Raw genomic sequence first — 68,007 nt, 5'->3', positions numbered from 1 at the left:
TAATTAGTTAATTAGTTAAATAACTAAACGAGGCATTGATTAGCCAACATGGCATGCTAGTGGGTGACTTCAGCAAAAACATGGATACATTTTCATGGTTACTGCAAATACTGGGGTGATTTCAGGAGAGCTTTGGAAATAGCCGCCGTGTCATTTCAGTAAAAAAATTAAAAAGAGTCTGCTTGCTTGTCATCGCTGTCCGTCTACCACCTGATCAACATCCCTGTTAAATACAAGCACATGAAACATTGTTACTGTGGGCCAGCCAATCATCCCCCCCATCAACATGGCATGCAGGATATGGACAGGGCAAGTGGAGAAAGCGGAATGGGAAGGACACGTCTAGGAGCCGACACGCCACAGCCTGTCTGTGTGCCGCGTGGGCGTGTCCCTCCCGCATACCTGGGAGAGCCTGGTTCCCACAGGAAGCGGCCTGTGTCACCGCCACGCCTAGGGAGCAGAAACACGAGATGGGGTCTGGGAGCCATCAGCCGAACGACACCCGTTTTAATTTCCGACGATTGCTTTCACAATGGAAAACAGGAAATTGAGTTTCCAGGCGCTATGCACAGACTAAGAGGACTGACAATTTGGGCCAGCATTTAACCTTAGGAAGGCAATCGTCTTGTTTAGAATATATACTCTGCGTTGACTTTGATGGGCATCTTCCTATTGATCTGGCCCAACACAAGCCCTGTTTTGATGATCCTCTTATGTATCCTTTTCTGTCATATCGAGACTAGGCCATTCATACTCAGCTTGAAAGTACATTTCATGTATTTGTCCAACAGCAACAACAGGGACCCCCCTTCCAGTGACCCTGACATACAACACAGACCAGCATCATGGGAATGTGCACAATTTATCTCCCGCAAGATTCAAAGCTTCCTCTGTAAAGGACAACTGTCTAACTGCTTTCTGCAGACCCACTGCGTTTGTGGGTGTCTTGGGAATGTTCACTGGCACGAGTTATTGTGGGAGATGAGTGACTAATGACCTTTTTACCCCCTAGAATGTTCCTCACTGTCGCTCCAGAGCCCACAGCTGCCCTGGCTAACCTTGGGCTTGGAAAGTGTTCAGCCTCTTGTCGTCAGTCTGCTGTCAATAGCTCAGCCGCTGCCGTGGAGGAACGCGGAATAGGAATCGCACTGCGGCTCCTGAAGGGTATGCTCAAGGTTATATCCTGAATCCAGATGGAACTAATTATTCTGCTGTATTAAATGGTAGTGCATAGTGAAAGTCATTCTTTATAACAAAGAACCACTGTTATTTGCGGATGGTAATGAAAGACTTGCTGTTATCACCTTGATAGATGATGTATCATTCAGCCGTGTCCTTCATTTTTGTCCCTTACAGACATGATTTCATGTTTCAGAAGCCGTTTCCTCCATTATTGAATGACAGCTAATTTGATCACAGACAGAACTTGATCTTTTACAAGTCAGACATAAATGTTTCGGTAATTATATAAAAATGTCCCTTGTAATAATGCAAATACCTAGATAAGACTGAACAAACTATCAGCTTGCTGTTTCATAGGATTGACAGTATAATGCATAAAAATGTAAGGTATTTCTTTCAAGGTTTAGTAGGGGATGCTGGTAGTGATGTGACTGTGAAAGGACACCGTGGTGGAGTTTTAATAGGGAATTTAAATTTCTGACCTTTGTGAGGCAGCACATTTTACCGTTCTTAAAGACTGAGGCTGAGGGTGTGACGTGTCTACAGGAAGGATCCTAATCTCTGATACTTCAGGAATGATGTTCTACTGCAGTAATGGAAAAGGGTCTGAAACAATCAGCTTTAGACTTTATAAAACCACTACAGCAATAGAGTAGCTTTGTCATGGTACAGAGGCTTATCATGTGAGATATACCATCCATCCATTTTCCAGACTGCTTATCCTACTGGGTCGTGGGGGGTCCAGAGCCTATCCTGGAAGCAATGGGCATGAGGCAGGGAACAACCCAGGATAGGGGGGCAGCATATCGCAGGGCACACTCACACACCATTCACTCGCACATGCACACCTATGGGCCAACTCCAATTAGCCTCAGCATGTTTTTGGACTGTGGGGGGAAATCGGAAAACCCCATGACGATGGGGAGAACATGTAAAGTCCGCACACATGTGACCTAGACGGAGACTCGAACCCGGGTGTTAGAGGTGTGAGGCAACAGTGCTAACCACTGCACCACCATGCTGCCCCCGTGAGATATACTGTAATTCAGAAATGACACTCAATAACGTTCAAATAACAGTGTTAATTGTAGAGGAATGGTTGATGATGTTAAGGAACAATGTAGAACGACGGCAGTGACCAAACGGTCTTGCACTCTGCAGTGTGTGGGCTGACTAATCAGTCTCTCAGGGACTTGGTCTGACTCAGCTGAAAGTTAAACTTTAATTTCCCCTTTTGGGAAGTTCATTGAGAACCGGCTCGAACTGGTCCCCAGGGGCAGTCATTTCTCAAAGGCTACTTTTCCTTTCTTCTCAGTGTCAGCTCCTCATTCTTGCCCTCGCTATGGTCACAACTTCAAACAGAATGCTCACAGAAAGTCTTGGGACACTTGCATAATTCAATAAAAATGTTGTAGATTTATTGGTTTCGTAACAAAAGTCAGTTGACGAGCAATATTAATATTTTGCGATTAATTGCTGTTGTAGTCACTGACTCCCGAAGTGATACTAATCAGAAATATTTAGTGTTTTTGATTATTACAAAGGTGTTACTAATTAAAAAGCAACCAATGAGCCTCTTTGTAAATGATCTTTTTAGCTCAGAAAACGGCTTTTAGAACTATAATTTGAGTTTAAATATATTACTACTTGAAATTAATATTCTACTTAAGTCTACTAGTTGTGTCTAATGTACTTTTGTAAACAAATGAGTAATTATTTTATTATAAAACCAATAAACCAATAAATCTGCAATATTTTTACTGACTTGAAAACAAGCGTGCGAAGCACTGAAAGTATTGAGCAGAGTAATGAAGATAATTTCCCATCCCTAGAGAAAGAACGAGAGAGACAGACGGGATGAAAAGCCTTGGCACATGAAGCACATCGGTAGACAAAGTATTCGCTTAGCGTTCCCCTGCTGAACAGTGGAGTTACTGGAAAATGTGGGTTCGACGAATTTGCTCCAAAGATGTGGCGTACAGCTCAGAAGGATAAGAATCTGCGATTGAAGGTCATAGGTTCAAATCCCATAGCTGGCAAAGTAAGCATATAAGCTGAATGTGCTTAACCTCAACTGCTCCAGAGGCACTGGATGATGGATGGCGCATGCTCAGACCCCACAACCTTGTTTGCGTCAGAGTGTCTTGCAAAGAGTAATGTGGAACCAAAATGTCTGTAGTGAACTGTTCTGCCTTAATGTTTCTGGTGCGCTTGGGTATTGAAATGTGTACATTTGTGACCACAACAGTGTGTAAGTGCAACTACATGTGGTTGAATAGCAGCGCGAATATTTATCTGGGTTCTTACTTGAGTGTGAGAGCCCTTCCGTTGCCCTGCCTGTGTCTCTGTTGCCTGAGGAGGTGAACTCCAATGTAGTCCTTAAGGTTTTGGGGGCTGAGGCCAGATGGAACTGGCTGGAAACTGTCAGTGAAATGGGAGAGAGGGGGCTCACCGACCTCAGCCTCACACTAATAATGTAGGTACCACTGACTTGACTGACCCTCCCACAAATAAAAACATCTATCATTTTCATCTTCTGCAGGACAACTTACTGGCCAATTAACCTGGTTTCAGCTGGGTTCTGTGGTACACAACGTGAGCATCACAAAGCTGATTCGTACCTTGTGAAAGGTACAGTTTCGTCTACCTTTTCACCTTTCAAAATATTTACAGCAGCCCGAATCAACATAAGCATGCTCTGTGTTCCTGGCTGAAACTGACACTTCCAGAGATCTCAATTCATCTTCACATTTCCCAGAGAGATTGTTTTCTGGTCTTTTACAACCTTGAGAATGTTTTCCAGAAATAACAATAAGGGCGACTGGGAAAGTTTATACTCCTGTTGCTCTTGACTACCAGTGGTCTGAACTGCCACGCCGTCCACAAACATGCCAGGTGTGTGACCCCTCGAAAACCGGTTTGAGCCGGCTGCCTTTCTGCACCCACAGAGCCAGGGGATTGGGATAAAGGTGAGACCGGTCACATGACACCATGACCTCAGCATACTTCTTGCCCAGATATGGTCAACGGAAGACTATGAAATACAGAGGGACACTGTGCTCCACAAATACATTACTAAAGGTACATAATAATCAATCCCAAGCTGCCGTATCTCTGAGCATCTTAAAGGGTATTCAGTTCTATAAAGGACAATCAGTCTATCTGAATACCAACAGCTGGGTTTACTAAGTTTAAATCAGTGTTGGTCCTGGAGAAGGGGGCAGCAGGTGATCAGCTGAACACCTGTGTCTCCCCCCATGAATATCTTGGGCCTGGCTGTTATTGACACTGGCTCAAACTATCTGCATTTTGACACCTACCTTATTTGAACGGCATGACAACTTTGGGGTCAATGTGCAGAAGGCGAGCCCGAATTGGGCGGCATTTTGATGCACCTTACTGGTATGTGTGTGCCCTGTACTGGCCTGTCATTCCGTAGAGGTTGAGCCGTACCTTGTGTTCCCTGGGATGGGCTTACCGTGAACCTGCACTGGGTAAACTGTTACGCAGTGCTCACAGACGTATGTCCATCACTGCCAGTGCTTTGTTTAATGTCATGTTAATAAATGCCACTAGCAAGAAGTCTTGCATATACAAAGCCAGTTTATTACAGCCTGTGTTTGTGCAGGTTTTTTAGAAACTGGTGCACTTTGCTGGAATTATCTTTACTGAATTAGCTAAATGTGTAGAATCATCAATTGATTGTTGAGTTCCGAAGCAGATGCTTATACCCAAGACAATTTAACAATTAAAATCACACTGCTATGTGTTTTGGAATAATGATAGTTTATTGATCCCAGTGGGGAAATTGTCCTTTCGTCAATCCCATCATGATGCCCAAGAGACACACATATACTGTACAGATGTACCCCTGTATTCCCAGTACCTGGAGCTGGGAATTAGGGCCTTTGCTCAGGGGCCCAATGGCAGCATCAGTCTGCCATTCCCAGCATTTGAACCAGTAACCTTTTGATTACAAGGCCTAACCCACTAAGCCAGCCAGCATCCCCCAGTTTCAGCTAAGTAGCCTATGTTTTCTATGAAGCAGGACAGCAAGTCCTTTAATTAAATGTTGTATCACCCTTTTTTATCAGCACTTTTCATCACCTTTATATACCATCATCTTTTTATACTCTTCACTACAAATATGTGGTTGTGACTGAGCTTTAATAGAAAGTGACAGATTTTCCTACAGTCATTAAAGAACATCATATTAGTTATTTAATTAATTATATCGGTGTCTGATGCTACTTTGTTCAGCACTAATTTGATTTTTTAAATTGTATTTAAATACTCAAATCCGCACTATAATCACCCTTAACAAATATAACTTCTGGAACGCAGAATGAGTGAAATCGGAAGTCCAAAAATTACATTTTAATAAAATGAGATTTATGAACTGCACAACTTACGACAGTATATTGTCATGCAATTTTCCGACACACAAAATGCTAGCATAAATGAGTGTTAGGCTAAAATTCTGCTCGCGTATTATTCGAGTAGACTAGTGAAGATGGAAGACTGTACATGTTAAAAAAATGCAGAATTCGTGTTTTTATTTATGTAACAGCAAAGAATTTATTACACCTGTAAGGTGCAGGTTTAGCCTCCACATTTAAACAAATGTATAGCGGCTTAGGAAATTCATTTTAAGTTCCCCAGTTCGAGTCCGTCCCGCCTGAAGCGGCCACAAAAAAACACCTGTATTAAAGTCCGTCCTAACATAATCGATTGGGGCTTTAGCCCCGATGATTGCTCTCCAGTGCAAGGTTAAAAAGTCTTTCGCTGCTTTGCAGCAGCAGAAGTAGTCCGCTGTTTCGTAAAATAACAATAACTTCATCACGACTTGTGCAACGCCGTGTTCCTTTTTCCGCCCCTTGCGGGGATTTCTCTGTCTACTTGGGAGCCGCACCTCCGCGCCGGGTCTGCGCACATTCACGAAGGCAAAATGAAGCGAAAAGCTCCACCGGAGCTTATGATGAGTCAGCGAAGTTTCAGGCTTTGCCTAGACAAGCCGGCAATCTGGAGGAGCTTGTCCTTCTTCCTCTGCTTGAGACCCATTAAGGCTTTGGATATCTCCTCGGGATCTTGCCCGTAAGAGAAGATGCTCCTGACGCGCTCCTCAGCTTTCATGTCCCCCGTTTTTTGGAAGAGCTTCATCAGGACGTCCTGGTTGACGTTTTCAAAGATGTTGGCGGCGGCTTTCTTGCGGCGGGTCGTGTCGAACCAGTTTCCGTGGACCGAGGGGCATACCCGACGGTGGTCTGCTGACGCGCAGGCAGACATGGTCCCTTATGAGTGCACTTGTGACTTTCAGGCTCCAGCTTAATCTGAGACTAAGCAGTTGCTGGCGTCCACCTGTGACTGTCCCTGCTCTGGTGTGCCTCTCTTATATAGTTGTTACCAGCAACATCGGAGTCTCGGAAGACCTCCCCAGGGACGCCCCTCTCCGCTAATCCCTACCCCGGGCTCCCCGGTGAGGCGGCTGAGGTCACTCCAGTGACGCTCCAGTGGGCGGATCATTGCGCACCAAAGAGCCGCTTGCAGTCAAATCTGGGCGGTTGATGCAATAACTGACTAATGTTTTTTTTCTTACATTTCTTTCGACGAAACCACGCTTCTTTTATCAACTCAGTTTAATTCATTACAGGAATTTGGGAAAATCCACAAAAAAACAACTTTTATTTTTAAGTTTAATTCATTAGAAGAATGTGGGAACATCCGACGGAACATGTCTGTTTCATTATTATTTGGTCGAAGACAACTTGTTTAATCGACTTTTTAACTTATATTTGTTTTTTAAATTATTGTAATCGATGTGTATATAATGTGTATATACTTAACTTTCTCGTCTAAGTGATTGTTTTTCTATAGAATATTAACAGTTACACAAGGACCTGCCAGAAAATGTCGCATGAGTGTTATGAACTACTTTGATGGAAGTTGCTGCTCTCTAATAGCACAGTTCGATTTAATAACCACAATCCCTGTCTGGGCCTTCTTGATTCAGAGCTTGTCCCAGAATATGCAGGGTATACCATGGAGATTCAGATTCATAACCCTGGAAGCCACCATCGTACGTTTTTAAATGAAACGCAAGGTCCTGATTTTGCATTTTATACATGATATGCTCGCATGTACTCAGGAATCTACAGCTGCTGTCGCTTGTTTCCTAATATATCGATGCATGTCGTTTGATGGCCCCTGGATATAAATGTTTGGGTGAATTTCGGGAATTGAGCTTTGGTTGGTAATTAGGCGAGCAATAATTGGCACTGGGCATTATTCAGGAATAAACACACCCCATGTTCATGTATGGTCGTGCAGCTGCGCGTCTCTTCGACCCAGAATGCATTCCTGTAAATGCAAATGAATCCCTGAACAGTCTCCCTGCTTAGTGACCACACTGATATGATCTAGTTTTTACAGCTCTGTTGGTTGCAGCTGTCACCTACCAGGACAGCCCAAGGAGCCGTACTGCGGTATTGGGGTTAAATCTATTTCACTCGGAATGCAGCTAGACCAACAGTACTGTGCAAAGTATTAGGCACTCAAAGAAAATGTATAAAGGCATTTTTTTTCTGGGTAGTAAGCGTATGTTTGCTTTAGAAAAAAAATAACACAATTTAACATTAGAACATACGTAAATTGACAGTAATAAAAAATTAAGAAAAATAAGTAAGGATTTATTCTGCAAAAAGTTACTAGTATCTATTTGGATGGCTAGACGAACATCGCTCCAGTTCCCAAACCTCTCCTCAGGGGCGCCCCAGCCATTCTATGAGCTTGTTAAATTTCACAACCACCTCACTTTAAGTAATTAATCTAATTTGTTAAGTAATTCAGTGAGGTGTTAATTATCCAAAAATTGTATGCAAGTGGTCGATTGAAATACATGAGTATATTGGATGGCTGCTGCTAATACTGGGTGATGTTAGGGAGGTTCTGAAATGGCTGAACCTTGACACTTTGACAGACATCATAGTTTTACACCAACATGAAGATTATTTAAACATAAGTTTTCTTAAGCTCGCCTAGGACTTTTGCACAGCACTGTACCTCTGAACTTAATCTTTTTTTTTTGATTGGAAAAAGGCAGTGGTACAGTACTTCATTCTACTGTAGTACTGTATAAGCCAACAGCACTGTATAAATCGCTGCAATTTCAAAAATCATGTGATTATATTTAGTATGACTATATAATACCAGAGGAAAATTCCAAGTATGATCAAATTTGCACTATATGGTGGAAAGCATGTGGGCACCAGCTTCTCCCGCAACAATATCATTCCAAAACTGTAGGTATTATTATGAAGCTGGTTGCTGTAATAGCCTATTTTCATCAAGAGCTTACATTATTGGGCGACTGCTTGTTTCACTGGAAAACAACATAGCAAAAACACATGGGCATGATCTACATGAAGCAACACCCCACATGAGCTGGCCAGTGAGAAATCCACCTTGCCCGTCTCTTATACAATATATGCTCATGCACACTCTTGATTAACGGAAGTCTATGGCGATGTTAAACGCACAGACGTCACGCGATGACAAGTCAGTAAATGTTGTGTGACCGCGACGGAAAGCAAACGTCACACAGGCCTCCCAGGCGTTTCACTTGTGTTTGACCAGAGCTGCTCAAACAGGGCAGACATGTGGCAAATGTGTGTGTTGTAAAGGCGGCATCCTGTGATGGTGCCAAGTTGGAAGTAACTAACCTTTTTTATATGATCACCAATTCTGTTGCTAATAATTGTTGCTATAGATTGTATGGCTGTGTGCTTAATTTTACACCAGCTTCAATGTCAGACACATCTTAATTAACCAATTTGTCTAATTAATAGGGGTGGCCACATACATTTGGCCATATAGTGTATTTTATTATTAGCCTATATAATAACTCACAGAGATTTTACTGTGGTTCCTGGCATGGAGTTTGTGTTTTGACTTTGCTGTGCAGCACACAGGTATTTTCCATCAATCTGTCTCCCAACCATCTGCTCTGGTCAGGCTGACTAATTATACTATCTGCATGTCTTTAGATGGAACCCACCAAATATAGACTTAACATGAAAATTTCACACAAACTTGACCCCCTGACCGCGGAGGTGTGCGGCAGCAGTGTTGCCCAACGAGCCGGCATAGAATGGCAGCTTTCCTGGGGTGTGACTGAGGCAGCACTCAGACACCGGCTTCCTCGGATGGGTGTCACTGAAGCTTCAGTGAGTCCGTTAGCATTCAGTTCACATCACAATCACTTGCAAGGAGGCAGCACACTGGTGTGAGATGCCGGTTTCAAAACAATGTTTACCTCTTTCACGTATCCTTGCCATAGAACTCCCGCCCACACTAGAAATCCCCGCTTTTTGTACATGACAGAGCCCCATATGATGTCTCCTTTACCTTGTTGTTTGACAGCGCTCATTAACTGAGAAGGCAGTGACGTTACTGCGACTGCTGCCTCCCAGTCCACATTTCACTTACTTCATTTGCAGCTCTTTGTGTTTGCAGTGACAGGCATCACACAGTTTCATTCTCACTAGCCTTTCCGTTTCTTCTCCTGGCCGTGCTTTCCAGACACATGAAATTCCCTGCTGCCGGGTGCATTTTCTAACGTCAGTACGACCTTTTCTGTTTTCCTAGCAGCCGATAACTTAGGGGAAACTGAAAAAAATGAAAACTGCAGCAGTGACACTATTTCAACATCAGTGTCACAACGCAGGAATGGTGATCTGAACATATCAGCTGACATCAGGAAAGCGGAAATTCATCTAAATTTACTTTATTTTAGACTGCATAAACATTGCTCTCGATATGCTTTTGATATGGAGATTTTTGTGGGAAAATCCAGAAGCATCAATTCCTTGCGAAGCATCAGTTCCTTTCAAAAACACATCTCATGGAGAATGAAACTAGTTAAATATGATTTTTATGTGGAATACTGCATGGACACAAACAAGTCAGCTTGCGTGACACTTCCTTTGGTTATGTGTCAAATCTATGCAAATGCGGGAGTTTTTGCTACGCTTTGCTAGATCCTAGCAAATTTCCCATCACCAATGTAGGTAACCCATGTCAATAGCTGAAAGAACACACACAGCCATCATGTGTAAGACACAGGAAAACATCCAGCATTTTATTATGTACCAAGGCAGTACTTAAGCTGAGCTGTTGGTCATGTGCACGGCATGAATGAAAATGCTAAAAGACACCACTTGCAAGAAAGTGTTCTGTTGTTTTAGCGTTCTGAATTTGGTGTGTTACAGTTATAAATCATGAACAACAGTTATAAAAGAGTAAAAGGTAATTGCCCTCAAAGTTATGCATAAGGTGTGTGACCTGTTTGTGTGCCACGGTCGCATGTGATTTACGAATTCTCCATCATCTGGAACCTGTTTTTAACCAGAGCATGTGTGCCCATTTATTCTCACTGGGCAGAGAGGTGATGTAGGCAGAGATTGTGGGTGTGGTTTTATGTACGTCACACTCATGGGTGTAGGTCTGTTATATTCCTTGTAAACACGCAGTCACCTGCTAATATCAGCTCTAAAAATAACTGTGCAAGATGATCATTAGGAACGTAGCCACAGACAGTAAACGTCCAAACAGGATCTTTAATAGGATAACATAGCATTTAGCATGATCCTACTACAATCCCACTATAATTCACCAAGGATGTGGAGCCCAAAGGCTAAATGGGGTGCTTACACAGGTGGGCAAAATGTCCTGCATGGCAACGGGCAAGGAATGTTTTGGTTAACATGGTTGCAGCCATGCCTAGCACGCTGTCGTCAGCCATATTGGTGCAGGGAGTTACCGGGCAACAGAGTGACAGCGTTGAGTGAGGGACAGTGTAAAGGTTTGTTTGGAGCTCTGCTGTTCTTGTTTATTATTCTGTGGGGGCCTGCAGTCAAACACACACACACTCACACTCACACACACGTTTCCATTCATCTCTTTGGGCATAACCCTAATCCTATGATAACCTTAACCTAAACCCAGCCCCAACCTTAGGCATACGAAATACAAGACATTTTTAGTTTTTGGTTTGCAGTCACAGATTTTTTTGATTCAGTTTTGTCAGAAAAACATCCTCACAAGGTCAGAATAATAGATTTTCATCACATTGCAGTGGCATTTAGCCATCATGATGTAATATATGCATGACCCAAGCACAGGCCAAGCTTAGCGTCAGATGAATTACCTAGTCTGAACTGCAGGTGGTATGACTTTTACATCACACATCGTGTCAGAATGAACAAGGTGATTCTGTCACTGAGTGATGCAACAAAGAGACGTCTAACCAACTGTCTCCCCCAGTCCGCCCCCACGCTGCTTTTCAGCTCGGCCAGTGGTTTCCACACATGGTGTGTCTGAAAACAGCCAGGGTCAGAGTCCTGAGCACATTAAACACCATTTAACATGTCTGTATTTTAATAAAAAATATGGAATTGTGTTAATCAGCTGGGCTGGCCAAACAGCCAGGCAGCCTCCACACACACACTCGTGGTTAGTGAGGAGCATTGCGGAGAAGCCCTAGAGTGTTTCTATGATTCATGTTGAATTGAGGCTTGGCACCGGCGGCATGGGGAGGAGAAGCAGCCGTCAGTGACTCTGCTAAGGAGGCACGTCAGACAGGAAGTGACTCTGCTAAGGAGGCATGTCAAACAGGAAGTGACCTGTAACAGGGGAATAAAGGACTAAAAACACAATGGGGGAATGAGTAGCTAACAGTTTGAAAGCATGTAAGGAAACTCATCCCCAGAGCTCAGCCTGGACCCACTTACTGCCAGCTCATTAGCAGGAAGGTGGTCATTCTTTGGGCTTGGCAGGGGTCTGTGCACCCACAGTCCATTTAGATGGGGGGGGGGGGGTGTTGAACAGAGTCGAGAACCTTTCACTGATATCCTTAGAGTCAGTGAAGTTCAGCCAGTTTGTTTTTCCCTGCTGCCTTCTGGTCAGGATGTGGGCACTTTGTTTCCATTTCATTCCATGTGATGTGATATGTGATGTACTTCAGTTATTTGAACAGTTTCTTGCCTGCTTATTTCATATTGCTGGATAATATGTTCAGTGCTTTGGCCTGAGTATCCTGGGGAAATAGCTGGGGTCCAGAGGTCCCCTACCCACATAACTTGGCAGGTCTGATCGGCTCATGTCCCGGCTGGACACTGGGTCACCTCAGGCTGGCATGTGGGCTGAGACCGGTTCCAAAATTCTCTTTAATCTTTAGTAAGACTCAGTAAACCACATCCAGGTACACCAGGAACTGACTATCAACACTTTACGGCATGGCTTTTGCTGTGTGTCTGTTGCCACTGTCGTTGTCACAGTGTTTAATGATACTGTGAAGCTGTGATGGATCAGTGTGGTCTGTGACACTCCATCATACTGTGCGCAGTGTGCAGTTTTGCTGACACAGTCCCTACTGTGTCCTTGGATACTGTCTGTCACAGTCACATTGACATGCACCACGGAGTGTTAGAAGGTCAGTTGCTGGAAGAGCTTACCTCACTGCCACACATTTCCCCAGGAGTTGGAGTTCTGTCACGCAATTAGCAAAATCTCCAGGCTTCTGCCTGTGTGAACCTAGCACCATCTGCTGGTCGGAATGCAGTAACACGTTATTTGTCACCCGGGGTCAAAAACACAAAAATACAAACAATCAGATATTTAAAAGGAGCCGTCCAACAGCAAAAAGGTACTACTGCAATATATTTGAACACAACTGAGCTAATTTAGCTTTTGACGTACCAAGGATTCTCAGCTGCTTCTGCAATTATGTTTTTAAATAACTGAGTTTCTTCAGTGAAATGATCAATGGTCTTAGATCAAGACATTTTAAAAGAAGTCTTTCCATGACCCATTTCAAGTGACGCAGTGGGGAGTCTTTATTTAACACTGATAGCAGTGCGACATCAGATTAGTCAGTGGCACAATGCACACACCCAATTTAGGGCGCTAGTTTTCCTGTTTCCAGGGCAAATACACCAAAACAAGATATGTTGTCATGGGAACTATAGTATGATGGTTTGCCACATGCCTTCTCTGTGCTAAGACGAGACATATTGGTGTGTCGTTTCCTGGAGTACGGACCGCAAGCTGTGATCAGAAGTTACATATAATTTGCAATGAATGCTCTGCCATTATGTGATCACTGTGTATCTGGTCAGAGAAGAGGACATGAAGGTTCCCCCTATGCGCATTTAATAAGAACAGGAACAGAACTGTTTCCTGGTGACATTAATGGCCGGAATTATTTGGGGGGGGAAAAAATAATGACAGGTTTTGGCCCAGTTATGTGGATTCCTGTGGACTTTACATATCGGGGCGGTTTGTAGCAGTGAGAACATGGGAAATAAATGGTCAGTGACTGATCACTGGGGAGGGAAATGTGGCCTTAAAAAGAAGCTTGGGGAGCCACCATGATGAAGACACCTCCCCCCCCCACCCCCAACTAGGCAAATCTGCTAATGACTTGGACTCTATCATCCCTAGAGAGCAACTGCTGTTATTTATTTTATATACGTATTTGCAAAAGCTCCCCAACTAAACAGCATAATAAATGACCAAACCTGAAACAACTTCTATGTTTGTGTATCTAAACTACAAAAATCACGAGTTATGTCGAGGTATGTAAATATGATGTTTTGATAAAAAAAAAGTACAAAAATATCAAAATAAAAACATTTTAAAATGTTATACTTGAAAAGGTATCTAACAAAATAAAGGTAAAAGTAGGGTCCTGTAGACTGTGGACCTGTGTGAGACTTCCTAACATACGGTCAGTGTATGTGAAAATCCACAGCAGACAGGCAGCTTGTGTGGGGCTCGAGATGCAGGCATGGACGTTTGTCAGTCACTGTAATGGTGATTATTAGGATGCGGCCCTGAGGTTCGCGTGGAAGCTTGTCGGTCACCGTAATGGTGATTATTATTCAAGATCTTAAATGTCACCTACTGTAGGAACTGTGGCTTGTGAAGGCGATGGAAAACAGCGGAATGTGACAGCAAAGTGAAGTATTTCTGATCTCGACTTCTCATTAGCCAGAAATCTTCTGTTAATGTCTTGAACAGCAGACCTTATCACAAGTTTGGACATTTCACTGCTCATTTATTAGAAGCAGACGAACTGACAGAGAAACACTGACAAATAAACCTACATAAAAAATGGCACACTTGGCAGGAAGTACGGAATATTATTCAGCACTATACTGTATAACGTAGAATATAAGTATTATGATATTATTAAAAAGTATGCCAAATATCCATGATGTAATCATTACCATTATAATGTAATCAACACAATGTAATCAACTGAGTATGTATTTACACCCTGTATTAGCCTAAGAGTTTTTGTTAGCAACTTTATGTTAGTCTTGAATCTATGAATATCCACTTTTATTAGTGTTAGACTTTATCACTATGTTAAACGACAAATATATTATCAACCCTCTAGTTAGTCAATGTGCAACAGGCTGAAGCTGCCAAGGTTTACTACCGAAGGAAGGGATTTGCCTGAGTTCACCAGAAGTTCACAGCTTTTTTATAAAAACAAGTGGAGATGGTCGCGCCACCATTATGTTCGGCCGAGGGATCAAACAGTAAAACAAATGATGGACAAACTTATCAGCAAGAGTTGTGGATTAAGGGAAAAAGCAATGATTGAAAATGGTTGAAAGAATGATGATGCTCAAGTGACGAGATATTGTTGAATGATAAGAACTTGTATAAAAATTGGTGTAAAACAGTCCTGGACACACTCCTGCAGGGTGTCCAGCCTTGGTTGTAACCTCACTGTCGCAGTAAAGACTGAATCTGGATCTACACAAGCGACTTCTGACTGGCGGGGAAGGAAAAACCACAAGAGAAGTTGGCGTGACAGAAATGTAAATCAGATTATCGGAGGATCCTGCACTAATGAGCAAACATGAAAACACAGATAAGCGATTCAGTTACGTACTTCTAAAAGGTGTGAAATACTCATAAGATACTGTTCCTGGTAATTTGGGAATGTCTCCCACACCTTTTAAAAATCCATTTATTGCTAATTGTCTGTTGCTATTCTGCCAGCTCCTCCTGGTAAGGGTCTAGAAACAAACCTATTTTGGAGGATGAATTTTTAAAGGGGTCACAGGACAGAAAGAGCGGTCTGAGAGCCCTAATAAATATGCATCCATATTGTATGCACTCTCACCATCTTGTCTCAATTATTGCATTGGCAGACTTTAATCATTTGTTTGTGTCTCCTGGTGACGACCTTCATTAGTCAGACCGTGGACGTTCCCACATGTCTGGAAAAGCCAAAGAGGCAGTAACTGAGGCTGGGCGAGAGCAAAGGATTATGGGTTCGGGGCTGGGTGGGACGCGGATGGACCCAGAAATCTACTGTGCCAAGGTGAGCAGCCTCTGGTTTGGAAGTTCACTCTGCACTTAGAAACGAGAAACAGATGGACAAAATAAATGGCCCCGATCTCACAGAAACTGGAATAGAGGACATTCTGTGCAGCGGAGCCCAGAATCAAGTGGAAACTGGATGAAAAACACAGAAGCAAAATTGAAACAGAGGGAGCTTGACGAGCTTCACTGGGACTTAAAGGTGAACAATGTTATTCTCTTACGTGTGTAAAGTGTTGCAGTCTTGGGTATAACTGTCACCTGTCCCGTATTTTACAGCATTGTCCCGTATTGAAAAATGAAATAAATAGAACCAATGCTAGACGCAATTTGTCCTGAATTTCATGTTTTCCTGCCATGGAAACCCTAATTATGGCGCACAGTGTTCATAGAACCAAAGCGCTCTTCATTCTATATTGATGAAATGTGCGGCTGTATATCGTTCCCTGTGACAGTGACTGAATACAATCAAGTATTTCATAAGAGTTGCTGAATGAGGGGGAGCTACACCACACAGACCGGTCACAAGGCAGAAATTGGTAAGTTTGTCTTGCTTTTAGACCAAATTCAGATCAGAATTTAGCGATTAACTGTCATTGTTGACACACCACAGCACACAGTGCACAACAAAGAAATGTGTCCTCTGCATTTAACCCATGTGACAATATGACATAACAGGGGGCAGCTAATTCAGCACCCGGGGAGCAGCGCTTGGGGGCGGTACCTTGCTCAGGGTACTTCAGGGTTCCTATGCTGGTTGGGGATTCAAACCTGCAATCTTTCAATTGCAAGTTTGCTTCCCCAACCATTAAGCCACCACTGCCCACGTGATTACAGGTTTTGGATACTAAATGGTGACTAAACCCAAAGCAGGCTGCATTCACGTTCTGTAAACCCATCAAACTGAAAATGCATGCACAACGTCAGCAGTTGAGGATGTGACCTTGTTTCTGTTAAATTAGATGATGCTGTAGGGCTATGAGCTGCAAATCAAACCATTTATTAGAGCTGAGCCGTGGAGTTTCTTTGAAGTCATTTGTGCGTATCAGTTACTGTGTGTGATCACATCTGCCAAATATAAATATGTAACTAATCCTGTAGGATGGTAGGTATTTATATTTTGAATTTGGTTTTACGTTTATTTATTTAGCGTATAATTCTGTCCGAAGAGAGGAACAAGCGAGGCTGGTAGCAGATATACAGTGGTCAAGGAGACAACTAGGCATGAATGCTGAGCTTCCACTGAATAACTAGTTACAAGTGGAAGTTAGCACTGAATCAAGAGCTATAAATATGTTAGAAACATAGCATCAATTAATATGTGAGCTATTCAAATCAAACGCAAAAGGAACATTCCGGATAGACTAGGTCAGTGGTTGTATGGCTAGATGAAGTGTTTCTGAGGAGCTTCTTGAAGGTTGAGAAGAGATTCTGATGTTGGAATCTGGACAAAAACACAGTAGGTCTACAGTACATTGTTAAAACCTCCTAAAAAGAGGCAGAAGGGTGTAGGGTTGAGTCGTTTATTGAGCTCGGGTTTGGTATAAACTAGTCTGTGGAAACCAGATGTTAAACTGGCGAATCATTTCCAGGAAAACGAATTACAAAATATTTGCGTCTCTCAGAGCTTCATTAATTACAGATGACTGTGAGAGTAAACGGAAAAACAAGGCTGTGCCAGAACTAACAAACGGAAAATGGAATTGTTCTGTACTGGTCACTGCACCTTATTGTAGGCGTTATGGAGTCATATCAATAATATACATTGTGGAAAAAAAGCAAAGCTTTCGTAAGCCTGGAAATATTATTGATTCTGATAAAAATCTCTTGGAGCGGAGCTTCTGCTGGGGAACATTACTGGGGCGTACTGACAATAAAATTTGGCATCAGAATGGAAGGGGATCAACCACACAGTCCAGATTAAATTTTATTTTGATCCTGCATTCCCAACCATTGTCCGCAGCCTCGTCGTGTCCACTGGGAATTCTCCTGACCACTGATCTGCCACTCTGTTACATATTCACGTTGCACAAGCCAGCGTATGAAATGTCTCCTCTCTCCATTTCTCTCCCAAAAATACACACACAATAACAAACATGGTTCACATTTATACTCCACCGCACTCTCCTGTATTTAAAGAAACCTTTGCTGTGCAGATTCCCTGTTAAAGCATTATTATTCCTGTTGGAAGATTCAAGATTTACAAAAACCTATTCAGGTGTAACTAACAATCAATATTATCTTTAAAAGGAGATTTGATCCTGATCATTGCTGTAGAGAATTTAGGCCTCAATTTACCCAGTTCCTGCATTCACTGGATGCTGCTCTGTCTGCACAGCACAGTCACTGTGGGTGAAGCACAGGTTGGTTTGTGTTTCCTGTGTAAGGAACAGTATATATGGGAATTATCTCAAAGGCAGGGGGAGGCACATTAGATTTCACTGTCATTTTATTCACCTTATTTTGTCCCCTACTTGTACATTCAAATACATTCACACACGGCACCTCCTGCTTATCTGGGATCTTGGTGAGGTGTTGTTTGAGTCTCCTGTTCCACTGAACCACCCGACCTTCACCTTAATTAAAAATACTACATACAGAACATTATTGACACTGATAATGACAAGTGGATTGTGCTTCACACCATATACACACATGCAGAGATGAAAGAGAAGGAGACAACAAGGAAGCAGAAGGAGGAATAAGAACGGCATCCATACTGGGGCAAGGCAGCGTTCCCTCCCTCTCTCTCCCTACACAAAGCGGCTGGCTGCTGTGCGTCTCACATATATACTCCACATAGGAATGGAGTTTGGGATCCTGTTGCTTTTGACCTTCTTGCTGAGCAGCCTAGCCTGGCCTTCAGGTGGGTAACTGGCTCTATTGCTGCATGACACACGGTCTGCAATCAGCTAAGCGCATCGCAGACTAAAGCACTGCACCTCTGAAGAAGTCACTGAGTATAGTGCTTAACACTGAAACTTTCCGGAAAAATCTGTGCAAAAGGGGGTGTGACCGTACGTGGTTCCTATGGAAATAAATATTCACTTTTATTTTAATGCTAATCTTTTCAACAAATCCCTATTACCGGGCATTACAGTAATACTGTATATTAAGTAAAATTAGAATTAACACAAAAGTTTATAAAATTAACCAAAAGGTTGACTATAATGTAAGAACTTACTATATAGTAAATGAAGCACTGAGAATTCCAAAATAAACAAATGCAGTTGTAAGGACTTACAGCAAACAGAGTGACCGAACACAGTCACTGTGAGAGACTTCAGCAGCCTGATGTAAGCACACAGATTCAGAGAGCGCCGGCTGTCGAGCGCGTAACAGCCTGGATTAGGACCAGAGAGGATTCCGCTTCGTGTCCAAGGACAGACTGTGCTATTGTGTCCCAAATAAACATAATTGAATGGATTTTTTAGCTAATAGTTAACCGTATGAATGAGTGAAACTAGAATCCATGTCAATGATTGTCAAATAAGGCCATTTTAGTAGGCTCTCACTGTGCAGAGGGACACCATCTCTTCGTGGGAGGGGAGGGGTATTATGAGGTGGTCCGGTCAGCCAGACTGCACAGCCTGCACAGGACAAACACCCAGGTAAAGCGTTCCTCAGCTGGTTCAAGACATCCATGGGCCCCTGAGAAAGGCCCTCAACCCCCAGCCCCCCCGGATGCCGCAAGGTGGCTGCCCATTTGCTGTGACCCCCCCCCCCCTTTCATCTGTATGGTGATCAAGATGGGGCAAATGAAAACGAGAATTTCCTCACAGGGATTAACAAAGTATTACCATTCTGCTAGACCACAGGTACATGATAGCAAGATACCGAAATAAGCTCCCAGAATTAACATGTGTTTTGATCACTTTGAGAGATGAATGTGATTACAGTGATAAGTGTTGAGCCAGTGTGCACCATGCGTGTACTGACATCACCATCATTCAACGTATCAAGGTTTATTCTGCATGCATAACTACACTTTTACATGAAAAAACAAGCAGCTTTACATGTTTATAATGATAACTGAAGAGATGTCAGGTTGTGCCAAACTCCAGGGCAGGACGTGGACTCCTGCGTTGCTCCTGCTGACTCCTTCCTCTTCCTCAGTCAGTACGGCCCAACGTGGTTGGGTACAGGCTAACCATGGCTGGGAGACACATGGAACTTCACCTGGAAAGAAACCAGTAAGTCCGACCCTTGTTCCCAGCCTGCCATGCTGGGTTGATGCTAACCTGGACATGTCCCCGCATGATGCTGCTGTTGTACCCTTAGTTGCGTGGTTATTTTAAGCAGCTTGAAGATCTGGATTAACACTAGACAATGATGTTCTCTCGGGGGCCTCTTTGCACCACACTACAGTGAAGCACACTACACCAAGAATGGAAGTAGGGTCACGTCTTCCTCGGGGGACCCGGTCCGTTACCATGGTAACAGTATACTAGCAGCACGCTCACACGGTTTCTTCTCCATTCACTGATTGCCGATCTGCCCTGACTCAAGGTCTCTGCTACTACTCTGGGACGGCGGGCGGCGATAATGAGTCCCCAGAGGGCATCAGGATCTGCCATGGCCTGAGGTGAGAAGACAGAAACACACAGAAAACCCGCTGAAACAGAGCAGAGACCGAATGCAAAGACCTGGTCACGACGCCTCGGAGATGCCCTGCAGGCCAGCTGGTCCCACCTGACCTCTTACTGTTGACCTTAGGCGCTACATTAAGACTGCAGCAGAAATATACCTGATAGAGCCTCTGTCAGACAGCGACACTGGGGACCGTGCCCTATTCAAGTACGAGCACCTGGTTACAGAGCCCAGGATGTGTGGAGTGTCCAACTCAGGGGCCCATGGTGTCTGCAATTCCATTCATTCGCACCAGGGGGAGCTTAGGAGCCTCAATCAGTCAAAATAATGCTCCGTTCAAACAGCAAAGCTATTAAAAAGCCGGAGAAAACATATCTCCAGAGATGTGTTAACCTTGGGTTCAGACTGATTAGCCCGACTGGGAGTAGTTCCGGACCTGGTGTGTTACTCACAGGTTAATAACTGATAAAATGAAAGATGACGTCTGAAAGAGCTACACCCCAGTGCTCACGCGTGTAACGGCTCAGGTGTGCGTCGTAGCATTTGTGGCCGATTGCCATTTTGGGGACCTGCACTTCAAATGGTGGCTCTTAAAATAACAGGTCCACACAAGTACACCAAAGCATGAAACTCAAGCGAGGATTTTTTTGCGGCTACTTATTTAACAAGCTGTTGATTTTTTTAAATCCGCGTTCAGCTGTAATGAGACGTCAGCCGGCACAGTAATTACGCAGCTGCTCTCTGGTTCACTTTCACCTTCCAGGCTCCGTCTAACCCTTTCCCCTGTGCCACAGGCCTCGTCCACCTCACTGCAGGAGAAGCACAGTGAGCTGTACTTGGTTGTGAACCACAGAGAGGTGAGCAACGATGATGATCAAGGACACAACAAACCTCAGAAGCTCCCAGATCACGGCAACACTCATCACAGCAGAGAACGACACCATTAATAAATCAGTATCCGGATCTTTAATTATGATGTTGAAATATTTATATGTTAAAGCGCTGTTTGTTCGCTGACCTCCATTAACTCCGTCCACCGAGCACCTTGATCTCATTCAGCTCAGCCGCTTTCCTTTCTCACAGCATCGCGAAATGAATAGAGACCTGAGAGAAGTGAGGAAGGCACATTTTTGACATTGTCGTCTTTGTCAACATGGTGAGTCTCACAGAGTCGTGCCCCTGCAGTGTCTTCTAAGAACCCCATGCTTTCATTTTATTTCTTTATCCGGAGGGGGGCGCAGAGAATATCTGCTGTTCATTAAGAGATAGGCTCAAAAGTTTAACTATCTGTTTGTTTAGCATCTGGATTTAACCAGAACGGCTTAATGTTTCAGATTAGATTCATTTACACAGCTGTGTATTCGCTACTATGTGACCAGCTAACTGTACAGTTCAAAAACACGTGACCGATATCCAGCACCTAAATCTTACAAAATCACGCCAGACTAAGAGCAGTAAGTGCTGGTGAGGCTTCTGGGGCTGGATGGATCTGCACTGGGTTGACACTGATACATGTGGCGCAATTTCAGTTACAACCCCCCGAGGTTCTTAGGTAGTTGCAGCCAGAAGAGGTATGAGCTTTTCCAGGAATTTTGGAATCTCAACTGCATTCTGGATAAGCTCGTAGCGGCGGTCCAAGTGTGTGGGAATGGTCTCCTGGAGGTGGGAGAGGAATGCGACTGTAACACTGAGGAGGTAGGATTTCCGCTGAACAAACTGCCTTCATCCTCAGAACAGGGACTTCTTCTGATCACCATCAGAACTGACATTCATGCTTTAAGTAGATTTTGCCTTCTATACGAAGATCTTGGTTTACACACACAAGGATTTTGAGATGTGTTTCTACATCAGATCTTGACTGAATGGTTTCACCGATTCCAAATGCACAAACCCAGTGAAGACAATAAAATGCGAATAATGTGCAAACAGACGTTTGCATGGAGGAACTGATTAATCACGTACATGATGTATAACCATCTTGTATAACGAACAGAAATGCACTGACCCATGCTGCCACCCTTCAGGCTGGCGGAGGGGGTACTGCTGCGAGAACTGCAAGGTGCACCTTATGAAAATGACTGGCATCCACTTACATACATGGAATCTCACCCTAAACAAACTGACCATCACACTTACATCTTTCAAACCCATTTGCTATGAATTACACACACAAAGCAAAGGATGAATCTCAATACCAAGAACGCAAAGTCTGTACAGTACTGCTAACTTGCCTCCCAAGATCCTGGCCGCCATGAATTATGGGATTGGACTCCTTTGGTGAGGATGAAACTGGGGCGGCAGGAGACCAGCAACTGGGGATTTTTACCATCCTCTGCACTTGTGTTCTTGAGTATTGGAACTGGTCTTCGGCAGTGGAAGATGACGTAAAATGGTCACATGAGAACACAAGGATGCATATTGAGAAACACTCAAAAACACATAGGTAGCTCCTTATTCTGGGTTTAGCACTCATATTTTGGCAAAACTCCCATTTGCAGTAGCAGTTTCTTTCTTCGTAACAATTAAAAGCAGCCCCATGTCTCCAGTAACACCAAATACTTCCCAGAGAACGTGGTCTCGCTGGTTTGGTGCGTTAGTGACCTCTAGTGGTCCCCACATGAGAACTATGAAATACAGCTGTTCGTTTTAAAATCCAATCCTGCTTTTCATTATTTATAAGGCAGCAGCTGCATTCATGCGAAGCGACCATGTTATCCATTTATACCGCTGAGTATTTACCAGAGCAATTCAGGTTAAGTGACTGAAATGCACCAGCAGACCTCTCCTGGGATGTAAACCTGTAATTGTTTGGATGTAACACTAATTTGCTAACCACTGCACCACCTGCTGCTTAATCAGATCCCAGTGCACCTGGTCTCTGGTCCTCACCCAATCACATCTCAGAATGGGATTTTCCAATTATTTGGCCACAGTTCCCCACTGCTGCCCCATCCTGGCTTATTTCCTGACTTGTGCCCATAGCTTCCGGAATAGGCTCCGGACCCCTGTGACCCTGCATAGGACAGGTACTGTATGGAAAATGGACAGATGGTATTCCTAGGATCTGGGAATGACTCAGCATTGAGCTGGTTTTATTGTGGGATGCTGATAGGAGTTTTAACAGTCTTACAGATTTGCTTTAAATTGGGCCTGGGGCATTCTAGGCTAAAGCCTTGAATGAATTCAAATGAGCCCCAAATGATTTGTTTAACTCAGATGCTTAAAAGAGGACCTATTATGCTTTTCCAGTTTTAACCGTTCCTTTAGTGTCTTATGCAGCTTTATATGCATGTGAACAGTCTTAAGACCCAAAGTGCACGCCAAAGGGAGTAACTCTCACCCCAGGAAACACTCTTCTTTAACCTGTCTGAAAGGCCTCATTGGAATCCCAGCCCTTACTCCCGTGACATGGTGAGGTCACCTCGTAACACAATCTGTATTGGCTGCCTAACTGCAAGGATCTGTCTAGACTGCAAGACATAGGAGGAACGTGTAGGCGAGCCGATTAGCCAATCAGAGCACACTGGGCTAATTGGGGGTGGGGCTTAAAGGTCTAATTGAGCGTTTCATACAGACTTATACATAGCGTGTCTGTACTGCTGTTAGTTTGACATAAATTATTTTCATGGTTCCCCTTTCTTGGAAATTCCCGGTAACGAGCTCTCAGGAGTGCCGTCCGTGGCGGGACGACTGTGACGTCCCTGAATTTTGCACAGGCAGAGACGGCAGCTGCTCCAAGGACGTCTTCGCTGAAAATGGCCTCCCCTTTGGTGATGGACAGGGCTACTGCTATGATGGACAGTGCCCTCTGCGCTCGCAGCAGTGTGTCCACATGTGGGGGGAAAAGTGAGTGACAGTGTCAATATTTACCCCCAAACATACATGCTGAGGGAGCTCTATTGACCCTGAAAGGTAGCAATTTCAACTGGACATGTCAGTGCTTTCCAATTTCATCCTCGGGGCCCCACAATTGGTCCATGTTTTTGCTCCTTCCGCGCTACCTACCAGAAAGTCCACATTTTTGCTCCCTTCAAGGTCTGTGGTGGACTGGTGACTCTGAGGCTAGGGATCTGTGCCAGCAACTGGAAGGTTGCTGGTTCAAGTCCCATGAATACCTGGAGTGATTCTACTTGTTGGGCCCTTGAGCAAGGCCCTTAACCTGCAATTGCTTCATCCTGGGTATGACATTAATCTACATCCAACCCTATAAAGAGGTCCTCCAACTTACAGTAGGGGTTGGAGGCAGGATTGGCACTCCAGCCACCAGAAAAAAACTCCACATGGCTGCACTCAGGTTCTCATCCCTGAGGTGGTTTGTTGTGTGGTGGGTGTGGCAACATGCTGTAATCAGCACATGTTCCTTACCTCAAGGTCTATGGGTGCCCAAGAACCAGATTGGGAAACACTGGTATATGTGATGTCAGTATCTCTAATTCAGAGCTGTATGCTTAATTGCGGCAGACAGGTCCACAGATGCATAAAAGCCCCCAGAGATGTGATCAGGACAAGTCCACCTGCTCATGTAACCAGGTGCCCGTTAGATGTTTATTTCCAGCGGCAGAGGTGGCTATTGACAATAAATTGTATGTCAGGCCTCAAACCAGGAATTCCGCCCTCCAGCCCATTTAGGGTAACCAGATAATCCATGTCAGGGAGGACACATTGATCTAGGACAGGACTTTTAAAATGCCATTTTAATTAAAAGAACCTGGATCTCAGTTAAGCGCTGAGTTCTTGCTGCATGCTGATTGGTCAGTCGCCTATAATCATGCATATGCCACTAATGTTAATGTGTAACAGCTGGTTGAGTTTTTCAATCAAAGCAGTCAAAGCACAAGTAGTGAGCTATTTAGCCAAGCACAGGTGCCTTTCAGTTTTGAAGTAGTTTGTAAAACATGGAGTAGCTTGAAGTGTCCTTCCTGACATGGATTATCTGGTCAGCCTAGGTCTGTTCTCACCTACAGTCTCCACCTCTTGGCCTCTAAGCATCACCCCTCACCCCAATTCCCCCCTGCAGGGACGTGCTACGGCCAGCCGATGCAGGTGGGTCAGTGCAAAGCCACCTTCTACGGCGACCCCTCCCAGGACCATGGCCAGGTGGAAGTTGGGTCCAAGTGAGGTGAAGGGCAGGTAAGACCAAGTGATAAATGGCGGGGCAGTCAAATCGATCTTTAAATTACTGCAGGGGTTCACTGTACACGATCCAGACATTTACAGTCAACTGTTAGGAACCTGATCCTCCAGCCTCCAGTTTCTGTGCAATTTCTGACCTGTAAATTCATTTACTGATTTAAATTATTCATAATTAATAATGTTTGTGAATGTATATGGGGGTCATGTGTGCCTCAGCATGATAGGATTATTGTGTCCGTGAGGCAATATTCCGAATCCCAGTGACAGCAGACTGATGCTGCTTTTGGGCACCTGAGCAAGGCCCATAACCCCCCAGCTCCAGGGGTGACGCACGCTGGCTGACCCTTCGCTGTGACCCCCCAAGCTTGCTCTCACCTGTCTGTGTGTCTCAGGGATAACAAGAAGGAGCAGGAAAAAGGAGAATTTCCCCATGAGGTTCAATATAGTATTTTATGTTTAATGTTACTTAATTGGGAGATGCATCACATTATGTTTACACTGTTTCTGGTCCACCCCTAGGTCTGCTGGAGTAATCAGTGTGCAGATCTGGAGGTGGCGTACATGAACCCCCACTGCTCTGCGAACTACCCAAGCCATGAAGTGAGTTTGGGGGGAGGGGCTCAGATCTCACTGTTATATGTAAGAGCTACTCCATTACCCAAAGCTTTAAACTGCTTAAAAAAATCACATACGAAGGGCTTGAGGGCTATTTCCCTCCATGCATGCATCCATCAGACCTATTCTCCTATGGGGGAGGGAGGGGGGGTTTGGGGCATCTTAAAAGGTGAGCTTGTGTCCTCCTAATAGAAAGTGTGACACTAAATACATTTTTAAAGCTGTTTTATGAAGGCAGTGACTGTGTTAATAATGACACACCAGTGTGTCGTCCCCTAACTGAGCTGCCAGCATGCCCAGATAGGGGCGCAAGACCAGTGCCAGGGTCAGCACCAAATACACCCTCCGAGTCATCAGAAGAGATGCTTCCGTCATTTCCAGTGAGATTGCGTGACGCCATGTGGTATGTGAGGTGTCACACCGCACCTAAATACAGCTACGCCCACAGTTGTGTTCTGCGTTTAATTTGTAAATAGCGTTATAGTGTCATTCAATGTAAGGTATCAAAGTTCCAGCTGAGTGCTGCATCAGCATAATCCATAACGCAACAGAACAAAATGTCTACTGCAGAATAAAATTTATGTGAACTTCACAAAAAGTATATAGTTGTATGTGTAACTTTTAGGCAATGAAAGTGTAGCTTCGATGAAATTGATACTATACTATAGGTCAGGGATCAGTCTGCACCACAATTGGCTGGTTTCCCTGCTCAGACACACCTTATTTAGCTCAGCAGCAGGGAAATCTGCAAACTGTGGTGCGGACTGACCCTCCAGCATTGGAAAATGAGAATCCTGCTATAGAATGCATGCTGCACAATTGCTAGCTGCTTGAGTGAAGGATCAGATTATTGAATACAAGCCAGTGTGTGGATTAGCATTACAGTTTAACATGAACATGTTCATTCCTTGACCATCTTAATGCCATATGCTCTCAATGGTGCATCTCATCTGTCCAGGAGAACTTCTTGCCTGTCTATTTTGGCATAAAAAAAGTTAGGTCTGCGGAGGTTGCAGTGCACTGGACTCTAGAGCCCAGTTCTTTGATCGTCATTGTCATAATAGCTGGGGGCAGCCTCACGATCCTGCTCGTCCTGGGTGGGGTGGCCCTTGTCATACACAGGCGAAATCGCTTGGATGCTAACAGGTACTAAGCTTATGAGTTCCACTACCACCTTCCCCCTCAATGGCACATAGAGTGAAGGATGCTGATCTTACTCAGTTGTTCCTACAGCATCTGCTCCAGCAAGAAAGGCCAGAATTACCCAACAGCTTCCCTAAACAGCCTGCAGATCTGCACAATCAGCCACAATGCATGCAGGTGAGACTCAACGTTTCCACGAGGACTCACCACATCGTTTATGCACGGACTGAATGTGTGAACACAGCACCTGGAAGATGATCTGTCACTGTAGCCTGTCCCTGTGTTTAATAAATCACTTTAAAATGTGGGATTATACAGTTTGTAAGTCACCTTGGACAAAAGAGTCAGTGAACAAAGTAAAAATAGACATAAGAAATATCTGTAAATATCTGCTCTTATTCTCCACGCGTCATCAAGGCTGCTCGTCGAGTAAAAATGGCCACAGGCCAACAACACTGAGAGGGAATCAGCTGAGGTGTGTGCAGTCTGTAGAAAAGTGGGAAATGGGACACGTCAAACAGCCAACCTTAAAAAAAATAATATACCACAGGAAGGATTACATTCATCATTGTATATTAGTATTCATATGTACCTCAAAGCACTGCTGGGGAATCACACACATTGAGTTTCATTGTAACTTATTACAATGACAGTAAAGGCATTCTAATCTAATGTATTAAATATGTACTATAATATGGAATAATTTTCCATAAGATCAATATGATTTATGTAGCTAAACAGTGTAAAAGGGGGACTGTTACTGAATAGGTTAAATCAAAGTATCCAGCTGTTTAAAGTCTAAAACTATAGACTCTGGATAAAAGCAGTAGCTAAATAAAACCGTAAATAATTCAAACTGTGACCTCGACCTGTAGAGATGAGAGAGAGAGAGATCAGTGCCTTCACAGCACCAGGCAAACAGACTCCCCCCCGTTTGTGGTCTTTCCCCACACAGGATCCCTAGCCGCCGCCCCCCCCCCCCCAGGTGTGAGGAGTCTCCTGGGTGGGGGATGAAGGCAGAGGTCAAATTTCAGAAGGAACGCACAGCGAGGAAGCTCCACTGCCCAACGAAATATCAGCACTTGCCAGCAGAGAGCAGGCTGAACACGGAGGCAGAGGCTGGAGCCAGAACAGCTGACCAGGCTGGTGCCATAAGACTGTAAAGCAGGGATTTCAAACGCCAGTCCTGGGGGGGAGAGCCCTGTGTAGCTTAGCTCTTTCCCTGTTCCACCACAAATGATTCAGCTCAAGAGCTGTGTGGTAATTAGCAGAAGGAGTTGAATCAGATGTGTTAAATGAGAGGAAACCCAAAAATGTGCTGGGCTCTGGCCCCCCAGGACTGGAGATTGAGACTCCTGCTGCAGAGATTCACTGCAAATTGATGAAATGTTGATATTACAATTCAATTTACAAGATGCAAATATATATATATATATAAAAATCCACAGTGGTGGGGAGCGAGGATTACCCTATGTGGAAGAAATACTAAGGTTCCTGCCTGGTCCTTACTTATTTGACACACTAATGGTCTGGGCCTGTTTTCATTGCAGTGTCCCTGGTTTAAGGCCATAAGCTTTGCTATATGGGTTCTGATACATCACAGCTGAGAGATGCCAGATTCTAGTTTTTACTTATTCTGACTTGTGTTTCACGAAATGCTTTGTTTAAAACCAAGTCAGCCTGGCATTCCGGGACACAGTTTCACCTGATTTGGAGGAAACCTGCCTGAGGAGTTTCTGCAGCAAACATGCTGTAACTTGCATCGCAGGCTCTCTCAGGTATGATGGAAACGTGACTCCAAGGATGTGATATTACCTGGCAACAGCGCAGAGGAATTCTGCAGAACGGCGGCCATCGGCTGAAATGAGCTCTTAAAGACTGGGTACAAAAGACGACTAACGACGGCGTCAGTCAGGGATTGCGGCTACTGCTGACGGTGGTTTTAGTCTGAATATCAGCACAAAGAGTGTCATATTGATGCATTTCTCTGCTCATCTTTCCATCACTGTTATTTTTTTATAAATATATGGTTTTGCAAAATATAACAAAGATGTTTTCTCAGATGCGTCTCCGTGTGGATCTTCTCTGACTCATGATGTATTCCCTCACATCCTTCAATCTGCCATGAAAGACAAAAAAAAGCCGCAGTGGGATTCCAGGGTAAGGGATCGACTTGGACAGGTCGCGCACTCTAGCACATTTTTGTGTCCCGCCTGCCCCCGTGACTCGTGTGTTGACTGCTGTCACACTTGGGACAAATGTTGTGGTGTAGCTGAGAGGTCACATGACCCAAATAACTTCAATAAATATTCACCAGCAAAAAGGCGTCGTTATAAAAGCAGCGTTTCCCGATCCGGTCATTAGAGACCCACACACTGTCCACATTTTTGCTCCCTCCCAAATGTGGACAAGGAGCAAAAACATGGACTAACTGTGGGTCCCCAAGGACCAGATTGGGAAACACTGCTGTAAAGCAAGAAGGTGACCGAGGATAATAGTGGACTCCAAGTAAATATGAAATTATGATGAAAATGGGTTGCTGTGGAAACCATGTTACCATTGGACAAGTACTTGCACCATAAACCAAGCAGACGTTGGGTTGCCATAGCAATCAATACAATCAATTATATAGGAAAGCTGGATAACATTAAGTTGACACACAGGTGAAATTTGTGTTTCCCGCCGTGTCACCAGTCCTGTCAATGGAACAGTCGGCGTATCCAAGGCAAGTGACATTTTAGTGAGAAAGTTAAAACAAAATAAATTAAGGAACACATGCATACATGCAATAGCCCACGAAACAGCATCAATTCAGCTTATAAAACGATCTTCCCCATGTACACATGCACCACCCCCAAAAGATAAGACAAATTACACTCATTTTTTAAGCTTTTTAATATTTGTTTCTTTTTGAGTGATACATCTACATAAATCAAGATTTATAGAGGCCTTGCAATAGAATTACTGGACAAAAAGTTTAATACTTATTCTTAATTTTCTTTTTTTTTTTTTAAACAGCTAGAAGATTTAAGAAAATCTTAATAAACAATTTCTGTACATTCTGCAAGATATGTTTGGATGCTTAAACAGAAGTCAGAAAGGTGGCCTGGCGCATACAGCCTTGCGTCTCATGTGAAGATTTCCTTAAATTAAACTGCAAGAGATCCCCCCCCCCCCACCACCACCACCGCCACCCACCCCTCCACCCCAAGTCTGCGGGGCCTCAGTAAATAGGAAGAGCACACCCTGCAAAGACAAACATCCAGGATAGTAATAATTAAAAAAATACACACGTTATTTATATGAATGATGCGGCCTGCCACATGAATCCCAGTCATGTGATTTGTAGAGGTGTGTGTATCTGTGTGTGTGTTATGGTGCCATCACTCTGAAGCCTCACCACCTGCATCACAGTGTGTGCTCCTTAAACCATGACAGCACTGACAGACAAACTGGTTCTATTAGTGTGCCTGATGACATGATTTGGTACCCTGTGCACACAGACACCACCTGCTTTTATATCGCTCCTTTTTGCACCAGAATTAACTGCTAATGAACTGTTACTACAAACCAGAACCTTACTGCAGTGACCAAGACTGAAAGAGGCTGCAGTCAGAGCACAGTCACTAATCAGCACGACCCTACTTCCATCAGAACGCGCACTACACAGTGCGGCCACGTGCTGCTCATCACAGACCCAGAAGAACAGGCTTCTCACAGCTATACTTTCTAGGAGAATCACAGTTAGGGCGCCCCCTAGAGTACACGAAGGCTATGCCAAAGTACTGAACAGGTAGGATGGCATTCCAGAATTATGGGAAAGAGAATAGCTGGGGAAGGTGGAAGGAGAGGGCGGGGCACAGGCACACAAACCGTAATGAGCACGGACTTGTGGGAACAAGGCGTATGAAAACTTGTGAGTAAGAGCAAGCATGCCTGTGGAAGAGAGGTCTGCTTGGTTTCCACACACACAGCCCACTTTCCCCTGACAGAGCATAGACAGAACACCCCCCCCCCACACACACACACACAGATTAATGCACCAAGAAAGATGAAGAGGGATATTTGCAAGTTAGAAAACCTCACAGATCGAGACCAGAGGAATCATGTGGCAGATCGGTTTGCCGTGAGAGAAAACATGTTTTTAACTTTTGCATTTAACATCGAAAGAAAAACAAACTGCACATATAGCAACATATAATCAGACAACAGGACGCCCCCAAACCGAAAACCCTACCGCTAGCAGCACAGCCTGTCTCAACGGGCCGGCAGCACTGGGGGGTGGGGGGTGCTTAAATATACAGGCAGACTTTACATTATATATAGTATATTCACTATATATATATATATATATATATATATATATATATATATATATATATGGCAAACCATCCAGCTGAACTGTGTGAAGATACATTCAGATAATGCCTCACATGTGGGAAGGCTGGCAGGCGCGGTAGAAAACGGAACAGCAATAATAGAGGTGATGAAAATGAGGAATTACACCAATAGGAAAAATGATGGTAATAAAAATCCGCGGCTGCACGCGCCCAGCTGGGCGTGCTCCGACAGGGCTGAGTGCGATTCGCTTTTCACATGCCGTGACACCCCGCTGTAAGCCGAGTGGGACCTACACCTGTTTGGGGGCAGGTATATGTGCCAAAGTGTGCACCCATCTGCCCCTAAACATTAGCCGTCTAAACCAAGCCGACGTCCCCTACTGGCTCAGTCGGGTTCCAGGTCAGGGGCCCCTGACCCGAAGATGGGCCCTGCTTGCTCCTGGCCCTTGCTATAGATCACGGCTTACAGCAGAGCCATGGTGACGTGGTTCTCAGGGTGTTTTGGCAAGGAGACTTTCTGGGACCAGAATGCACTTTGAACGGCCGGACACTCTCTCCGCCCTTCTTTACAGGAACCGACACGCCGATCTCAGCTTACAGCACACCTATGCCATCGCCCTCCATGACGCCACCACTGCACACACCGAGTGTGAACTGGTTCACATCTGAGAGCATGCGACCCCTCGAGGGAGAGCGAGCACAGAAACACCAGCCAACGGACATTCTGTAATGATGTCACTGGTACGGAATTCTGGGTAACCATTCATGCTTCCTCAGATAAAACACACGATCACATTAAAGGGAACTTCATAAATACATACATGCAGCCACAGTAAACAAATGCATGTTGGAGGCTGTTAATCACACTTATTCTCTTGTCCTGAATGGATCACCCCCTATGGCTGCTTCCTGGGCAGACACACACCGCATCATTTTATAACGTTCCCTCGCGACGCACATGAAAGACACTAGAAGAAAGATCGAGCGGCCATTAAGTCCCAATCAATAAAAAGGTGTCTGACATAATGTCAGAGATCAACTCAAACTTAGAAAACAGGATTATTGATGTTCACTGCAGTAATGATAGCCCAGCCCATTTCCGCATATGCGCATATATACATATACATATATACATATATACATATATATATATATATATATATATACATATACATACACACACACACACTCACACACACACATACATACACACACACACTTTTATAACAATACATTGTGGAATTATTCATCTTCAACTATGACATGTTTATGCATTTCATTTTTATCATATCTTAATAAATAAATAGGATTTCAATTTGTTTCTAAATTCATCTTAGGTGCCATATCTCCCCGTCTGGGTTGTGATGTGCATTTGATTGCCTGTCCCATGACAGCCAGACTGGGGGGGGGGGGGATTATGGTTGGGGGGGCGGGGGGGGGGGGGGGGGGGGGCAGGGCTTCTAGCAGTGGGCTGGACAAAATAGGGGGGCAGGGAACAACAGAGTGCGGCGGGTGGGAAGCAGGGAGGGGCTGAGAGGCGCAGCTGCCCTATGCCTGGGAGTTGGTGCCATTCTTGTCTGGCGAGTTGGCCGAGCTGAGCGAGTTGGCGGAGGTGCCGTCGGCCTGCACACTGTCTTTCCGCGGCGGCATCCTCTCGTTTATCCGGTCCAGACCGCGGGCCTCTTCAAAGCTCTGGATCTTGTGTTGAGGGTTGAAGCCTTGAATGGCTGAAGGAGAGAGACAGAGTGAGGATGAGACCAAGGGGAAGCGGACTGGCGGGACCTCAACCCTGCCACCTAATGCGACCAGGATGGGTTATGGCCAGTCTCATCACCAGCACCTTAGACACCCCGCCGACGACATGAACATCACTAAGAGGAGAAAAACACTGCAAACCAAAGAATACAAAGTCCATCAATAAGCCCTGTTCCCAGTAACACAGATCCTGTTCCCGAAGTGACTGACAGTTTCATTAATCAAACGAGAGACACTGCAGTTGCAAGTGGCCTTCGACATCCTCCCCAGTGTAGAGCACATGCCTGTGATCTGTGTTGACCTTGGATGCCTTCACGCCCACAGAGGCTCAAACGGATTGAAAAAGGGGTGACGAGTTTATTATTCTATCCCTCAGAAAACTGACTGCACCATACAGAAGCCCCCACCCCACAGGAATCACTGGGCATTCTATGTTGCATCATTCTATATTGTACAAAAAAGGGGTGTCTAAAAAAAAATGAAAGCATCTCACTTACTTGGTGGTGGGGGCCGTGGTAGCGTGGTTGGGGGGGGGGGGGCGCATTTCATTAATAGCAGTTTGTACAGTAAGAGCATCGACGTAAGGAGACGGAACAGCAGAATGGACCAACGGGAACAAAGAGCACAGTGCAGTGGTGACAACCGCAGAGTCACCACTGACTACATGAACACACACACACACACACACACACACACACACACACACACACACACACACACACACACACACACACTGACAGCCACACCTTTGTTTTGCCTTCATCGTACTTGCTGCCCCTTGTGCCTTCAGAAAGTAGGACTACAAATGATGACTTGGAACCATAATGGCCTCGTAATTAACAGGCTTAAAACGTTTGCTAGTAGTTGTTTTGTGTTTTGTTTGGTGTTGGGTGGGAGGACCAGTCCACGCACTGCTCCAGGTTCCACGCAACACGGAAAGAGCCAAACAGTTCGGTGTGAAACCTTAAGACCGAAGGGGGCAAACAGGTACTAAAAAACAAAGACAAAAGAATGATACTTATAGGACCATCACAGGACGACAGAAAAGCCACAAAAACGAAAGACACTGACGTGTGTCATTCAGAATCGCCACCCGAGCAGGGCGCTTCTGAAGAAAACGGTTCGCTCTTGCACAACCAGGAGAAACGCGGAACTTGGCCGTGCCTCACGCAGCACCACAGACCTGGCGGACATGCGCGAGCGACGAAACCCGCCATCTTCGCTGAAGCTAACCGACAGGCCATAGGCCGAGCCAAAAGTGTTACTTTTCATGGAAAACAAACAGAGCCTGGTGCCGGCCAAGTAGCGTAACATGATTACCCTAAAAATAAAATCTCATACCAGCGGCGAGAGGGAGAGACAGATTAGGAGAAAGAGCGGGAGGAGAAGGGAGGGAAAAGATGGGGAGGGGGGGGGTGGGAGACGGGGGGGGGGGAGGAGAGAGAGGGACTGAACCCCAGCACACAGCCACTGGGCAGGTGACATACAACAGAATAAAAAGTTAATTCAGTCTTTGAAGATACAAATTCCAAACATCAGAGTGACTATCTAGGTCAAAGAAAAGCTTCCAAAACCAGAGACAGTCATCCAGGGATGTCTTACAATAACTCCAATCATTCCCACTACACTCTAGTGGTCAGTTCATGACTCCTTACCCTAAAAATAACAATCAAGAAGGCTAAAACATCCTAAGAGCATGAGAAGCCCATGACGGGCCCTTTCTTGGAGGAGCCCGTGAACCTATGCCGGCCAAAACCTTTATACAGAAAACACTCGCTGGTCATGCAAGAGTCCCCAGTTTTCAAAATAGCACCAAACAGCATGATGTAATAAACCACAAACAATACAATAAAACTTCAAGGTGGTGGGGGGGAAGGGGGCGAGAGTCACAATGGGTCTCAGAGAGAGAGACACACACACACAGACCGCTGTCATACCTCGTGCCTCTTCTGCCTCTACGGTGGCTGTGTAAGCATGAGAAGTAGTGCCATGCCAAAAGAAAACAAAAACCAATGGGAGGGAAGGGGGGGGAGAAACAGTAAGTTGGGTTATCAAAACCATCAGACATACCCACAGCAGTCAGCCAGTCCCCCCCAACCCTGCTCCCACCCACCTCCCCGGGGTTAGGCAGTCAGGTTAAAGGTGAAGCCAGAGATAGGAAGAGCAGGCAGGAGACCTCGAAGCATGTTTACTGCTGGCTGTGAGACAGAGAACTACATCACCCACCCTCCTCTGCTTCCCCACCACACCCATGCTTAAAGAAACAGAGCACTACAGCGCGCAAAGCATTCTGGGAGGAAAAAAAGCTCAGCCTGTTGGCTCGAGTTTCTAGAGAAGCACAGCGTTTGATGTGCTCACGCCTGACTACAGCCTCACAGTGGAGCCTCAATGGCACCCACAACCCCCGAGACAAGGGGGCCTTCATAAAGCAATAAGTGTTTATCAGTGCAGACGGGGGCGCTGAGCCGTGTTTCATTACACGACACGGCTGAATCGCTGCCAAACTGCACGTTCGACCAACTTCTCTCGAGCCCCCCCGATTCATCAAAACTGCAACTCTAATAGTCACCGAGGGTGTGATCATCTGCAAAAACATTCAGTTATGATTAAACTCAAACCTTCGGTAGCAACTCTTTAAAAGGTCAAGGACTTATTAATTTTTTTTTAATGGGGGATAGCAGATAGAGCTTGCTCAGAATCAGGGGCAGGCCCTGTGCTTTAGCTTTATACTGAACAGCAGCGTTCAGGCAGCTCTGATTGGTGCTTAACATCCACTGATTCTACCCAGAGGCCAACATGTCCCGACTTGACTACAGCCCTCTCGGCTCTGCTGGCTTCATTCCTCTGCTGAGGATTTGTGCAGAAAGGCCAACGTTAGGCTGCTTCTGCTCATTTCTGCCCATTTGCACAGGCATAGCTGAGGCCCCACTAGGCCCTCAGGGACGTCAGATGCAGGGCTTTCTGCCGAGAGCGCAGTGAAATAAGCTGATTTGCTTACAGCCGTTTCACCATCTTCATATCAAACGAGGAGCACACTGCTGATCGTCTTGAGAATTATTCAGGCAGCACAAATAGTTGTTTTTTTTACTATCATTAGCAAGCTCATCCTACACTTGGCTCAATTAAGTACTGAAACTATCTAAAACAGCCCCGATTCAGTGAATGTATACCGATTCATTTAATGCTTGTCAACGGGAACCCGCTCGTTAAAGGCGCGTCGATGTAAGCAGCGCGAGGCAGACACTGACGCAGAGAGTGACAGCAGAAACGCTAACGCTTATGGTGGGGCACAATGTCAAACCTCCCTTCTCAACCCACACATTAAGGCAAAAGTAGACATGGCAGTGGGGCGTACAAACATACCGCTCTGCAGGGTCTGTCGGCCTCCCGAAAGCACCCCCAGTGGCAGTGTCCCGGTGGGGGTGAGACCCTTCAGGGTTAGCACGCTCTCATTCTCCTCTCTGGGGGGGAGAGAAAGACACAGGGGCATCAGCAATGACCTGGTCACAAGGCAACAGACCCAGCGAGGAAACACCCAGGTGCCCCTGCTGCGGGACAGTCACGCTGATGCGGAGCAGAATCATCAACCAATAACAGCAGCCAATGTCATTACATCATCTTACAAGAGTCACTGAAGTCAGCTTGATTTTAATAATGAAAACCTACTGAGTGGAAGCTAATTGTGCTGCTTCGCCCATGTACTATGACCGAGTGAAAGACTGATGGCACAGGGCAGGATCTCTCAGGAACCGAATGCAGTGTGGAGCACTTATCTTTATAAACGCCCAGCTGGCTCAGCCTGAATGGACCACACAAGCCTAGCCAGGCATACACAAGGGTTTCAGGTTGCCAGAAATGGGCAGAAAAGAGCTGCTTTCACCTGAGGACAGAGAACACTCTTGCCATCTTGCCAATGGCGCGGATCTTGTTCCGGATCACCTCCTTCCGCACGGCTGGTGTGCCACCTTTAGGCAGGGAGAAACCCGTCAGATGTGGAACGCGCGACCGCTGCGAGTGACAGTGAGCCGTGTTAACGGGAGCTGTGCTGCCAATGGGCGCTTCTTAAGTTTCTAAATATGTCTGAACGTTAAAACTTTGGAAGTCTGCTGAGTCCCATGGGGGAATGAAATAATAGCTTGGGATAATCTCCTCTCTCCTTTAACATGAACGTCTAGATTTTGTCCATTGGGGCGACGACTCAAAGATACCAAAATATAGCCTCATACATTCTACAGGGTGGCTACATATGCAGCCTTATTAACGACCCTCCCCCCCCCCCCCCAGTCTACTGCAAAAAGACAAGAAAATCACTTTGAAACCATTAAAAGCAGCACATGCTGACCTTCTTGTGTATTTTTAGGGGGATAACCGGAAAACAACAAACCTTAAAAACCACTAGAGCATAAGCTCCAGCAGATGTTAGCCAGTTCAGAAATAATCTAATACTCAAAACAGCTTTCCCGCTTTATACTCTCATTGGTACACTTCCTCAAATTACTATCTTCTACGAAATGGCGACTGACAGCGGTTTCAGTGACAGAATCAGGTTAATAGCAAATATTTTGCTTGCTTGCATAAAAATGAGCAGGAAATTGAAAGCCTGTATCTTTCTGCCTGAGTTTCTGCAGTGCTGCTCCGTTCTAATCATCAGCCAAACCCAGGAAATGTTTGCTCAAAGTGACACGGTTTAGGGGAGATTGGTCTCAGGGTATCTGTTTCAAAACCACAGAAGAGCAGCTGTTAACTAGAAATGTGCATTGAAAGTCACTGCGGATTCAGCTAAATGAGTTCGACAGGCACCCGTCACAAGGCGACGTTACAGGTGACATACCTTCACAGGTGTCATCTCCCTCGGACATTAGCTCGTCATCGGAACAAATGTTCAGCACATTCACGAGCATCTCTGTCACTGGGGAGGGACAGACGTCACGTCAGGCATTATGGGGACACTGGGTCAGCGGTAATGCTACAAAACCTTCCCGGACGATCGTGTCACCACACTGGGTCAGGGCTATCAAAACGCCCAGAAGCTGAGCTCACCTTTCTCCCCCACGAAGGGCAAGGACCCACGGTGAAGACATCCATGAAGTTGGGCAGCCAGTAGGGATGGGGGGAGCAGTTGAACTGTCGGATGTTCATGACGTTGTTCTCATACTTCAGCACGGCGGCTATGGGGTAAGGTGAGGGCAGAATAAAGAAAAACAGGGACCAAACGGAGGTCATCTTCAGGCAAAACACAGCACAGATATGAAAACAGAAGCTGATGGCTTCCTGATACGAAGGGTACAACCACATTTACCAAAAATCAGCAAAACAGGTACTTGATAATAGGTGTCACACAAAACAAGGAAATGAATCCTCCTTCACACACAGTATGTTATCTGTTCAGTTCTCCTCCTGGATACTGGAAAGGAATCTCCTTTCGGGAGTGTTACAGGTGTAAAGTCCAAAGCATAAGCAACAAGGTTCTAAACCTACCTGGCTTACATAGCCAGCTGTATGAAGTGGGTGAAATGACATAATGGAATTAGGCACAGAATGTTTAAAGGTGCTTAGGCGAGATGAAGGGGCCCCCTGCCTCATCAGGAAAGCTGGATGATATTTTGTAGGACGGCCGACTCACACCAGCTGAGATTTATGTTGCCTGGAGACATCATCACTCAGACTGGTGGACAATGGCACCCACGTGTATATGAGCACTCAGAGATGCTGTCTGACGTAGAGAGCAATGAGGCACCCACTTACAGGCCTCCCAATTAAACCCCCCCCCCCCCCCCACGCACACACACACCACACACCAGAACTATCCCAGATAAAAACAGGCGAGCAGCAGTCATACATACCTTTGTTGTTGTATACATCTAAGTAGTTTGGTGCAGAGAAGATGGTAATTAATGACGGAAATCCTGTCGTCTGGCTTTTCCTGTACATCCGGTAGCTAAGGAAGAGGGGATATAAATCCAGATGACAGCTAATGTAGGATGCTTTAACATTTCCTTTCCTAATCAAACTAAATTACCCATTCCAATGAAATTAAAGCAGACTGACATTTAAAAGCATTAATCTACACATATGCCACTGGATTTCCAGTGGCGTAAACTGCCAGCTGAAGCACCTACTGGTCAGATTTTAAAACAAATTGCCCACAAAGACATGCAGCTGCTGCCTTAACCAAAGTCTCGGTGACGCATATCTTACTTACCCAGCATCCTGTGCTTCATGCGCTCTTATGACTGACAACAAATTATTGTTTAACAGGAAGTCACACACTGCTGGGTAACTGCAGGGGTGGGGGGAGAAAGAGAGGAAGGTACACTTAGACGCAAAGGAGGAGACCAGATCTACTTCAGTACTGCAGTTCTGACCAGAGCAGGCGAGGTTTCTAATCCCACATGAGGTCTTGCCTCACCCTGACCTGCTCTGAGCAATTATTGGTTCCTATTTCTGTCCTCAAGGCCCCCCTACTTCCAAAAGTGGGGGAGGGGAGGGCAGAGCTGTAAAGGCAGTAAGCTGTAGTCTGACGAAGGTATACGGCCACTCGAGCGGCAGAGACAGTTCGGTGAGCCACTTTTCGCAGTTGATGTTTAGACACCTGTGTTTGGTTAGCGTCGCACGAGACTTGTGGGAGGAGCCAGGGCTGCCCCCGCAAGCCAGTTAACAGGACAGCAGAGGCTACCGAGGGTTTTATCTCATCACCACACACCTGCTAAAAAGCACAGCCATCTGAAAGCCGGGCAAGAGGAAGGGACTGTGACACAACAGCGGGTAAGAGGGGGCTGGAATCGTCTGACATGAAAACGTATGACCCTAATCATACATTTATAAAACAGATAATTAACCTGGAAAAACAGTCTGCTCCAGAAACGGATAATATTGTGGGATCTGGAAGCTGCTTTGGATAAAGGCTCCACTAACCTCATTCTCATTCTCATCATTACCATCAGCAGCTACCTGCCCCGGGGCGGACAGCGTACCTGTAAAAGTAGGAGCACCCCCGCACACTGTTGTGGCTGAAGTGCTCCGACGTCTTCTCACTGCCGTAGTCCTCACCCGGGTCGGACCACAGCAGGTCGCACATGGGCCCAAAGGCCGGGGGCTCCTTGAAGCGGTCTAACTGTGGACAAAGAGCAGCCAGACTCAGTGGGAGCGCCATCAAATTCACACTTTCCCTTTCCATAAACCCAGCTCACTCTGTAATAATCCACACTGGTGGGGGGGCTGCTGTCCTTGTTATAGATCCTGGCAACATTTGCCCCCAGTTTGTCTCAGGATATTTGGGGCGTCCCCGGGTGGCCTGAGACCCCCCCCCCGCCCCACACACACAGCACGGTGCTACTTACCTTCCTGATATCATCCAGACAGTTGATCTCGGGGGACAGGCCACCATGCACGCAGAGAAACTGCTGGTTCAGTAGGGCAGCCAGTGGCAGGCAGTCGAAGGCCTCCATGCAGGCATCATAGACGCGTTCAGAGTACTTGATCTTACCTGCAAGGGGCAGAGGGTCCCACAGCCTGGATCAACACAGCGCTTCATCGATCTGCGTCTTCCCACCATCTCCAATTACATGCAATTTATACGGTTTTCCCCAAAGGACTGGGATAAACAGTATGACACGGGCAACTTTTCTGGCTTTGATGGTCACAGTTCTCTTAAAAAGTTCATTTCCATCCAGCATGAAGCAGCTCACACCCCATGCACAAGGTCAACGTCTCACAGACAGACACACACACACAAAGCGAAACACAGAAACTTAGGCCTGACACTGCCTGTGACTGTCACTGCCTTAAGGCGGGCGGGGCCTTCACTGTCACACAGGCAGCCGCATGCTGATTGGCCAGATAAGGACAGTGTTGTGCTGGTGCCCCAGACTGCTCAACGCCAGATGCTCTCTTCCGTTATGCAACTGAAGTTAATTCCACATTTAATGGCACGTCGGCACGGTCAATCTGAATGAGTTCGTGTTGGGACGGGAGGCAAGGAGTGAGTTGGAGGGGCATTAAATTAGTGCGAGTCAAATTAGGTTTATGTCCTGAGAACAGCGCAAAAAAAAAAGGTGTTAAAAAAGTTAAAAATAAAGCAATAGAGTCATGCCTCGCTTGATGACGGGGATACATCCTGAGAAATACAACGTTTAGCATTGTGCGAACATCACAGTGTCCTGTGACACAAACCTGGCTGGTATAGCGTACTGTTTCACAGTGAAACTCTCACATAAACAGAAAGAGTACATTCTAAAATAATGACATAGTTGTTTATTATCAAGTATGTTCTATACATAATAGTATGTACTATATTTTACACGATTGGCAGCGCAGTAGGTTTGTTTACACCAGCTCACCACAAACACACGAGTAACATGTTGCACTACGATGTCACTAGGCGACACAAATTTTCCAGCTCCGTTATAATCTTATGGGACCACCGTTGTGCTTGCAGTCCGTTGTTGACCGTAACATCGTCATGCTGCGCACGACTGTACTAATTTCCTTCAGGGGCACCCTTTCGGCCCCATGGAAGCATAACAAATTTGGTTCCCAACCCAGACCAATCCAATGATGCTCTAATTTTTTAACCCCTCATCTCGTACAGTGCCACTGTCTCTGATGATGACGTAATGCCACTGAAGCAAGATGCACAGGACATAAGGACCCCATCGACAGAATGTTCAGATACGTGCAGAAATTCCGACTAAGAATATACAAATGTCAGACTTCTCTCCTCTGCCACAGCAGGTCTGAGGCAGGGAGCTTTTTTCACTAGCAGGTGTGAATTTCATGAGTCCCAGCTTTCTGCTTACTGTCCAGGGCCACAGACCTGATGACTGGGCCCCGCGGTCTCACATGAGAGTGGGCTATTAGGCCTGAAGCAGCCCATCATGGGGGAAATCACACACACGCAGTGCGAGGTGGTACTTACACTCCTGTTTGAAGGTGAAGTACTCTGTGAGATGCCGGCATTCATGGTTGCCTCTGAGAAGGAAGAGTGTGGTCGGATGGTTGATCTTCAGGGTCCAGAGGAAGAGGACACACTGCAAAAAAAAGGGGTGGGACTAAGAAAGAGATCCAGAAGACGTGGGAATGGGGCGAGGCGCACTAGTCAATCAGATGCCGGAAAAAAAACTCCCCAGAACAGTCTACGGCTTCTTGGGTATACACTGAAAACACAGGCGAGCTGTAGTGCACACACTTGTGAAAATGGTCTTGCACAAGCTTTGGCATCATCCAGAGCTAAATTCACAGTGGGTCTGTTCACAATGTAGTTCCTTCTGATGTAACCTAGCATTTTATCCGAAGCGGAGTGAGTTCAGCAGCCGACGATGGCCTTTAAGACCACGTACCAGAAAAAACATGCCTTTACCTCCCCCTCCACCACCCCACTGCGTTCTCGGCGCGGCCAGGTCGGGCTTAGATTCCTGCCCCCATGCCCTCTCCCACTGTGGTTTCGGGGGGCATCCTGCTCCCCAACCGCGGACCGAAAAGCACAAGTCACAATCAAAAGGGATGTTGCGGCCTTTCATCAAAGGCAGGATGGCGGCTCTCACTCAGGAGACAGGAGGGGGTGGTAAAGGTCAGCGAGGGGGAAAAAAAAAAGACAAGCAATGCGTTTGAGGGAATGAAAAGGCAGAGATGCACTCAGCATCGCAGGCCAGACAGAGCGTAGTGGGGATGGGGGGGTGTCCACAAACATCTACATATGACAATTCATGTAGCAGATACGCTCTTCCATGATAAAGACATCACAGGTGCAGGACAACACATGTTAGAAACCTATAAACTTAAACAAGCAGCTATTAAATGGCTGCAGGTTGTTATCAAACTAGAATGAAGGTGTTGGGTCATTGCCAGTGCCTCTGGATTAGGGGCCACGGCTGGTGAGTGTCCACCAACCCGGCTGAAAGGCTGCGTTCCGGACGGCTCCCTGCCCCTCTGCAGCTACGAATGGGCGCCCTTGGCCCTCCGTCGACTGGCATTGTGGTTAGGTTCCCGCCATCAGATCCTGGGGTGCGAGTGGCAGCACAGAATGACACAGTCCTTCTGATACAAAGCGAGATAAAGCCGCTCTTGTGAGCAGGAGACCGTGCTGATGCTGCCGAGGAGGGGAGAGGTGTGCCGTTCCGTCTGCTTTTGTTGTTGAGGAATGAGCTGAACAAAATGACCTAGACCTATTGGGCACTGGCACGGGGGGGGGGGGGGGGCGTCTCAGACCTCTATGCTGTCATATTTGTCCCGTTTCCCTGCAGTCCAACAGCAAACACTTCTACTAATCAGAAGGTCCATTGACCCCCCCCCCCACAAAAAAAACCTCCATTTTCATTGCATCCCCCACTAATAACAGCCTCTCCAAATCCCCCCCCCCCATCCAGGCCTCACAGGGCTCCCCAGGCTCAGGAACAGAGAGATGCCCTCCACACCATACACAAGCCTTTCTCTGAACTTGCCCCCCCACCAAAGGGCCCCTGGTTGGATGTAGGAGAAGATCATCCTCCAGCTCAGCCCAGTAATGGCTCCACTGCCCGTCTTTTAACAAACTCAAAAACGCAAAACATCTACCATGCCTACTAATGCAATCATTTCCTTTGTCACTGAATCATTTCCTGTCTAACTCATTGCAGATCTGTCTGCTGCCCGCGGTTTTACACCATCTCATGGGGCAGGCAGGCCTTTGCAGGTCCAGCTGCATGTTTTACAAGGGCTTCGTCCAGACCTGCCAACAGCCAATGAAATTTAAACATGGCATCAAATATCAGAACAAAGACCTGCAGCGATCAAGGCATGACCAAGGACAGCACAAACGTTTTAGCTTAAAAAACATCTGTCCTGCATACAATGCAAGGGGAACCCGCGCGTCTATCCTAGGCAATAGGCGTGGAGCCAGTCCATGGACTTTGGACTAACAGCTGGATATTGAATCCCATCCTTGCACCTGTCTACTCATAAGAGCAATAAAGTTTCAGAGATGAGTCCCAGAAATGGTTAAACGGATGATTTAAGAAGTTAAACCTACTCGTTGTCTGCAGCTGTTTTTAGCTGTAGGCTGTCTAATCTATCTATCAGGTCCTATCACAGCAGCCTAGAGCTTGTTAATGCTGTTGTTTTGGAATCTACCATTACTGATCAGGGATCAGTATAATCTCCTACGGATCAGCACCCTCAAATCCAGGAGTGCCACCCACAACGCCGCTCCGACTGAGCGGACAGCACACACCACGGGTGGCCTGCCATGCGGTTGCCAAGGCAACACAATGGAATATAACATAATGGTGAACTGAGGGGTTAAGGGTTGAGGACCAGGTCTCAGGTTATTTCATCCCCCATCAATCATTAGTTTCATGTCCAGGTATGACTCAGAAATAAATCCCTATCAATCTAGACACTAGTTGATTTAGAGATGACGCACAGTCAAGCCCTGTTCTTACACCATTCAGCCAGGTAATTGCGTCAGAGCCTGTGTTCTTTAGCTTAAAATGGGGCATCAGCTATGGGAGCCGCCTGCTATAACCCCCACCCCCCGCTCCCTCGGCGATGTTGGCACCCACCTCAATGCTGAAGTAGCCCCGGTCCACGTAGTCGCCCAGGAACAAATAGCGCGTGTAGCTGGGGGAGCCGCCCACCTCGAACAGCTTCATCAGGTCAAAGAACTGCCCGTGGACATCGCCACACACTGGGGGAGGCCACAGGCACAACAATCCGTATAACATCTGGCACCATTATTATGGGCTGCAAGCAAAGTCCTCGGAATTCTGTCACCTTCCGGTTTCTATATTCATCATAATCGTTATGACGTGAAATTAATATCTGGTATGTGAATCATGACAGTGGTAAACCTAGGGGTAAATGCAGCTCCCAGGATGCATCTAACACCAACAAGGAGTTAATGACAGGAGCAAACTCCAGCAGAGTGTTGAAAGCAGCCCAGTGGAGCCAGGCTTTCATTCAGCAGTGAACATGGTGGTGACACCTCACGTGGCAGGAGCTTCAGTGCCTCTGCTGGCGAGGAGGGTGGGACACAGGGGGTCCGCTCACCCGTGATGGGGGCCTCCACCTCCAGCATGCACTTCTCCTGACGCAGGATGCTGGCCCCGTCGTTGATGATGCGCAGGGCCGCCTCCTCCTCCAGCCGGCCCTCCTTCACCAGGTGACTCTTGAGCACCTCCACCTTGGGTTTGCCATTCTCGTAGAGCTCCTTCATGGAGAGGCGCGTCGTGGGCGGATACGGCACCCCTGCGGGAGACATGCGGCATCACTGCGCTGGCGCAGGGGCCTTCCAGCATCACCCATTTTACACGCTCCTCCTCCCAAATGGAGGCGATTACCTGGAGCTCAGTGGGCTTTCAGCTTCATCTCATCATCTCTCTACTGAGGTCTAAAGTACTATAGCTTCTTGTCAGCTCTCAATAAGGTGGCCCAGTCAGAGGGTGTGGAGGTGATGGAGGACTGTGATAGAGCAGGATGGAAGCAGCTGAGTGTGAGCGTGTGTGTGTGTGTGTGTCTGTGTGTGTCCATTAGCGCTGTCACAGGAGATAGTGAACATAGTAGAAGCAGCAGCCGCTGGACCCTTATTTGTATGCAAAGCTGCGTCAAGAAAACCCAAGTCCCTTTAGGGGACCAGACAGGCCAAATCGAGGAATTTGAGGGATTGCATCTCTACAGAGGCCACTCCTGCACCCAGTCAGGGGTAAGAAGGGCCGCCCTTAACAGAGAGATCCGCAGTGTCTGTGCGGCCCTGTTCAAACAAAGCGGGGATGAGCCGACCTTGAATTTTTGCAGGTGGAGTGTGGCATAGGGAACAGGAGAGCATGACCACAAAGTATAACAAAATCAACACCCAGCCCATGGACTTGCCGGGGAGCAGCCAGGATCTCGTTTGTCTCACGCTGAGGTGAGACTTTGGTGGCCCTGACTGTCAGTGTAACAGTGTCGGAGATGAGCCGTGCAGCATTAAAAGCTATATGCGTCCCAGATCCAGAGCCCATATCCCACTCGTCATGAACAATACAATACAGGACGTGTGATCAGACAGAGCCGCAGCGGCCGACAGCGGCACTCTCCACATCCCCCGCACACCACCCCGCCAGCCCGCCCCCGCAGCCCAGCAGCAGCGCAGAGAAGCCCCGGCTGCCCACCTCGCTAAGTGTCAGAGCGAAGTCAGCCACTTAAAGGGAGTGAGTCACCGTGAGAAACCAGCGGGCAGGTCAAGCAGCCTCCAGGGCCCACATCGCACTCCGAAGGCAAGCACACCTGAGCAAGGAGGAGTTCTCTGAACGCAGAGAGCCTCCTATTCACACAGATTTCGGCTGCTTGAGATGCTCAACTAAAACAATAAACAATTTGTTGAAAAATTCAAAAACGGGCGGTTATTCTAATTGAATCTCTCAGGAGGGGAACTGCACTGATCTAGAACCGAAAGCCCTGACCCTTGTGGTCTGACTGTTCAAACCGTGACGGCTTTGCGTTACCAGAGCCAAGGCGCGTGGAGAGCGGAGGCAGCACCACGATGTCTTTGCTTAGGGGAGCATTTTGGGGTCTCCTGGGGCTGCATGGGTGACACAACCAAGCCTGAGGCCCAAAATCTGTGGACTCAACTGAAGACCTTCATTCTTTGGTTTATACCTGGAGTCGAAGCACCTTACCGTAGTAAAGGATCCATACACTTATGATTTATCAGCGACTGCCTGCTACCGAGCCACACGTCTGACTAGAGCGCTGAGATCTCATAAAATACTCAGAGCAGCCCTAGATCTAGTTAATCCTGTACTCCAGGTGAGGAAAAGAAGTAACACAGGCAACAAGGTAGAAATGGTCCTTCAGCAAACATGATGTCCTTCTGAAATTTCCGATCAGAATGTCCCAAGTTCAAAGGCCAGCCAGCCTCCCCCTAAAAATCCCTTGACTGGTTGCCTGGATGTCCCTGGTTTATCGTCGGCGAGGTTTTTAACCTGCTACTCATTTCTGTCACATTCTAAGGCAAATCAAACGCATTCGCACAGTTTTTGATCAAAGCACCCACAGAGCATCAGACACCTTCTGACGGTTATTAGCTCTGGAGGTTCCTATAGAGCTTGTTATTGTGTTTACAATAAAACTGAACATATTCAACGTCATTCTGACATCCGACGACAGAACACACCATTGTTTTTCACCAAAAAAAAAATGCGACTCCCACTGTCACAGATAAACACAGCCAGTTGAAACGTAGGAGGAAACGACCTGGCGCTCCAACATGATGACAACCTCCACTTCTGGTTTTATTCACCGTAATTTAATTATACGACATAACACTTTATAAATGAAGCGAGAGCTGTGTTCGCCTCTACGTCAATATGACAAGCAGCGTGCGATGCTCATTTGGGGATCTGAATGCACTAAAAGGAAGACAAATGCACACAGCCAACAAACAAAGGACACATTATCACAGCTGGGTCTTGGTCATTGTCAGATACACAAACCAAAAGCTTGTCAATTAACATCTAAATCTATACCTTTCCCAACATTGATCGGCCTCCGTTTTTCAGTAGCCTGAATGCAGAGCAGAGAATAATCTGAGAGAGGAGAAGATGAGGTTGGGCCAACACCTGAGTGAGGAGAAGGATTTCAGGCACTTACTGATATCGCCAACCTTCCACGTGCAACTGGATTTCTAAAGCATTCCCCAAATTCCATTCTATTTTTCATATATGGAAACGTGGGAATCCTTCAGATATTCAGCTCCGAACCACAGGCCTGTAGTTAGGAATCAGACTCCGTGTTTTCAGTGGGGTCACACTAATTGGACAGGCTTCTACAGATACCCTGAATAGGCGGATAATCATTCGTTTAAAGCTGTGGAAAATTCAATGATAGACTAAATGAAAGACCCCTTGCAATCCTAACTAGATCACCGCACTTTGTTTAACAATGTTTGATCTGTGGCACATATTATAGGTCAGTCCAGGCGAAAAGCAGAAACAGCCCTGAAATGCATACAGCCAACCTGCAGAATCCGAGCGAAACGCAAACAAAAGAGGGATGAACAGAGATGATGGGGTTGGTGCCCACGGACGTGCAGAGAGACACGTGGGCTAACTCTGCCCTTTGAGGGGCTATTTTAGGCACCAGCAATGAGAGGGTTCCCTATGAGTCTCCCCATGACAGCACTGCCCTTGACGGGGGTGGGGGCAGGAGGGGAATTCCCCTCTCCAGCTATCACATCTCCAGAAGGGCAGGCCGCCTGCCGTCCTACGGAAGGCCTGCGTGGGTCTAGTGTTACGGCAGCGATGCGGTGCTCAGGACGTGGCAGCTGGACCAGCTGGTTTTGAAAGCCCGGGGGAGACGCTGACCTAAATTCTAGTTAGAGTATAAATACACTGTGGGCTCACAATGTAAGCCACATTTTGTCAAGAACATTCAGAAATGTTAGCAATTCAGCACAATTCAACCAGATTTCAACTTTTCTCTCCCAGGAGTTGTCCTGCAGGATGAGCTCAAGGGGTTTTTGTAGGGGATGTGACACATTTAAGGAAAACCCCCCTTTCAAAGACAGAGACAAACAAACCAAACCAGTATCCACCAAATTATACGGGAGCAATAAGGGTCATTAACCTCCCGAAGAGTATCTCAATCCTCCATGTGGCCTCCAAGCTCTGCAGGCCAATTCTGGTCCTCAACCAGACGGCACATCCTGTCACGCAGCAGACAGGACACCTCCAGACCTGGGCCAACACTGATGAGTCACATAATGCAATTACTACAGAGCAGTGGAAAGACAATCTGCAGTGAAAAAGTTATGGCAATGAGAGTGGCTTTCTCTAATCTTGAACTGCGCAAACACACACACACACACGCACACACACAACTGCCTGAGACCTGCCCTTTTTGCAGGGGCTCAAGTATAATCCCCGCCCTCCCCAACTCATATGGCCAGATGCTGCCCACCTGGAAAGCACTAACTTGATCTTGTAACCTCATTGCTTGTCCATAAGTAATTAATCAAGCCCACTGGCTGAGTGGCTGAGCTTTGCTCATCACACACGGAGTGGATGGGCAAGCCTAATGTCTGCAGATAGGTCTGTATGGCACTGAAAGCCACAGAGGTGAAAATCCCAGCAATGCTCAGCTGAGCAGAGGGACACCCAAGCATGATGTAATGAGACTGATCACGTCACATCACTTTCAATTACACAAACGAAAGCATTATATAATGTATTGTTACAGGAATCCCGTATTAAAACTTACCCATCATAATTTCAAAGCTTAAGTCTACAACTTTATCTACTATAATACCATTCAACAGACAGGGAATGAGCTGTAACTTAAGGTGAAGTTAATGTTCCAGGTAGGACCAGACAGGGAGCGCAGCCTTCCCAGTGAGGGAATGCGTCATTACACAGTGGCGTTCCTAATCACACAGCAGATTAATCACACACTAAATTCATAATCACCCTGGGCTGGGGGAGCGTCAACCGCCAGACATCACGTGCGTTTTGTGCCCCGCACACGCAGGCACACATACATACACGTAAAACGAGACGCGATCATGCAATGCACAGTGACAGAGACAATGGTGATGCAGTCGGAGATTCAGCTGCTTCCTTTGAACTTCAGTCACATGGCAACACTTCACATAGTGAAGTGGGGGGGGGGGGGGGCAGCAAGAGGGCTGCGACAACTGCGACAGCATTGAACAATTTTTCATCCCAATATGCCTCAAACACACTCAAACATAAATACATCTCTTCTGTCCCCTGCAAGATGGTATGGTGTAATCCATGGACAAACACAAAGATAAGCCCAAAGTGTAAGTGCTGGAACCACAAAGCTCCAAGCTCAAAGCCCTAAGCCCTAAATAAAGAGGGCTAGCACCTGCCCAATTAGAGCTCTCAACTTCCCAGGAGAAATCTTGCCAGTGATGCCAGAGAAAGATCTCTGAACTAGTTCACTTCACAAGATGTTTCTGGTTTCAATCGTTATCTCTTGCTTCCACTTGTCACCATCAAAAAGCCAAGAGGCACAATCAAACAGTTGCTGGCGGACAACCTGTAACAAAGCAAAAGACTACTTAAAAAGGAAGGAAAGGAAGCCGTGACTGAGTAAAACCCAAGCATAACAATATGACAACGTTGTGAACAATGCCTGTGACAGCAGACATCGAAAACAATTCATCTGAATATTCTCCAGGTTTTTTTAGTTAAGGTGCAGACCACTGGAGTGGCCTTCAACAGCGTGGAACATGAAAGAAAAATCAGAACCTTCCAAAATGCTCAAACATAAGGTGAGCAGATACTGAAACAAGTTTGTTTGCCTTAAAGCTTACTGCTGGTTTACAGCAGCTAACAAATTAAAATCCCAGTAGTACAAGGTACCCACCCAGCAAACGAGGGTTGTGGAGCTGGATGAAGTACATCTTACACCATACATGACCCACCTCCCGAAGAAAGAAACACCCACTCAGTAATAAACTAGTTACGATGTGAAGAGATCTGGGGATTACTGGGTGTGACCGTGGCCACCACCAATACAATGTTATCTGGATGTTTCCATAGTCCCTATTCTACGGGATCTTTTGGCATCTGACCTACCTGCAGTTCTAAGTAACGCTGCTGAAGTCGTTAAGTCAGTTAAAACACACCGGTTTAAACATGCAACGCCCTGAGAGAATGAATATGTGAGCTCCCATCTTGGGAAAATTCCTGGTTAACCCAGAGATGACTCCCTGACTCCTGGCCAAAGAACCCTCCCAAGAGGTCTTGCATCAGTGAAGAGAAACTGGAAATTCGCTGAATTGCTCAGCATTAGTCACCTGGTCGTCTGCCAACAACATTATGATCCCAAAGGTTCAGGAGACCTGCAGAACATGCAAAGGCTACCGAAGAAAAATTACAGGCCAGATTCTAGATTCTCGCAGGAGGAAATAAAATTGCTTCACTACCAATGATGGGGTACAGATATTCAAAGGCGGAGAGGGAAAATGAGAAAGAGAGAGGGATAGGTGAGGCAAAGAGTCACATGACTCTGGCGGAGAAACACTGGGCTCATGCATGATTAATGGCTGAGTAATGACATGGGCAGGGAAGCAGCCCAGGAGGTTGCGTTACAATCTTGAAGTGCACAAGGGTGAACATCCTGTTGGGAAACGGCCACCATGAAACACTCAGAGGCTCGTGAGGGGAAGGCCACCTGCGGAGAGAAGAGCAGCTGCACCCAAGCAGCACTTCTTAGCAAGAGGATCCGCGCTTAACCCTGGACACCATCTTTCGCTTCACTAATATTTCTGCCACTTCTCTTTTGGTTTTGTTTTTCGGCACTGCAGCTAAACAATGGTTCAGATCACAGGAAGCTGAAGAAAAGTAGGCAGAAGGAGGGGTCGACACTCTACTTGCCATGGTAACTGCTTCGCAGCAAAGTCATCAGCCGTCTGCTCAAACTCAGCAGTCTCATCTAGACAGAACTTAATGACTTTTCTTCTAGACGGCATCTACCTCAGAGACACGCGAGACAGATTTTCTATCACTCTTCCACAGCGAGCATTGATCTTGATGTGATGTGGCTGCTGAGAAGGTTGCTTATTGAAGCAGATTTAAGTTAACTGTTGTACCCTTTGTAAAAGCCAAACCTTCCTGGCTGGCAGTGGGAGCTTTTGGCCAACAGTTTATGCTGACATTTAAGCGTTTAGTTGATTTTCATTTGACGTAACATACAATTTCACCCTTAACTTTTACCCGTAACTTAATTTTACCCTTAATTCGGGTTGATAATATTGAGTTTATTAATATTGAGTTTATTCATGCCTCCAGGGAACAAGACAAGGAACCATCAGGATACGTGTTCATTTGATAAATCTACTGATCTCTAGACAACCTTGATTGAAAACAAATAATATTACAATACAATTCTAAGCCATTTACAGCTTAATCCATGGAGGCATAACTAATAATGCTAATTCTTCTGAAGACTGGAGTATAATTGAGTAACACACCCCCTAACGGCATTTAGAACCACACAGCCCATATACTCATTCAGCTGTGCTTTAAATTATTCATTTCCCTTTGATGGTTTGATTTAAGGCCAGTGAGAGGTAGAACTGCCAAAATTACTGCTAGATCTGAGGATGTCAGATATTGAAAAGCAAGCAGACACTCCCCAGAGATCTGTCTGAATGGTAGATTTAACAGAAAGTTATATAAAAAAAATCTTATATATATATATATATATATATATATATATATATATATATATATATATATAAGCGGCATGTACACACACACACACACACGCACACAAATATATATATAATTTTCCTTTTGACCCAAAATCCAAATTTGGCATGAGTTTCACTGCAATCAAAAGTGGAGCACACGAGTCCATTAAACTTGTGGCAAGTCCATGCTATTGTTTCACTCCTTTGAAAATGCGGACTACTTTTCAGCCAGACCATATACATATGCTTCCACTTTCCATAAACTGATTCTAGATACACCTGCGAGGCTAAGGGGCATAGCAATGCTTGCAGAAAGCACAGGAACTCCAGTTACATGTATAGCGTGGATATGGTGACACACAGGGAAGTGGGAACAGCACAGACATGGCAACCCATACACTAGTGTATTATTACTCTACATTTTATTCTTCACTTTCACACTTTTGAAGGAGCCAAAGATGCTTGCTTATTTACATAGCATTGATAGTTGCTTATTTACATAGGACAAAAGAAAAACACAGTACTATGCAAATATCTTAGGCCAGGGGTTGGTAACTTGTGGCTCACAAGCCACAATGCGGCTCTTTGAGCAGGAGGTTGTGGCTCTTCTCAGAACGATAAGACATGAAAATGTGAATAACTTTAAGATATTATGATAAATGATTTATATTTAAGAAAGCATTATTTATGAGATAAAGCTGGGCGGTATGACCAAAAAATTGATGTCACGGTATTTTTCAAAGTTATATCTGTTTCGCAATATACCATAGTATGACTGGGCATTTACCACATTTTACAGGATTTTACAGGACACATTTTTATTTAATGTTTTTGCATTGTTCCCACATTAATTATATTATTTTATTAGCCATTGCGCCTATCCACTACTTTAATGATAACATACGGCTAACGTGTTTGTCGGCTAACTGCTTATAGATAAACGGCTAATGTTAAGGTGTGCGCCGGACAAGTTATCAAACACTTATCAAAAATGTTAAGTTCAGTGTTGCTTGAACATGAACTTTACTGACCTCGCGAAATTTCTCATAAAGACCGGGATGTCAGTCTTTAAGGTGCTTCACCAAGTTTGACGTGCTACTTGACTTCGTCGCCACAACTTTGCAGCACTGTTTGCGTAGAGGCTTATCGACATCCTTAGCCTTTCCATGCTCGTCTGCAAAATACTTCCAAACGGGACTTTTTCGGTTTTTTTTTCCTTAGTAAAGCAGCTTGCGAAGTGGCTTCAACTGCAGTATATGCCAAGTTCAGCCAACTCGGTATCAGTGTGTTAACCAGCGCGAATGAGTTCAATGGCTATTGAGAGGAGGGGAGGGCTGCGCGAGTGTGTGCGCGTGCCTGAGCTGTAGTGGTGCTGTGTAAAGTGTGGCGAATGAGGCGATAACCGCACTGTTGGTATCAATAATGGTGAAAATGATTATCTAATCAGACACTAATTTTTAATATTGATTAGTATCTGAGAACCGACAACCCCAGTGTCTCATTATTTTCAACTCCAGCGTCAGCTATATCTTCCGTTTCTGATCTTTTCTGGTACAGATTTGCCAATGCAGCGGCGAAAATGGTCACCCCTTAAAGTTGCCAGCTGCGCCACTTTCCAAACCTTGTGTAGGCTATTTAAACAGGTATTGCGGTATAAGAAAAGTATCATATTATAACAATAATAAAAAACACTGTTTGGTATGAATCGGTATACCGCCTAGCACTAGGCTAATATTATTTTTCATTTAGATATTCCTTTAGCTATATGTGAATGAGGCGGTCCAAAGCACGCTTCTGTTACATCTTAACTGCATAATTTACACCTTCCTCAAAGTCATTCTCCACGACGAGATTACGTCTGTGGTCAAATGGTATGCTTAATGGCGTTTTCTTCAGTGTCCAAGATTCGATGTAGGCTTCCAAGTTTATTGCGATTCCTACTTCTTTCATATACTTTTTGTAGTAAATCGTCACCACGCCTTCCCGGGTCTTTGTAAAATTATTATATTTTCATCGATCTATAAATTATAGCGAGCTGAGTTTGGAGTGGTGAACACATTTTGCGGTCAGCACAGTTACAAGTAGTAAAGTGGAGAGTGAAGGGCAAATGACTGCAGAGCCAAACAAACTTGGGTGATGGTGAAGACTATTGCTACAGAACTGAACAATATCGTGATATCGGTCACCTTTACACTGTTACGCGTCAAAGTGATTTAAAACAAACAGCCCCCCTCCCCGCCCCAAAATTGTTTTTCTTAATTTTTTTGTAAGTACAGTGGTACCTCAATTCTAGAACTCATTAGAACTCGAATTTCTTAAAAGTCAAACCACCCAGTTTGAAAAAAAAGACCTACAACTCAATCTGAATCTCAGAAGTCCGTGAACCGTGAACACCAACCTAAGATAACTTGTACGCGCGGGGAAATGAGTCAGGGGGCACATCTCTCAGCGGAAACAAGGGGTAGCGCTTCAGTCTCAGCCTCGCATTCACTGTGATAGCATCATTTGTTGGTGACAGTGCTTTTTTATTGAAAATATCAGGTAATACACTGTACTTTATAATTTTGGTAGCCATTGCTCACCAAAAATTTACGCAATAGTTATACAAATGTTACAACCTGAAAGTTTGCAATTTACGAACAAATTAATGAATACAGAGTAATAATAAAAATGAACAATGGACCGCATGGCATAGTCTAGTGTTGGCACAGTGTTGGGGCATGGCTTGGGGTTGTCACGATCTGTCAAGCCAGGACTGGGGAAGCACTGGGCTTAATTGAGAACAGGCAGAACAACACCATAACGTTACAATGACCGGACTGGGGAAACAAACTGAAACGCGGACTAAATACAGAGCACTACTGACAACAACCAGAAACAGCTGATCACACGGGGACTCCACACGAGGTTAACGAGGGGGCGTGACACACGGGAGTGGACGATCGGGGCAGGACAGGGGTAGTGTTGAGGTACATTCTTTATCGTTTTAGAAGCCATTCAGAAAAAATACCCTTCTTGTTTTATCCTGTTCATTTTGTGTTTAAATGCTAAAAAAAACATTTATGTGTAATTTTTTGGGGCCGGGAACCAATTAATTGGTTTTCCATTATTTCTTATGGGGAAAATTCGATCAGAACTCAAACATTTAATTCAAACCTAAGTTCTGAATGGATTAAGTTCAAGTTCTGAGGTACCACTGTACTTAAAGTTTTGTTGTTGTGTTAAATGCATATATACCAATATCGCATTTAAAAATAAAAAATAAAAAATCGCATGTAAAACCCTCTTCTCTATCCATTGCAGCTCTTTGTAAATCTATCAGACATTTAGGATAAAATGGCTCTTTGCTTTAAAAAGGTTGAAAACCTCTGTCTTAGGCAGTCAAAGTAAATGTTTAAATTATCTTCATGTTCGTCTAAAACTTATTTTTATGCCTGTCAAAGTGTCAGCTTAACCACTTCAAAACCTCTCCTAAAATTGCTCTAGTATTTGCAGCAAACATCTAATACACCCATGTCTTTTTTGACTCAACCACTACACCGCCTCTTATGGCTAATCAATACCTCACAGAGTTATTTTTAACTTATTAATTATCTATGTGAGGTGGTTGTGAAATGTAACAAATACACGGAATGTCTAGGGTGCCCCTGAGGAGAGGTTTGGGAACTGAAGCTGTGTTCATCTAGCCGTCCAACTAGATATCATTAGTTTTTGAAAGAAAAGAAGAAATACTTATTATTTTTTATTGTGTTAATTTGAATATGCTCTAAAGTTAATGTTTTTGTTCTGGGAAAATATACACGTACAACTTAGATAAACAGCTTTAAACATTTCCCTTGACTCACTAACACTTTTGCACTGTACTGTATGTATAAAACTATTGCATAAAAATAATTACAAAATGCACTACAGTACAATAATGCAATGCATTCATTGTGTATATATGACGTATAATAATTAGAGTATAACATATTACAGAAGTATACAGCATGTTATACAGCAGAAACAAATATTATAGATGAAACAATGGAGCAGGAACATGGAAGATGAGAAAAGATAAACAAAGGAGTCGATGCTAATTGAGCAAACGGGACACCGGTAGGTAGAGCAGGGAGGGGGCAGGCTGAATAAAGGGAACTGGAAAGCCTGGGAGAACAATAGGGTTTGCAGGTGGGGAGTGTGGAGGAATTTAGGAAACCTGGGGGAAGGGAATTCCACAGGCAGGGTAGCACCCTGGAGAAGGCTCAGTCCACAGAGTTACGTGGTTTAGACGGAAGGAGACTCGGAAGGCCAGGATGAGGATCAGAGGGAGACTGATGGGGAGGGGGGCCAAATTAATGAGGATGGGGGGGCCTCAGGCTAGAGACATTCTGGGGCCCTACCAAAAGAAAGTATTTTGGAGAATACAAAATACTAAGTGCTTACACCTTGCAGCTCGGGAAGTGGCAGCAATAAGGGTTAAAAAAAGGTCAATATGAGCAAACTTCTAATGCTTTTAATTGACTTTGGTGATTGTCTATGTAACTCTGATTGTGACTGAGGGAGATGAAGTAAAGGGAAAAAAAAATATTTATTATTATTTTTTTTTACGAGTGCCGTTTACAAACTCAGCACTTAAAAAACACACATAGAAATACAGACACTTCGACCCGGCACTTTTTTGGCAAATAAATGACCATAAAACAATAATAATGGTATCTACTGACAACACTGAATGACCCCCCCCTCGCACAACCTTGTAACCTTCGCGCTGAAAAACATTAGGCAATTAACAATAAGCAGGTGTGACAGATGTACATGTAAACAAATGGAGGGGAAAAAAAAAAACACTCACACAATTCACTCCAGAGTTTTACTCAACTCAAGATGCCTGCTGTGAAAGGATAAAGCAAAGAATATAAAATATTTACATATTTTAGAAATAAATTGCCGAATAAAAATTATTTTTGGGCCCTGGGCTACTGCCCTGGTAAGCCCATGCTAAAGCCTGGGCTTAGGTATGAGAAGATCACAGACAGGAGGGAGAAGATTGCTGAGAACCTCATAAAAGAGAGGAGAATAATTTTGAAAGCCAGGGAGTGCAGGAGAAATATGACAGTGGGTCTGAACACGGGTGTCAAGGTGGGCTGCAGAATTCTGGACCGGCTGAATCTTGTGACCCTGGAGGCGGTACCCATGAGCAGGGATGGCCGAGATAAAGGTATGGAGGAGGAATTCAAAGGCGGGCTGGGAGAGAAAGGAATTGATTTCGGCTTGCAGATTGAAAAAGAAGATTTTGACTGTAAAGGAAACAAGGGACAAACGAAAGAGAATTACTTACAAGACTGGCCCATGAAGGTGGACACCGAAAATAAAGTCTCCCAAACCTAACCACTGCTACCAGGTGACAGATGAGATAACCCTGCTTACTCAGGTGTCTCGCACTGCAGTTCAAATACAGTAATATTTTTAACACCTCAAATACAGACAGGATACCAAAGAAGCCTTCAGGAAACTGCATATATAAACATGAGCTTGTGTTTCCACATATATGCTTCTCAAGTGTATTTTATTAATTTTAACCCTGCAGTCACTTAGCGTATCTCTGGCTATATCACATGTGCTTCCTAAACATCTGACTTGAACAAGTTCTCTCTGAATGCGCCCTTATGAGGTCTCACTCGGGTGGCAGCAGACTAGAGTCAGCACAGTCATGCTTGCTGGGGGCCGTCCTCCTGTGATGTCCCAATGCACTGTGATGTCAAGGCTAGCTGTAGCTAAAATAGCTAGAACTCGGTCCGGTTTATTTTTATATAACATCCTTGACAACAACACAGCCTCAGGGCCCTTAAAAATAGCGGCATTACAAGCGCAGTTAGGAGAATAAGACTCCTGGTGCTCTCTCGTCGCCTCGTCTCTCTTAATCGCGACGCTGATTCATTTCATCATTCATTCGTTCCTCGCTTTTTAGCACAGGTCTTGATGTAATGCCGCGCTCTTTTCAGGTGACAGCCAGCAGTTTAGGCAGTGAAGATTCCTGACAGACACAGCCGCCAGGGGAAAGGAGACTCAGTGAGGAGTTTTACATAGGACAGATATGCCTCTGGAAGCCGTTCGTGACTGGAGACGGAGAACAAACAGGAGAGCTTTGGACACACACTCGAGCTCGGAGGGGACAAAATGCAATGAGTGAGAGTGAGTGTGTGTGTGTGTGTCTATGCACGTGCCAGTTTCAATAAAAGCGGCCCAATGCTGCCCCCCACCTCCTACAGCACCCCATCCAGGGCAGTCACTCCAAAATAGAGCTATCCACCATGCCTCACTTGATGAGCTGTCTCTTCCAGTCCCCTTCCTGGCAATCTCCCAGTAGCAGGGTATCCCCAAATTCCACTGTAAGATAGAGTATGCAGTACCACACTGACCTCGGTACCTCAGAGCACATGGGTGGGGGGCAGGGATGTTACCATCTTACATTCAACCTCAACCGCTCCTCTGCTCCGAGGAATTCTTAAGATGTTCCAAGTCTGTCAGGGTGTCAGTAAAATGACACCAGTAGGGCTGCTGTCCTCCATATAACCAATAATAACTAAGAGGGATTGGGTGTGTACTGTGGTTACCAATGTGGACATTAGTGGAGGTGATCCAGACTAGCAAGTCTCCCTTCGGGCACAAAAATGACACACTGGTTGGGATTCGCCTTAAAGGTGGATCAAAAGCAGCAGCTCCAGGAACCCCCCCACACACACACCCCAACAGGGACATACTGACCTAGGAGCAAGACCTGCCCTTACACGTACCTCCGCATTTCAATTTGCCAAAGTCCTGAACCCCTGTGGATTTCCCCACCGTGCTGCCAAGCCTGGGACAGAGACGGCGTAGGGTGGGGGGCCAGGGCCCGGCGTGGGGTGAAGCCATGACATGCTAAGATTAACCCGCTTCCAACAGGGAAGCAATGACAGAACAGAGTTCCTTTCATGCACATTTCAAAGAAAACAGGATCACCTTATTTTGACAATTTTTTTTATATTCACGCGATTGGATCCATGCTTTAAAATATGCGTTTTATTTCTGTTCACCGTAAACCTCAATGCAAAAGTTGCTCAAATCTTTTCAGCCCAAGGCTTAATCTGATGCCTCTCTGAATGGCGACATGCTTTTACATGACTGGGCTGTCGGACTCGTACCTGGGCAGAGGCGGATTCACCGAAACACCATGAGCTGCTCATTTCAGCAGCGACCGCATGCGATTAAATCAACATCAAACTAATCCACATGCTCAGATCAAACACGGTGCCCCAGCACTCTCCGGGAGCACTCAAAGCCCTTGGAGATAACGAAATCAAAATCAAACCATCTTGTTATTTTTTTCTTTCCTTACTTGGTGCCGGAGGTCTCATTATGTAGCCTTCACAGTCTTTGGTACATAAGAAAGTGCACTTTCAAGGCGTGCAGGCCCTGCGCTTCGGAGCAATGCTGTGTGTGTATGCAGCACGCAAGATGCCACAAAAATGCCTCTTAAATGGCAACATAAAAACATTCAGACCCTGAACATAATGATAAACAAGAAGCGGGCATTTGCCCACTTAGAGGAACATGCGAGTGTTGCTATGGTTTCAGCCAGTCTGATTCTTAACGAACTCATTCGATATTTAAAAAAAAAAAAAACAGGTCTAAAGTATATCTCAAGATAGCCCAGAACAAAGATTGGACTTCATTAAAGAATTTGTGTACTGAACAACTTAAAGCAAAAGGTAACAAATTAAAGCAGGATCTCTTATGTGATAAAGTGTAAAAGCCGGACACTTCACATAATTGCCTCCATATTCATTTAGAAATTTGTGTCATTTATTAATGTCAGTTTTACCGGAGGTCAGACACCATGGGGGGGTGATTTTTTTGGTGCATGCAGTCCACTGCACAGAAGAGCAAAGCGACTTAAATATAACTGAGACATGTTTAAATTCCTCCTACGGGGACATTTAGTTACACAAGCCTGAGTGGTGGCAGCACTGAATTCACCTGTGACATTCACGAGGGGGTGGGCTGGGCTTAATTAATTCTTCAGATCCCCTCCCAGGACTGCAGCATTTAAACCCGTCAGGTGCCGGTAGTCACGACTCCCGCCAGCTTGCGTGTGAAACGCATTAATCACCGTTTCTCTCCCTTGATCCTTGAAAAATGTCCCCTTGTGCCCCTTCCAACTTTAGTTGAAACCAAATATAAGGCTCCACAAAGGTCCGACATATTTTCAAAAAAAAAAAAAATACAAAAAAAACCCGTTGCTTCATAAGCAGTTAACATGTCAGATATATAAAATAAAATCAGTCGACCAATAGCGCGAAAGACAGCAAACGACATATTTGAAAGACATAGAAACATATTATATGTACGGCCATGCGGAGTTCCGGGGATGCACATACATAACATGTGCGCCTGTATACTGGGGTCTCCCGACTTAGATATGCCGCAAATTCAAGTCGCGTTTCAGTGCGCATCGCAGCCCCGGAGGCTGCAGGTTTCCTGTCTCTTAGAGGAGAATAAACCCGCCAATAAACCCGAGAAAAAACCCGAGAACCGCAAAGGCGCTTTTTTTTACAGCCCTTCCGTGTTACTGTTGCATTTCGTGTGTCGATTACTTCTTTGACAGCTGCTGAACAAAACTTACAGCGGCTACAGCAGGACCTTTTCAATCATTTGGATAGCTACAAAAAATGCGTTAAATCATACCCTCCCTTCCCCGGAAAAAAATCTAACAAAATAAAATTAAAATTAACCGGAAACCAGAGGCTGCAGCTGGACGGCAATTTAAAGTGTAGGGAAACGTGGTCGGAGGTGTAGCGTGCCTATGTGCCTGGATAACGCCCTGTCGAAGCAATTCAGTCGTGTGTGTGCAGAGGGGTGTGTAAAGGACAAATATGAAGATAATCGGCGAATAACAGGGCTTAAACCCCGTCAATTGCATCCAGCTGGCCGACGACGCCGAAGGGTCGTATCACCCAGGTTTAGGTCCACCCCTCAACGCCCCGAACTGGAGGCAGACCGGTGAATGTCAAAGTATTATAGCCCAGAAACCCCCGCTAACCCCCGAGGAAGAAAGAGACCCGGCTGCTGAGCAGCGGCATCTTACCTTTAATCGGCCGATCGGTGGTAGACTGCTTGTTCATCTCCTTTCCTGACATCTCCGGACCTCGTCCGGCAGCTAACGAGCTGAGACCGTCCCTCGGCGTAACCAGCGATGTAAATTTGCCAGCCGACTATGCTAGCTAGCGGTGATCTTTTCCGTTTTGGTCCCGAATAGTAGACCCAGGACACCAACCCCCCCCCTCCCCGAAATGGGACTCCTCGTCTAGGCTGGTTTCAAGATGAAAAAAACTATTGAGGGAAAGGGGAAAGGGGGAAACTCAGCTTCTGTCAACGAAATTGTGACTAATTTTATTTTTATTATTTTGCATTCGGTGTCTTTTAGTAGCTATCCAGCTGCTGTCAGTTTCTATCAGAATCGACGAAGCCAGCGGAGATACAAGAGGGGAAAAACTGTGAAGATCTAGCTAATTTAGCTGCTTCCTCATTGAGGAAAAACCTACTACTCTAACAATACAAAATAACACACGAAATGTCCATTTGATTCGTTCAGCTGCTTCTCTGCCTGTTGGCTTTGGTACGGTACTGACCCGATCTGCCTCCCAGTCTCTCTTCGTCTTCTTTCGGATTAAACTGTAATCCACCGCAAGCGGATTTCCTACAACATGGCGGCATCAAATCGATAAACGCACTGAATTATGGGTACTGCAGTGCGACGAACGTCTTACAGCTAAGCAGGTATTTTTAAAAACCCCTACAATTCCCGAACAACTTCACTTTTGACGATTTCTAGTTTGAAAATATGTTTGGTGTATGGGAAATGTATTTTATAGCGACGTCATCGAATTCGTGACAGTCAGACTACACATTAAAAGCAACCTTGACGATAGGGGAAATAAATAAATAGATATATCATTTAAGTATATTTTGAAAATTTTATTAATATGATTAATTTAACAAAATGGATTAAATAATGAGCCTATTTGTTAGAACGTTTTGAGTAGCGTGTGGGTTTGGACTACCTATTCATGTCCGGACAGTCTTAGGTTTGAATCCCAGAACCAGCAGTGTAACAATGTCATCGTTCTTCCATTAATCCTGAGGACTCCAGGGACAGTGTATGGCCATGTTAACTGACCCAAGGTCTCCTCACTTGTACCTCTCTTTGGAGAAGTGTCTGCTAAATAAATAAATGAGAAATGGTCGTTTCCATTGTATATATTTGTCTAACGGCGTGAAATGCGCGTACCCTGTAAACCTTTGCTTGGAATTTTATTTTGAACCAATTCAAGGTTCCTCTGTTTGGAATTTTTAGAGAAGATAGAATCTCTGTCCCTTCTAACGTGACTAACAAGCATGTCCCTTACACACATCACATTATCTCAGAGGACGAAATGTATTTCTGTCTTTTGCTTCTAATTCGAATTTAGAAGAAATTACCCAGGGATGATTAGTTGACATGAAAATGACTAGCTATTTCCTGTAACATTTGTGGGTGGAGGAGGAATCTGGTAATAATTTAATTTAATAATTTTCCAGCAGATGCTCCCTCCAGTGAATATTGCCTATCGTAGATGAAAACTGCTTCTAACTTGTATACAGGTAAATAATTCACAACAATTATGTTGATAAAAATTTTTTTCTTTGCTATGGTAACACCTTAAGCCAATTCTGGTAAAAGTGCATAATTCCCAGCACAGCTACTGGTCAGTGTTGAAGCCATGTATTTTTCATGTACAGTCATGGCCAAGAATTTTGAGAATGACAAGTATTAGTTTTCACAAAGTTTGCTTCAGTGTTTGTAGATCTTTTTATCAGATGTTTCTATTGTATACTGAAGTGCAATTAAAAGCATTTCATGTGTGTCAAAGGGTTTTGTTGACAAGTACATTAAGTTTATGCGAAGAGTCAATATTTGCAGTGTTAGCCCTTCTTTTTCAAGACCTCTGCAATTTACCCTGACATGCTGTCAATCAACTTCTGAGCCAAATCCCGACTGATGGCAGCCCATTCTTGCATAATCGATGCGCTTGGAGTTTGCCAGAATTTGTCTGGCAAGAAGTGTCCACCCACTTCTTGAGGATTGACTACCAGTTCTAAGTGAGATTAAGGTCTGGGGAGTTTCCTGGCCATGAACCCAAAATGTTATGGTTTTGTTCCCCGAGCCACTTATCACTTTTGCCTTATTTCACTGTGCTCCGTCATGCTGGAAAAGGCATTGTTCATCTCCAAAATGTTCTTGGATGGTTGGAAGAAATTGCTCTCGGAGGATGTTTTGGTACCATTCTTTATTCGTGGCTGTGTTCTTAGACAAAATTGTGAGTGAGCCCACTCCCTTGGCTGAGAAGCAACCCCACACATGAATGGTCTCAGGATGCTTTACTGTTGGTATGACACAGGACTGATATTAGCGCTCACCTTCTCTTCTCCAGACAATCTTTTTTTCTGGATGCCCCAAACAATCAGAAAGGGGATTAACCCAAGAAAACGACTTTACCCAAGTCATCAGCAGTCCAATCCCTGTACCTATTGCTGAATATCAGTCTGTCCCTGGTGTTTTTCTTGGAAAGAAGTGGTATCTTTGCTGCCCTTCTTGACACCAGGCCATCTTCCAAAAGTCCTCACCTCACTGTGCATGCAGATGCACCCACACCTGACTGCCGCCATTCCTGAGCAAGCTCTGCACTGGTGGTGCCCTGATCCCACAGCTGAATCAACTTTAGGAGATAGTCCTGGTGCTTGCTGGACTTTCCTGGGTGACCTGAAGCTTACTTCACGACCTTGAAGTTCTTGATGATCCAATAAACGGTTTATTTGGGTGCAATCTTGCTAGCAGTAATGTGTTTCCTTGCAGGTAACCATGGTTAACAGAGGAAGAACAATGATTTCAAACCCCACCCTCCTTTTAAAGCGTCCAGTCTGCTATTCTAACTCAATCAGCACGACAGAGTGATCTCCAGCCTCGTCCTCGTAAACACTCTCACCTGTGTTAACGAGAGAATCGCTGAAATGATGTCAGCAGGTCCTTTTGTGGCAGGGCTGAAATGCAGTGGAAATTATAATTTTTTTGGGTTAAATTCATTTTCATGGTAAAGAGGGACTTTGCAATTAATTGCAATTCATCTGACCATTCTTCATAATATTCTGGAGTATTTGCAAATTGGCATCATTAAAAACAGAGGCAGCAGCATTTGTCAAAATTCACATTCATGTCATTCTCAAAACTTTTTGTCATGGCTGTAGAATTGACATTATTTTTGTCAGAATCTGTACAACGATATAATTCCATGTAACAAACCGTTATGAGTTGCTAAGACTGCAGTCTCTTCACTCAGTCTATCATCATCTGTACTGGAAATGAAATTAATTTAACATAGCCTTCTAAGCTTCTTGTGTATGCTAATTAGAACGGTGACATACAATTTAATTACTGGTGCTTAGAAACTAACGCTCTTTATATTGTAGTTTAAGAACTAGGTTACAGCAGCAATATGGTTTCTTCTATCTATAGGCCTATAGAGGGAGTAGCTTGAAAATAATATGTCCTTGAGTGATCATGGGCTATATTTTTGTGTGTCAGGATTTCAGTTATCATTTTTGTGCCGGGGCTCCTTGGCAGTTATGGCACATTAATACAGAAGACTGTTGAGTTTCACAAAATACTGATCTATGGAACTATAGGGGGAAAAATGCGGCACTGAAAATTGTTCCTCACTTTCTGATTGTGTAATCAAGTCAAGAATAAAGACCCCCAAAATGTCTGTTTTTTTTCCCTCTTTCTCACAGCCTTAACTTTGATTATTACTTCTTTTTTAGAAGAACCCATTAAATATAGGTCAAAAAATGAGGTTAGACTTTCAAAACCGAATTCTGCGGCTCACTGTACTCATTGTACATGTCCTGCCTTCTCACAATCCCCTGTGACTCAACCACATAGTTGGAAACATGCGCGTGACGTGGCAGTAAGCTCCTGGACTTGCAGGTACGATGGACTTTCACACACCTCCTGAACCCTCTTTGCGGTGAAGGCCACTTCCCTTGTCAAGAGAAAGTAAAACAATGCCATCACAGAGAAGTGAGAATAAACCAGAGGCCTGTATCACAAAGCAGGATTTCTTGTTTAGCCAGGTAACTTACCAGATTTAAGGTAGTCTGGTCTGAACATAAGTTAACGAAAATAAAGTCTGTTTAAACTGGGGTACCTTAAATCTGACAAATTATCTGGCTAATGTAAGTGAATGAAGATAAAGTCCGTTTAGCTCAGACTACCCTAACCCCCCCCCCCCCCCCCCCACGACCCAGTAGGATAAGCGGTTTGGAAAATGGATGGATGGATGGATACCCTAAATCCAACAAGTTATCACGTTAACCAAGAAATTCTGCTTCGTGGAACATTACCCTGATGCTTGAATAATACACTGTGTTCCAAATTATTATGCATGTAGGATTTTAGTTAAATAAACATTTGGGTTTTAGTTTTTCTGTGGAAGTTTTTGCTTATGTTGTTTCCCCTGTCTGTGCAGATCACCGATGTCAATCTCAAACAGGGTTGATAATTAGTTTCCCAGCTGAGCCTAACTAAAGCTTGTTCCACATTATTAAGCAAGTCAGTTTTCATGCAGTATGGGGAAAAAGAAGGACCTGTCTGCCGATGAAAAGTGTGAAATGGTGCAATGCCTTGCGAAAGGAATGAAAACATTGGGTATGTCACGAAAACTTAAGCAAGATCATTGTACTGTTAAAAAATATGCGTGTGATTCGGAGAGGAAACGGCTTTGTTCAGATAAAGGCATGTTAAGGAAAGTTTCTGTCAGGCAATCACATCGTATTGAGAGCAGCTATTAAAAAGCCACTGATGAGCAGCAAGCAGGTACTTGAAGCTGCTGATGCCTCTGGGGACCCAAGAACCTCTTGATGTAAGCTGCATTTCGGCCACGCCTAACCAATGCTCACAAGGAGAAACATTTGCAGTGGGCTCAGAAATGCATGAAGACTAATTTTCAAACAGTTTTATTCACTGACCCAGATGGATGGAGCTCTGGATGGTTGAAGGATGGCCACCATGTCCCAACAAGGCCGCGACGTCAGCAAGGAGGTGGCGAAGTGATGATTTGGGCTGGAATAATGGGGAGTGAGATGGTATGCCCCTTTCGGATGCCTGAAAGTATCAAGATGACCTCTACAAAATATGTGGGGTTTCTAACTCACCATTTCCTGCCATGGTATAAAAATAAGTAAAATCATGCAAGACATAGCACCATCACATGCTGCAAAAGATACCATTGAATCTTTGGCTGCTATGGGTATAAAGGGAGAAAAACTCATGGTGTGGCCACCATCATCCCCTGACCTCAACCCTATTGAGAACTTTTGGAGCAGGAGATCTATGAGGGTGGGTGGCAGTAAACCTGCAAAAAGCAGCTCTGGGAATGCCGTCCTGGCATCTTCAGATGAGATACAGGCAGAAGATCCCCACGACCGTGACAAATTTTCGAATTTTGAACTTACAAGCTCAATGGATGACTTAAGATGATATCAAGGAGGGGCTCTTATGTTAACTTGTTACTTGATTGGTAAGGATGTTTTTTTTGATTGAAATACCATTTGTTTTTCAGGAAAATGATCTACGTGAAGCAAATATATGACAGATGTGCATTTTCAGTTCTTTACAACTTGATGTTTTGAGACTGTTATGCATAATAATTTGACAATTTTGTTGAATAAAACCGAGGTTATTATATAACCTAATGTAATTCTTGACAATTCAAAAATCACACAAATAAATCATATTCACTGTCGACTGCATTGACTATTTTGGAAAATTGAACAAAAACAGCATATGCATAATAATTTGGAATTTTATATCCACCCCCCCCACCCCCCCCCACCACCACCCCCCACCACCACATCTGGGAGGGAGGCGCTCGAGCGCCCCCCTATGGGCCAACTGCCACTGATAGGTTGCCTACTCCTTTGTTACTTTGCCTTTGTCCTTAGCTGATCTATTAAAACCATATTTACTCACACCTGCATCCCCGGCCTCCTGAGCCTTTCCCTTCACCCGCGCCTGGCAATCCATGACGCAATCTTTCTGACTTAAAAAAAAGCGAATCAAACTGCTCAACATTTGTCAGGAAAAATACACTACAGTCACCCCTTCACATTCCCAAGGGTTAAGGGCAGAAGATCCCGAAGACCGTGACAAATTTTCTAATGATACTTGGGCCCATTATTAAAAACAGAAAAGTGATGGCACTGCCAAATTTAAAAGTTACTGCAAGGAACACAAGATTTCACAGTGAGAAAGCCAGCTAACGCCTGAGTGATACTGGATGCCGAACAAAGACGTGCAGTGAACCCAAGGCCAGATATGCGAATCTGGCAATATTTTATTTTTGTATGTTTACCAAAAATAACTTTAATATTAAGGATAAACAGTAGTATGCACTTACACAAACAACTGACACTTATATTTTATGTAATCCAAATCATTTTCAGTATTGTATATAGGCCATGTTTTTGGTTCATGCATTGTCAAAAATATTCCCATTTGATTGTTCATGGGCAACTAGGAACTGCGAATGTCAAATTTGCAAATCTGGAGAGGCGATTGTAGTT

At 45.0% G+C, this 68,007-nt stretch overlaps 2 protein-coding genes across 2 annotated transcripts; both read right to left on the bottom strand.

Moving 5' to 3' along the window:
• Nucleotides 1-4,951: 4,951 nt before the first annotated feature.
• LOC125746501 (transcriptional and immune response regulator-like) lies at nucleotides 4,952-6,628 on the bottom strand. Its single transcript, XM_049020535.1, has one exon. The coding sequence runs from the start codon at nucleotides 6,466-6,468 to the stop codon at nucleotides 6,166-6,168; it is 303 nt and encodes a 100-aa protein (XP_048876492.1). The 5' UTR covers nucleotides 6,469-6,628; the 3' UTR covers nucleotides 4,952-6,165.
• Nucleotides 6,629-32,848: 26,220 nt separating this feature from the next.
• LOC125745765 (serine/threonine-protein phosphatase 2B catalytic subunit gamma isoform-like) lies at nucleotides 32,849-62,042 on the bottom strand. Its single transcript, XM_049018941.1, is given in 15 exon segments — nucleotides 32,849-33,127; nucleotides 35,093-35,119; nucleotides 36,519-36,616; nucleotides 37,036-37,120; nucleotides 37,987-38,064; nucleotides 38,196-38,223; nucleotides 38,226-38,323; nucleotides 38,999-39,093; nucleotides 39,358-39,435; nucleotides 40,130-40,269; nucleotides 40,496-40,641; nucleotides 42,073-42,184; nucleotides 44,693-44,817; nucleotides 45,180-45,377; nucleotides 61,436-62,042. Coding segments are annotated over 15 exon segments (1,539 nt in total). The 5' UTR covers nucleotides 61,488-62,042; the 3' UTR covers nucleotides 32,849-32,948.
• Between the last annotated feature and the right edge of the window lie 5,965 nt (nucleotides 62,043-68,007).

Source organism: Brienomyrus brachyistius, chromosome 7 (genome assembly GCF_023856365.1).
Source record: "Brienomyrus brachyistius isolate T26 chromosome 7, BBRACH_0.4, whole genome shotgun sequence".
Classification (NCBI taxonomy): domain Eukaryota; kingdom Metazoa; phylum Chordata; class Actinopteri; order Osteoglossiformes; family Mormyridae; genus Brienomyrus; species Brienomyrus brachyistius.
Note: the sequence above shows the minus strand (reverse complement) of the source record. Positions and strands in the feature narration are given on the sequence as shown.

Coding starts and splice junctions, on each gene's coding strand:
- LOC125746501 (XM_049020535.1), bottom strand. CDS start 6,468: ATGTCTGCCTGCGCGTCAGCAGACCACCGTCGGGTATGCCCCTCGGTC.